This window comes from Cupressus sempervirens, chromosome 5 (assembly GCF_028749045.1).
Source record: "Cupressus sempervirens isolate cs-2001-9-10 chromosome 5, ASM2874904v1, whole genome shotgun sequence".
NCBI lineage: Eukaryota > Viridiplantae > Streptophyta > Pinopsida > Cupressales > Cupressaceae > Cupressus > Cupressus sempervirens.
This window is the reverse complement of record NC_143122.1, coordinates 97,941,693-98,013,781: the sequence shown is the minus strand read 5'-3', so window position 1 is coordinate 98,013,781 and position 72,089 is coordinate 97,941,693.

The window sequence follows — 72,089 nt, the reverse complement described above, 5'->3', positions numbered from 1 at the left end:
GAGATTTTTGGGTTTTTTTACTTTGTCATTTCATTCAAAGATTTGTACTCAAAAGTTCAAAAAAAAAAGTTCTTGAGAGAAAACACATCTTCCTCTACACATTTCAAGGTGAGTCTTTTATATTTCATGTCCTTTTATATCTTTACCCTATATTTGAATCTTAATTTGGTTTATTGTATTCATAGCATTTATATTTACATTTCCTAAGAAATTAGTTCAATTTCACATTCACATTATCCTATTAAGGACCTAAGAGAGTGTATTTCTTTGTATTGCATTCCTCTTTACAACCCAAATTTAGTATTAGCATCCCTCTTCCCTTGGGTCCTAGATAATCTAATTTAGATCATAAGTGAAATCATACTTAGAAATTTACCTCTTTCCCTCACACACATATTTGAATGGCTTATTGACCCCATAAAGTGAAAGTCTACACATTATTCAAAGTGCTTCCATTTTACCACTAAACATTTTGGTGAACCTAACAACTTACCCTCTTTCTTGGATTTAGATCTTCCTCTCTATCTTATTTTTCATTATCTCTCTTTGTATGTTAGATTTTGGTGTATCTATATCTACTTAGTATGTTATTATTTGCATTAGTGGTATTTAGATCTCCTTTCACATTATTTTTTATATAGATTGCATCTCATATATTTATATTTTGAAAATACCAACAAAAAAAATTGCATCTAGTTCATTTTTAGATTACATTTTCTTTCAATGGAATTTTTTATCTTTCTTTTATAACTATTTTCATGATATTAAGAAAATTTCATTTTATGAATATGATGATTCTTTGATATGTTCTTTTATTGAGGCTCATCTTCCTAAAGACAATGTTGATCAACCTTTAGTGACTCATGGTGTTCCTAACCTTGATAGTGGTACTATTTTGGATGAGCCCTTGGATAGGAATATTGACTACTCTCCTTCTCATGAATATTCCTCCTCTAATGTGTGTTTTACTCCCTCCCTAGATGATTTTCCTATCTAGGATAAACCCTTAGATAAGGACATGGATTACTCCCTCCTCATGAGACGCATTTAGATAATCAACCTTTTTCTAAGGATTTGATTGATTTAGTTATATATGAGACTTTTATGAGTTTTGTTTATCCTCCTCCTAAGAGTGCCTTAGAAATAGAAGACTACACATTTGATCTTTCTTCTCATAAGATATCTTACTTCAATTTAGGTCTTGTTATAAAAGATGATTTTATGACCTAATTTTTACCAATTCAAATTTAGATCCTAATTATCCTATTCACATTGACTTTGAGTGTTTTCTCAAAACTTAAAGGCTTAAAAACCCTATATTTCATAACCACATTTTCTATTCTTGACTTTGTACATACAAATCCTTTATTTTATGAGTATATGCACATTGAATGCTTCTCTTTAAATTTCCATCTAATTAACACTAAGAGATATTATTTATCTATTGTTCATCCTTCTTTACAATTCATTGCACTTGTATTATGTTCATATTATTGATATTGTGGTGATTGATCATGTAGTAGGTGTTGATGTTGTGGTAACTTCTCTGATAGTTTTCAGAGGTGAGGGGCAATGGCCTTGAACCTTTGGCCGATGCGCATCACTGAAAATTCTTAGTGTTTTTTCTAGTAACATAAAATTGAAATTGTAAGAACCCTAAAATGGTCAATTTTAGAGGTTACCCTAAAATTCTTTTATAAGCAATTGAGATGTATAATGCATTGTAATTTTGGTGTACACTCTTTTCTAGATAATAGAAAGGTTGAAGGCTTTGTAGGTGGACATAGCCTAGGTTTTGTATGAACCACATTAAATATGTTTTTTATTCATGTTCTTTGTGTTTTCTTCTATTAGTTTTGCATATAAATATTTATTCTTATATTGTTTTAGATCTATCAAACCCTAGCAATTGGTATGAAAGTAAGGTTTGCTGTTGTAGATTGACAAGACTTTCATATTTGTGTGGGAACAATGAAGGATTTCAGATTCAAGATTGAAATATTCATTGGCCAAAATTTCTAGTTATGGAAAATGTAGATGGAAGATTACTTATATCAAAAGTATCTATGGAAGCCATTAGAATGAAAAGAGAAGAAATAGGGAACCATCATAGATGAATATTGGGAGATCTTGGATAGGAAGGCACTAGGATCTATTTGACTATGCCTTGCACTGTCTGTAAGATTCAACATATCAAAGGCAAAAATGATAGTATAGTTGATGGAGATATTGGCTACGTTATATGAGAAACCCTCAACTTTGAACAAGGTATTTCTTATGAAGAATTTTTTTAATATGAAAAGGGGTGAGGGAGGATCTATAATGAATCATTTAAATGAATTTAATATAGTTACTAGTCAATTTTTATTCATACAAATTTCATTTGATGAAGAGGTTAGGGATCTCCTAATCTTATGTTCTTTGCCAAAAAGATGGAACAGTTTGGTTATGGCTATAAGTAACTCTGTCTCTAGTTCAAATATTTTGAAATTTGATGAAGTTGTTGGTGTTATCCTAAGCAAGGAAATGTGACAAAAAAGCACAGGTGAAACATTGACCTCATTAGGTTCTACTTTAAACATGGAGAACAGAGGAAGGAGAAGGGAAAAAGGAAAAGGGCCTTCGCATGAAAAGTCATGAGGGAAGTCAAAGAAATGGCATCCTCAATCTAAAGGAAAGAAATATTGTTGGTACCATGGAAAGCCTAGTCACCTAAAGAAAGACTACTAGCCTTAGAAAAATAAAAAAGGAGACAAAAATGAAAATGAGAGTAAGGAAGATAATGTTTAGTACTTTACAAGATGCTTTAATCTTATGTTTGGATAATGTTAATGATTCCTAAGTAATAAATTTTGGGGCTTCATTCCATGCTACACCCCATAGAAAATATCTTCAAGATTATGTTTAAGGTGATTTTGGATTATTATATTTGGGTGATGATGAGCCCTATCACATTGTTTGGAAAGGAAAAGATAAAGATCAATTTTCCAAATGGAAATGACTGGGTATTGTAGGAGGTAAAGCATGCCCCTAATTTAAGAAGAAATTTAATTTATATTGGAAAACTAGGTAGTAAAGGATACATAGTCATGTTTTTAGAAAATATCTAGAAGGTCACTAAAGGTTCATTAGTAGTAGCTAAAGGTGTGAAGGGTAGGCACATTATATCTATGTACTAGTAATACTTATTCTACCTTAGCTGCTATTGATAATGTTAATGCAAGGAAAGCTATTATAGATGTTGCAAGAACATATTTAAAAATGTGGCACCCTAGGCTTGGGCACATGAGTGAGAAAGGCATGAAAATACTTCACTCTAAAAATATATTGCTAGGATTGAAAAATATAGATTTAGAGTTATGTGAAAATTGTGTTTATGGAAAACTAAAAAGAGTCATATTTCTTACAATTAGGAAAGAAAAGAAGAGTGAGAAGTTAGAGCTAGTGCATTCAAATGTATGGGAACCATCTCAAGTATCATCTCTTGGTAGATCTTGTTATTATATTATTTTTATAGATGATTCAATGAGGAAAACATGTGTATATTTCTTGAAATAGAAATCTGGTATTTTTGAAATATTTAAGAAATGGAAAGTTTTGGTTGCGAATGAGATAGGAAAAAAGTTGAAGTGTCTCAGATTTGATAATGAAGATGAGTATTGTATCACAACCTTTGAATATTATTATTTTGTTAATAGAATTTGAAGGTAAAAGACAATTCCAGGAAATCCACAAGAAAATGGGGTGTAAGAAATAATGAATAGGACAATCATGGAACATGTAAGGAGCATGAGATTGCATGTTGGTCTACCTCTTCATTTTTGGGCACATGTTGTAAATGCTATTGTTTATTTGATAAATAAAGGACCTTCATCCCCTTTCGATGGTGTTATCCAGAGGAAGCATGGATTGGAAAAAAGGTAAATTATTTAATTCTAAAAACCTTTGGTTGTGAAGCTTTTGTCTATATTGATAAAGAAAATAGAACCAAGCTTGATGCTAAAGCTCTAAAATGCACCTTCATTGGATATGGAGTAGATGACTATAGTTATCTCTTATGGGATATTGCAAATCTTCAAATAATTAGAAGTAGAGATGTTATTATCAATGTGAAGATCATGTATAAAGAATAGTTGTAGGAAAAGAAGCATGAATAGGTCAAACAAGAATATGCAGTGTTGGATGAGATTTCTAAAAATGAAAATCCATGAGTAGCTAATGCTTGGAAGAATAGGTTATCCCACAAACTCATGTAATTTTTAGATGTTCACAAGGTCAAGTAGACCTCTTGATAGGTTTTCTCCTTCATTATATTGTAGTTTATTGATTGGTTCTAGTGAACCAGAAGAATATGAAAAAGCAATGTAGATGGATGCCAAACAATAGTGGAAGTTGGGCATCGAGGTGTTTTTTAGTGGTGAATATTCATAATTTTACAAATTTTAAAATTTTTTTCTATTAATTTGGCTAATAATTTAAGATTTAATGCTACCTAAATTGCCACATATTTATTTAATTTAGTTCTAAAATATTTAAAATCGCTCAATACTTTATTTTATTAAAAAAATTAAACTCAAATATTCACCACAATATTTGAGACATGATTAGATTTGATTCACTTAAATATTATATAATATTAAAGAAATTAAAATTAATTCACCAATAATTATCATTATTATTATACTTTAGGGATATATTACCAATACTTAGTTTTCACTATTGATTTAAAATATAATGTAATTATCCTCATAATTTCCATAAGATAAAACATGTTCAATTTTGATTTGTAATATTCCATTATGATTAGAGAAATTCCCATTATTATTGAGATTTACCAATATTTTGTACTAAAAAATTATGATTCCAAAATAATTGCCAATGTAAATAATATTTAAAAATTAAAAATTAAGAGATTCATCAATAAAAATAATTTGGTTTTCCAAAATAATGAAAGATTCAAAAATAATTTATATCTTTATTTGGAGGGGGGTTTCTTAAAGTTTACCCTGCTAGGCATGAAAGAGGAGATGGACTCCTTGTTGAAAAATAATACTTGGGACTTAGTCCCTCTACCTGAAGGAAAAAGAGACTTTCCTAACAAATGGGTTTATAGGCTGAAGGAGGAAGATGGAGGAAAGAAAATGTATAAGGCTAGAGTTGTGGTAGAGGGTTTTTCATAGAAAAGGGTATAGATTTTGATGGAATATTCTTCCTTGTTGTAAAAATAACTTCAATTAGAACTATACTAAGTCTTGTGGTTGCAAATGACTTGCATATTGAACAACTAGATGTCAAGAAAACTTTTCTCCATGGAGATTTGGAGGAAGAAATTTACATGCAGCAACCAGAGGGATATGAGGTCAAGGGTATGGAGAATTTGGTGTGCAAGTTAAGGAAAATTTTGTATGGCTTAAAGTAGGTACCTCAACAATGGTATTTAAATTTTGATAGTTTCATGGTTGAACAAGGGTACAATAGATGTCATCTTACCACTCTCTAAATTTTAAGAGATTGGATAATGGGTTACATTATCCTGTGACTCTATGTTGATAACATGCTTGTTGTTTAGTATAATATGCAACAAACAAATGAACTTAAATTTTTTTTAGCAAGGTCATTAACTATGAAGGATTTGGGTACTATTAAGAAAATCCTTGGTATAAGGATTACATAGGAAAAATAGAACCTTGAATTTTTCCCAAAGTGATTATATAAAGAAGGTGTTGAAAAGATTTAATATGCAAGATGCAAAAGCAGTCAATACACCTTTGGCTAGTCATTTCAAATTGACTAATGAAATGTACCCAAAGGCCCAAGAAGTGGTAGATAAAATGTCTAACATCCTATATTCATTAGTATTTAGTAGCCTGATGTATGCAATGGTATGCACATGGCCAAATATTACTCATGCAGTGGGAGTTATCAATGGGTATATAAGCAATCTAGGTATGGAACATTGGAATGTTGTCATATAGATTCTTTGATATTTTAAAGGTACTACTACAAAGGAATTATGTTTCATAGGATCCAATTCTACTCTGAATAGATTTGTTGACTCTGATCTGGCAGGAGATATTGATACGAGGAGTACTACAGTGTATGTTTTCATTGTAGGGGGTATTGTAATTAGTTGGATTTCTAGATTGTAGAAGGTTAATGTACTTTCAACCACTAAAGTTGAGTAGGTAGCTACTATAGAAGCTAGCAAGAAAATGATTTGGTTACAATGTTTTCTAGAGGAATTGGGTTAGAATTAGGAAGATCACCCATTATAAATTGATAACCAAAGTGTCATTCATCTTGCAAAGAATTTTACTTTTCATTCACGGACAAAGCACATATATCTCAAGTACCATTGTATAAGGTCTATTTTTGGGGATGGCCTATTGTGGCTTGAAAATATTTACACAAGTGAAAATCCTATAGACATGTTCATGAAGGTAGTCCCCAAGGAGAAGCTAGCTTCTTGCTCATCTTCTATCAGGCTTCTTGATTGATGATTGTGGAGCTAATACATAGAAAAATTCATTATCTAGTGGGAGTTGCAGATACTACATTGTCATCTAGTTTTAGTTGCCAAGTGGGAGATTGTTGATATTATGGTGACTGATCATGTAGTAGGTGTTGATGCTATCAAAAATTCACTGGTAGTTTTTGGAGGTGAGGGGCAATGGTCTCGAACCTCTGGTCAACATGCAATGCCAAAAAAATTTAGTATTTTTTCTAGTAACATAAAACCAAAATTGTAAAAACCCTAAAATGGAAAATTTTAGAGGTTTCCTTGAAATGTTGTTATAAGTGGCTAAGATGTATAATGCATTTTAATTTTGGTGTGCATTTTTGTTGGATAATAGAAAGGTTGAAGGCTTTGTAGGTGGATGTAGCCTAGGGTTTGAATGAACTACATTAAATATGTGTTATCTATGTCCTTTGTGTTTTCTTCTATTGTTTCTACATATAACTATTTATTCTTATATTATTATAGATCTATCAAACCCTAACACATATGACTTGCAATGTTAAAGATTACCTAATATATCCACATTCCTATTATGTTTTTCCTATCTATGAGACATTGTTAGCCTATATTTTGGGGGCTTATTGTCCTACTTTGTGAGAAACATAATAGTTATTTTCCTTTTCTCCTTTCTTGGAGGGAAAGGTTGTATTACCTATTCTTATCTATATCTCAACATCAATTTTTCTCTCTTTGATAACTTATTTTCCTTTTATACGATGACATATTTTCTTGTATTCATTTATTGTAATTACTCATAGACTAACATCTCGAGTGCAATCTAATGTTTACTTGAAATCACATGTCTATTATAAATTGAAACCACTTATGGAGATATAATGTGATTCATATTCTTTTCACTTTTCCAAAATCCTTTATGAACTTGCATTCTTTTATAATTGCACGTTTCCTCTTGCATTCATTATAGTGGTTACTTATGGACTAGCATCCTAAGTACAATCTTGTGTCTGTAATTGCATCTTTATTATAACCGAATCTCTCATTTAGGGCATATTCAATTTTTATTTCTTCTCTCAAGGGTATGTTATCCCTATTTTATTCATTTCATGATAACTAAGTGCACATAATATGGTATCCTTTCACATTTCTCTATGGATTGCGTTATTCTATGGTACAATCTTATCTTTTATTATGAAAATCTTTGTTACATGTAGGATCCTATGTCTATTGCCTAGAAAATAACTCTTTATACCTTGGATAGTGGTATTTCTTATTTAATAATCATCTATAGTTTACTTTAGAAGTGATATCTTTTCTAACATTTTATGCTTTTTTAGAGTTAAGTATCCTATGATGTTTGCTTAGTCATCTATGGTATTGCTTTATTAAATAATATTTCTATTGATCTCAAATTTGTTTTAAAAAGTGAGTGTCAACATAATAAAAACCATTTACTCAGTTCATGTAGAACTAGTAATGCATGTCGAGCACAACATATAAATATTAGACAATGCTAAGTTGCAATGAGTGTTAAGTCACTCACATGCCAAGTCACTCAAGTGCCAAGTAGATAGACCATGCCGAGTGAATTCAAGTGCCAAATAAATAGTGGATGCCAAGTAGTTCAGGTGCTAAGTTAGAAGTAGAAATACAATGTATGTTGAGCATTAGAGACTTCATATGCCAAGTGACATAGTTTGGACATATTTGTTTGTAATGGCACAAACAATTATGTAAACCATTTTTTAGCTAAATTAAGGATAGATTTTGATCTTTTACAGATAAGGATTAATCTATATGTGGATTCCCTATGTAATTATATGTGGAAAATTAAAAAATTGAAAGTTTTAAGTAGAAAAATGGATGAATCTTAGTTGTAGATTCATACCTAAAACTAAGCCACCAAAGTCTTCTTAAGGAGGACAAAGCCCTAAATTTTTAACGATAATAAGAATAGTACACAAGGAGTGAATGATCAAATTGGAAGAGTGAACAAGACATTTTATAGAGCATTCAAGATGACTTACAGTAAGAGTGAATTGTAGAATCGGTTAAGTGAAGAACAAAGAATAGATAGGGATACAACATTGATACATTAGATTGTGAAGGATCATTTAGAGATTGGATAGAGGTGATTTGTTATCAGGCAAGCTAGTACCAACTGTAGTATCTATGCTGAGACATTTTTGATAGGTGATTTCAGTTAAATCCCTTAACATAGTAGTCCTAATAGGCTATATGAAGTTCTTTAATAGGGTGCTTACTTCATTGTAAGTTGAAGTCCTCTAACCAGGCACACTTCTAACAGGGTGTTGAAATCCTCTAATAAGATGGGACTTAACAGTCTTTTTAAGCCTTTATCAAGGTAAGCTTTTCACAAGATAGATCAAGATTCATGGTCAAACCATTGTAACCTTAATTGGATACACTTTATTGCTGTAGTAGTGAAGATTTGTTGGAGTCATCCCCATCCCAATTTTACTTTCTCACTTGGAGGGTTTCTAGGTAATCATATTTGGTGTTATGTCTATGTTTAATTACATGTTTACATGATTGATGCATATGTTTTACATGTTATTTTAGTTTATTAATGCATGTGATACATGAATGGTGAATTTTTATGGGTCCAATTTTAAACTCCTTATTCCTGCCCCCTGCACCCGCCCCCTGTACCACTCCCCCCAAGAATTTTAATCTCTTCATACTTGTAAATCCAACAACTAGTATCAGAGCCTAGTTCTCTGAAAGAGAAGCTTTACATCTTAAAGGAAAGATCTTGAAATGGAAGTCTACAAGCTAGGAAAAAATATTGAGAACCAGGAGATTGAAATACATCTCATACTACATCAACTGAATGAGGCAAGAGAGGAACTAAAGAATTCCTTAAAGAGAAGGAAAGATATTGCTATTGCAAAGAATGACACACTATACAAAGAGATAGACACCACCAAGCTATTCGCAGATGGTAACTATAGTGAATTTGATGTAATAGTTGTAGATTTAATGGAAAGGAACATAATCAAAGCTGAGGAAATCTAAAATCTCAAGTTGGAGCAAGAATCACAAGCTATACTACTATGTGAGGTGATTGAACAAAAGAAGAAAGCCATGGAAGACAAAGCCATGATTGAAGAAGACAAAAAAATTCTAGAAAATAGATTGGAAGAAAATTCCATAGAGGTAACAAAGATCTCCAACATGCAATTGGATACTCTAAGTCACATGATGAATGCCAACTACGAATTGAATATTAAGGACATTGAGCTAACCACATTGAAGTTGCAGAATGAACAATTGCAGAATGACTTGAAAAGAGAAAAAGGAATTTGTTAAAATTTTTGACAAGCCAAATTAAGCCATTAAATACTTTGAGAAATCATTGAAATCCCCTAGATCAAACAAAGACACATTAGGATTGAGCTACATAGGCACTAAAGAAGGAGAATCATCCAAAGTTGCTAAAGAAAGAAACATCAAAGGTAAGAACTCCAAACCCACTTCTCATAATTATGGAAAGAAATGACATACCACTAATGTGTCTAGGAGCAACAATGAAAATCAAAATGTCAAGCCTAAGAACATGACTCATTGTCATAAGTGCAACAAACAAGGTCATCAAGCATATGAATGTAGAACTAGGACCATGGATAAACAAAAAATTGAAGGATATTGCTACAACTATTAGAAGTATGGACATAAAGCCCTTGAGTGCAAATCCAATCCATGTGGTCATCAAACAAGCCAACAAAAGTAAGAAGCTATGGAAACTCTTATAATTAGGATCATAATACAAGATATAGATTGTGATATTAATATCAGGATTTAACTGTGTGATTTTGAGTCAAACTCATTGACCCATGTTTCATGAGTAGTGATTCAACATGAATCCATCGCTCATGAGAATACTTGGTGAAGATTTTTCAAATGGGGTTGCAAGATTTGGGTTTAACCATGGAGGAAACTCTATAGTTAAGCATGCTCAAGCTAGAGTAGTATTGGGATGGGTGACCTCCTAGGAAGTCCCAGTGCTTCACCCTTGTGAGCATCACCTAGATCAAATGATTGCTAAGTGTTCCATTTATTCTCATGAGAGATAGATTCATGTTGAATCACTACTCATGAAACATGGATCAATGAGTTTGACTCAAAATCACATAGTTAAATCCTAATATTAATATCACAAGATATAGATGTCATTATTATCAAGAGTATGGATATGTTTTTGAGAATTGTATTAGAACACACTGTAGTGGTAACTACAAAAGATGGTTGAGTCAAACTACATATTTTAATTATTTTAAGACTGGTCACATTAGTAAGCATTGTCCAACTAGGTCAAAGACACCAAATTGTGAATTTGATAAAGGCAAAGGCAAGGAATATGTTGAACACATCAAATATGAGATGAACAAGACATGGAAAAAGAAAGATGCTTACAACACATCAAATGTAGGATGGATCATTTCACCTAATGGGTCAAGTGATCACACCTCATCAAATTAAATAATCAAGAGGTATGTGGGACTAATATTTAAGTGAAATATCATACATCAGTTCCAAAAAGGGAGATAGTACTGAAAAGACTACATTAGCATGAAAGAAGATGCAAGATGTTGTTATAAATTCAAGTTAAATCTTTAAAGTTTTCATGTCATTGCCTAGCACTCCTATAGATGCCAAGTGGAATGCTAGTTGATGCCAAGCTATAGAACTATCTAGTTGATGTTGAGTCTATAGTAGTTACTAAGTGATGATAATATTAATGGATATCAATTGATTCTAAAATCAAGTTGATGCCCTATTTACAGATGTACAAGTACTAAGCATTAAATGAAAGGGTTTTGAAGGGTATATGATTTTTTTCACTCATTATTCATTATTTTGAATTCAAGAAAAGAGCAAGAAGAGAGAAAGGTAAATCAAAAACTTGTTCATAGCATTTGAAAAGAATTTGACAGTGATCTGACACCAATTCTCTAGATTTTACAAGGTATTTATCACAAGTTGAGCTATGCAATTTTACTTTGCATAAACCCTAGTTTGAAAAATGGCATCTAGTTTGAAGAAAGTAGAAGGGAAAGAGATATTAAATGTTCAACTTGTTAGCAACAAAGTCAAACAACCTATATTCAAGGCCATGCCTGACATAGCATACAAACAAGATCCTTCTGGCACTTTATCTATGATCCCGCCAAATTTCATAATGGTGCAAGATGGAAGGAGATGTTATAATTTCAAAATTGGTAGTATTTGGGACGTATAAATAGGAGAAGTGTATGATAGATTATGTGAAAATGGTATTGTAAAGGGAGAATATAAAATCATTGAAAAGAAGGGTTTGATGTGCACCCTAGATTTTTCTAGTGTATTCAAAACTAAATGGATTAGAATTATATTGAGTCAAATACATGATGGATCCTTATGGATAGAGGGTGGAACAATTAAGATCACCAAGAGGATATTTCATAGGGTTACTGGCTAACCAACCCTAGATTGGCCCAAGACTCTAAGGAGTGATTCCAAGGAAGTGCTAGAGAAAAACATAGGGGGAAAATGGAACAAAAGAGGCATGGCAATAGATGTTGTTACTGATCCATTGTTAAACTTTTTTGTTAGGGTAATCTCTCACAAATTCTATCAATCTAGTAGATTGAATAGTGTACCCTATATTTTTGTAGATGTTGGCTACAAGATTGTGAAGAAAGATCATACTTATGATCTAGCTGAGCTTCAACTACAACAATTGATGGAAAATCTTGGAGCAATCAAAAAGACCAAGAGTGATCAATGTAAATTTAGTTGAATCCTAGTCTATCTATTCTTCTATGTAAAAAATACATTTCCCTCCTTTGGTATAGTAAGCTAGGTAACAAATAGATCAATAGCAGTGCAGATCAATGAATTTATTGAATAGATGGGAGAACATTTTGAATAATTAATGACAAGTTACTTTGAAAATTTTAAGAAATCCATGAAGGAAAGAATGAGGATACCTATTTCATTGGTTGAACAACATTACAATGATATATTTTTTCTAATTGATGCTGATTACACCTATGTATAGGCTACCACACCAAGGGTTAGATGGTTAAGGTCACTTGGGTATGAGATTAATGTTGATGAAGCATCAGCAACAATAACCACACTCCTAGCAGAGGAAAGTGACAAGACTACTAAAATCTTTGGGAATTATGATTTTATGAAATCAAAGATTGAAATGGATTTGAAAAATACCTCTACACCTAAGACGAAAGACAATCTAGTTAAGAAGCTAAAGGCTAAATTTGGTGAAGGTGCAAATGAGGAAGAAGAGGAAGAAGATGAAGAGGATGAAGAAGAAGAGCAAGAAAAAACACAAGGACCTCTTGCATTGACTCAAGCCATGGGAGAGGATAAAGAGGAGGAAACAAAAGGTGCCAAGGAAACACTCACACATGCTAAGCCAAAGAAAAGAAAGGCTAAAACATAGCTAGTGGCCAAAGTAAAGAAAATTACTAAACCTAGCCAAGCCAAGCCAAGTGCACCCACCACTAGAGCCAACACACAATCCACAACATCGAAGGCCAAGGAGAAATCCAAGCAAATAGAGCAAGGAGGCCAAGTGTAAAAGAAACAAAGAAGAAAATATTTTGCACAACCAGATTCGGACGAAGAAAGGATTGAATAAGATGACATAAGCCAATTCAATGTGGTAAGTCACAAACCACTTTTTGATATTGAAATTTTGTGTGAAAATGTCAGGAATAATGCAGATTTGTCTAGATTAAAGTATATTGATTTTGAGAAACTTGAGAAAGAAGAACATAATCTAGTGAAAGAATCCTTATACGTAATGATGTCTAAATTTAAGACTAGACCATTAGAATTTTCCAACTCAATACCCAAGAAGCTATATGACTTAGTTTAGCAAAATTAGCATTATTGTTTAAATTTAAAAAAACAAATAAGGGAAACCACTTTAACCCAAGTAATGCCAGAACTGACAAAAGGGTAGATTTCTAAGGCTACTAAGAAATATGGAGTTAGGTTTATACCTAAGTATAGAGCCTTCAACATACTTCAAAACAATATTGAAGATGTGGTCAAGAAATCTACCAAAATATGGAAACTTATCTATGGGTTGACCATTATTAAATAAGGAAAAGTTGATCCCTCTGAAGGTAAACTTGATGACAAAGAGGATGACAATGATGACGATGAAAAAAAGGATGATAAAGAAGATGATATAGTAGGTGCCCCTTCTTCCCAAGTTTAATACTTCTCTTATAAATGATATAATAAGAAGAGACATGTCTTTTCAATTAATTATTAATATTCATATAGGTTATTATTTATTAATATAATAATATTAATTAATTTGTATATTATTAATATCATTTCAACTATTTCATATTAAATAGAATATAAGAACTCCTAACATAAATAATATATTATTAATATTAAGAAATGAGGTAGATTAAATAATTCAATAACCTCTATTAAATACAAACATTATTTAGTTATATTATTTCATTTTTTATAACATTAATCATTATTTATTGTACAATAATATTTATTTATTTATTTATCTATCTTTACTTATAAAAGTATTTTAGTTATTTATAATTATTATATATATTACCTAATTTTTTGTATCTTAATAATTATTAAATATTATTTTAGTTGGGTTATCACAATCCTCCCCTCTAGAATTTGCTTGTCCTCAAGCAATTGGTTTGATCATCATTAATTTATAGTCTAGATTCATTCTCTTTCCTGCATATGTGTTAGACACTTGCAAAGTAAAAATGTTAGTATATAATAGCAAGTACAAGAACATATGAATGAAGATACAAAGTAGACACATTAATGCATGAAGACATGATGCAAACACAATGTAGGCACATGAATGTAGGAAGACATGAAGAAGACACAAAGAAAACACATTGATACATGATGACATGATGTAGACACATAGTATACATGTTAGAACCTTGCTACAAATTGAAATAAGAAAAGGTAACCTGGAAATGTTTTACCACCTTGATCCTAAATGTCATGCTCCTATCCCATGTTTCAAAATCAAAATTTAGATTGGAAATGCATATTTTATATAGCTAGTACTATAATAGGGTGTATAATTCCATAGTGGATGGAAGATTTACTATGGCTTTGAGTTTGGACATGCTCAGCTTTGGGCTCCCTTAGATTTTTAGTCCATATTGGGATTCTCATGCCCCAATGCAGCTAATTTACTCCTCCCCCTGTGCACACTCCCTACCCACTAGGAACATGCTTAATTTTGACATGGATGGAAGATTTACTAGAGCTCTAAGTTTGGACACACTTAGCTTGGCGCTCCCTTAGATTTTTAATCCATATTGGGATTCCTATGCCCCAATGCAACCAATTTACTCCTCACCCTATGCACAGTCCCTATCCCTCATGTAATAGGTCGCAAATATTTTGAATAATGTCTCCTTGTGAAGGATTATAAAATAGTCATACAGTGAATATGTATTTATAATCAATTATATTCTCAGTATATTTCATAACAATATTATAAATTATCATAATATTTGAAATTAGTTATTTCACTTTTGAGTGACCACATTGGTCTCCATGAATATAGTATCATTCATGTAATAACCCTTTCTTTAGAACATATATGTAATGGTTGAAATTATCATTACACCTATTATAAATTTATAATATCTATTGCTATAAATGAAATAAAAATATTAATGAGGCATACCTTATGTGATGTTCTTTGCATTCCTTTCTAAACTTTAGTGATGTCACCAATCACAAAATATATTTATTCATATGGTGTTACTATATTGGTAGAGTATGTGCTTTTCCTCCAATATCTTGTAATAATTCTCTCACATGATAGTTCTAGAACAACTACGACACCTTCCAAACTATTCCTAATCTAATCATCCCTATGATGCTTATGAAACTCCATTGTTTATGGATGACACCATATATTGATTGATATCCATGCAATAGTTGTCGTATAATGCTTTTCTCTATAGTAGTCTATGGATGTTTGTCTCATCTATTCATGACATCTCAAAGTATCGATACCCAATAATTTATGACTTCCTTCATTGCTCATTTTTACTTTGATGTGCTTTCTATGTTCAGCCTATTGACTCTTGAGGTATTGTCATTAATTTATAGATCAATGATCAAGATTAGATGATGAATTCTCATAGAATCAACTGTAGATACTTGCTATGATTTGTTTTCTACCAAAATACCCTACTCCTGTGAACGATATACATGATTTGATTTATTTTCTTTGTGAAGATAAATATTCTATTAAAACTCCTAACATTGGTTCATATAAGTTGACTTCATACCTGCTCATTGCATTTGGCCAAAAATCTTAAGAACCTCCTCCACATACCCATGTTGAGCATATCCCACAATCATTACAATCCAAGATACCAAGTTTCTCTGTGACATTATGTTGAATACATCATATGCATTTTCTATGCTGCCACATTTTGCATACATGTTAACAAGTGCACTTCCAACAAACACATCTGAATCAAATCTAGTTTTTAGCATGAATGTGTGGAGCCACTTTCCTTTTTCCAGATTTAACAGAGATGCACATGCACTAAGAATTCTACCAAAGGTGAAAGTATTTGGCTTCATGCCTACCCATTGCATTAGGAAAAACAATTCTAGGGTTTCCTCATAATTTCTAGCTTAGGCATATCCTGCAATCATTGCATTCCATGAAACCACTTCCCTCTTAGACATTTTATCAAACTCCTGCCACACATTTTCTATGCTACCACATTTACCATACATTGTAACAAGGCTATTTCCAACATTTATGTCCAATGCATAACCAGTTTTTATAACAGGGCAATGAACCTACTTTCCACCTTGCAGCATTTTTGGGGAGCAATATGCACTAAGCAAACTAATAGAATTGACCTAGGTTGGCATAATGTTTGACATTTGCATTAGTTCAAACAACTGGGTAGCATGCTCACCCTGCCCATCTTTTGCACATATAGTAATCAATGAAGTCCATGAAACCACATTCCGAGTGGGCATAGTGTCGAAAAATGTACAAGTGTCTTTCACATTTCTATATTTGACATACATGAAAATAGGAGTGTTACAAACTAAAACATCTATGTCATATCCAGATTTGATAATTTGGGAGTGATTCTATTTTCCATACTCCAACACTTCTAAGTTGGCACATGTAGTTTGAATGCTAGCAAATGCAATACAATCTAGCTTAAATCTTGATTGTTGCATTTTCTCAAATAATTGAAGGGCCTCCATTTTAATCTCATAGGTTGATAGGAAATCCTGCTCTGATACCAATTGTAATGACCCCTTTTTGGTCATTTCCCATTTTTCCTTTAATTTATATTCTAGCTTCCTAAAATTTCATTTTTGCCCCTTCTTCCTGAGTCTAATACTTCTCTTATATATGATATAATAAGAAGAGACATGTCTTTTCAATTAATTATTAATATTAATATAGGTTATTATTTATTAATATAATAATATTAATTAATTTGTATATTATTAATATCATTTCAACTATTTCATATTAAATAGAATATAATAACTCCTAACATAAATAATATATTATTAATATTAAGAAATGAGGTAGATTAAATATTTCAATAACATCTATTAAATAAAAACATTATTTAGTTATATTATTTCCTTTTTTTATAACTTTAATCATTATTTATTGTACAATAGTATTTATTTATTTATCTATCTATCTTTACTTATAAAAGTATTATTAGTTATTTATAATAATAATAATTATTATATATATATATATATCACTTATTTTTTGTATCTTAATAAATATTAAATATTATTTTAGTAGGGTTATCACAATGACATAGTCGAGACTACTAAAACTATTATTGTAAAGGATGTCTTTGATCTTTCAACTTAGAACATAAATCCCTTGATTATAGAAGACCTAAAGAAGATACTAGATCAATCAAAACTGCATGCTAATTTATTTGATAATCTAGTTTTGGTTAGTATAGATGAGCTCCAAAAGGCAGTAGCTAATGCCACAAGGGACAAGGTGAATCCACAAGAACCACCTTTTTCCATCCCTTTAGTTACTCATGTACAACCTTTAACCCAAAAAATAGTAGATACATCAACCAAGGTTGATATATCTATTAAAGTTGACACAATGGACCAGAGGCAAACTGGAGAAGAAGAAAAAGATAGTACTACTAGACAACAGGAAGTAAGATAGATAGATTTCTCTGTACCTAAAGCACAAGGACCAAGTTCTATTCATGTCATTGTATTAGACAAGATCAAAACTGAATAAAGTGAGCAAACACCTAAGGTAAAGGAGCAAGAAGCCAACTAGGCATTGGTAGCTCTACCTACATTTGGCACTTCTCCTATAAAAGTTCTTCAAAATTCAAGCACAAAAGCTATACCATTGCAAATCTTAGTGCTAGGATCAAGCTCTTCAAAATTTGAAAAGGTAATTCACTATGGAGATATTACTCTTGATGAAGAGATTGTTATTCCTAAGTTTGATTATGATACAATGACATTAGATCAAATAAGCATTTTGCAACAAGCTTTAGAGAAGACAAAGCATCAAGAAATGATTAAGAGAGAACATAGGTAGAGAAAAGCACTTCAAGATATTAAAGACATCTTTATGGATGCATTTAGCTTGCCAACTCCAAAATAGACCAAGCCACTACTAGAACAACTATACGATATAGTGGAAAAGGTCAACAATGAAGACATTGTGACTAATGCTAAACTTTTAGAGTGGTCTGAAAATAAATTCCAAAGCAAGGTAAATGAATTTTTTTTTAGTGATATAGCACTCACCCAAGTTGTATTGGCAACAAAGTTTGAGGATGTGAAGAAGGTACTCAAGAATATATTCTCACTATACACCAAATTATGTGATCCTACACTCTTCACCCAAGAAACCAGACATCATATTCTAAGCCTAGAGAGAAATCTAAACATATCAGGTACAAGGCTACCTATAAAGCCTACTCAGAGTGAGAAGCATTTTCATACATTACTTCAAACACAAAGCCAATTAGTTGTATTAACAATAGAAGAGGCTAGTATAAGAGCCAAATTGACATGTATACAGGCATCCCTCACCCCACACATGGAAATACTACACCAAGGAACTAGGTTATGCAAAAAATCTACTAAAGAAAGACCCTAATCTTTCTACTCTAGATAGCCTACTACACCTTGTTGCTAAGCTTTCTATCCAAATCAAGTCATTGGATGTTGCATGTGAAAACTGGGATGCAACTCTTAAAATCATAATTGAGGTCCATAAGTCATTTTTGGACAAACACGCTATATATGAATAGCCCATTTGACATAAGTGTCAAAAAGGGGGAGAGATAAAGAAAAAGGGGAGAATAAATAACATCAGACATTCGAGAGATAAACCATGGGGGAGAGATAAAGCAGGAAGAAGAGAATAAAGAAAGGGGGAGCAGCGAATAAAATAGAGAATAAAAGAAAGGAAGAAATAACAAAGGGGGAGCCTAGTAATAAAGTTATATCATTAGGGTGATATACATTTTTGAGATATTTTGAGATTTATTTTTGGAAAGAAAAAGTAGTAAACAAATACATATATTAGCTATGTCAAAGCATATCACATGAAAGAATATTAGATATAGTTCATTGAAGTTAGAGAGAAGCATAGATTATGGATACAAAATAGACACATTAACTTAGGGGGGAGTTATGAATTTTGAGGTATATAGGTTATTGTAGAATTTTGAAATTTTTGAAGTTTTGTATATATAAGCCAAGCCATGGATATGTTATGCTTGAGAAGTTAAGTAGAACATTGTATATTTAAGTGTTTTTGACACTCATGTCAAAGGGGGAGATTGTTGATCTTGGATTGATTTTGACGAGTGTCAACACAATTAAAACCATTTACTTAGTTCATATCAAAATAGTAATACATGCCGAGCACAACATATAAATATTGGACCATGTTGAGTTGTAATGAGTGTTGAGTCACTCATGTGTTGAGTCAATCAAGTGCCGAGTAGATAGACCGTGCCAAGTGAATTCAAGTGTCAAGTAAATAGTGGATGATGAGCAATTTAGGTGCCAAGTCAAAAGCTGAAATACAATGTATGTGGAGCATCAAAGACTTCATATGCTAAGTGACACAGTTTGGACATATTTGTTTGTAATGGCACAAAAAACTATGTAAACTATTTTTTAGCCAACTTAAGGATAGATTTTGATCTTTTGGAGATAAGGGTGAATCTATATGTAGATTCCCTATGAAATTTCATGTAGCCAATAAAAAAATGGAAAGTTTTAAGTGGAAAAATGGATGAATCTTAAAAGTAGACTCATACCTAAACCTAAGCCACTAGAGTCTTCTTAAGGAGGATGAAGCCCTAAACTTTTAACAATGATGAGAAGAGTACACAAGGTGTGAATGATTGAATTAGAAGAGCAAACAAGATAGTTTATAGAGCATTCAAGGTGACTTAGTAGTAAGAGTGAATTGCAGAATTAGTTAAGTAAAGAATAGAGGATAGAGAAGGATACAACATTGATAGATCGGGTCATGAAGGATAAATTAGGGATTGGATATAGGTGATCTGTTATTAGGTAAGTTGGTGCAAACCACAAGATCTATGCTAAGACATTTTGATAGGTGGTTTTAGTTAAATTTCTTAACAGAGTAGTCCTAATAGGCTGTATGAAATCCTTTAATAGGGTGCTTACTTAATTGTAAGTTGAAGTCCCCTAACCAGGCACACTTCTAATAGGGTGTTGAAATCCTCTAACAAGGTGGGACTTAACAATATTTGTAAGCCTTTAATAGGGTAGACCTTTCATAGGGTAGATCATGATTCATGGCCAAACCATTGTAACCTTAATTGGATACACTTTATTACTACAATAGTGAAGATTTGTGGGTGTCATCCCCACCCTAATTTTACCTTCTCACTTGGAATGTTTCTGTGTAATCATATTTGGTGTTATGTGTGTGTTTGATTACATGTTTACATGATTGATGCATATGTTTTACATGTTATTTTAGTTTATTAATGCATGTGATACATGAATGGTGAAAGTTTTATGGGTCCAAGTTTAAACTCATGATTCACTCCCCCCTCTTAGAAGTTTACTCTCTTCCCACTTGTAAATTCAAAATATACTTCTATTACAAGCTAAGATTGTTGTTTCACTAACAGATTAACCTATCAATGCTTGATACAACCAGTAGACTTATAGAACACATGAGGCGGTTAAGCCATGTCATGGATCTTGAAGGGGAATGTTGGTGGTTAGTCTAACAATCTTCCTCTTAGTGTTACCTAAGGAGATTTGAACATGTGACCAAGCTCTGATACCACTTGTTACAAGCTAAGATTGTCTTTGCACCAAAAGATCAACCTATCAATGCCCAATACAACCACTAGATTTATAGGACACAAGAGACAATTAATCCATGTCAAAAATTCTAAAGGATAAATTTTGTGGTTAGTCCAACATCTTCCTAAATATGGAATTTTTGCATTTTGTGCATAACTATCAATTTTTTCTTACGATTCATCTTTATATCTCATGAGATGTTATTCTTTTTGGATACATTCATTCAAGTATATGTTGTCTTTGATGTTACTTAAATGTCAAGTATATACCAAGAAATTAGTATATGCCAAGATAATCAGGATTCAAAGGATGTTCTAGTGTATGATGTGTATTTTATTATTAACCAAGTTTAGAAATAGTGTTAACCAAACTCACTCAGTTACCAAAGGGAGATTGTAGGAAGGTAGTATCTACTAAGCTCACTTGGTTACCAAAGAAAAGTTAATATGGAATGAGTATTAACTAAGCTCACTCAGATACTAAAGGAAGTCTAAAAGAAAAAAAAATTGAGTTAGTGTTGATTGAGTTAGGTTGACTAACAAAGGATTTTTTTGTATCAATTTTGTTGGTTAGTTCTAGTCAACTCATGGGATAAATTTCATTTATTTGAAATTATATTCAAGCCAACTTGACAAGGTAAAACATATAAGTATAAGTTCAAGTTGAGGATTGAATAGAAGAAAAATCATGGGAATGAAAAGAAAAATCAAGAAAGAAAATTGAAAGGATATCAGAGTATTTGAGTTGATCAAGCTACAAAGAACATTCTAATCAAGAAGGGTCAAGTATAAGCTAGAATATAGATCTGAAACTAGAAAATACAACTACATCAACAATTAGGTCATATCATTTTTACTCTCTAATAATTTTAGTAGTGAATCAAATATCCTAACAAATTTATCTTAACACCTATTTGCCAAATCCTCTAGCAAGGTGACTTTCTAGATTGAAGTGTCTAAAGACCTCTAACAAGGCCACTCCTAATAGGGTGAACTAAATCCTTCAATAGAGTCACACCTAATAGTGTTCTTTGTAACCTTTAATAGGGCTAGCTCCTAATATGACTCACTTTAGAAGAGTAAAAAATAGTAACCAGTTGCAATTGGTAGTTTTTTCCAAATTGGGTTTCCACGTTAAATCTTGGCATCTCTTATGTTCATGTTAATTTCTTTATGATTATGTAATTAAGTTAACTAAAGTTAATCACATAATATATCATAAGATCTTCATGTTTAATGTTAACAAAGTAACAATGCATATATTCAATATTAACCAAGTGTTTACTGAGTGACAGTCATTATTAGTGTAAACCAAGTTATAGAAGTATTTCAGTTTCAACAGAGTTTGGTTTTGATTTTTACTAACATCTTAAGGATCTAGGGTTTATTTTTATGGTAACTAATTTACCCCTCCCCTCTCAATTACTCCTCTTGATTTTCTAACAATTGGTATCTGAACTTTTGGTGCTTGTAGAGAAGGTTTCAAGGACCTAACCTAAAGATCAAGATGTCTTATAGAAGGGAGATTTGATGCAGGAGCATCCAGAGGTATAAGGGCAATCTTGTGTCACCCAAAAAAAATGTACTTAGACTTAGTTTCTATTTCATGTCTTTACATTTTTGGATACCCATTTGGCTCAAATAAAGGTTCCAACTCTCATAGTTCAACTATTAGTGCATTTGAAAATCTCAAAAAAATAGGAGCATGTATTGGGGCCATCATTTTGGTAAACTAGAAGGTGTGAATTGGCCAGATGAATGTAATCATGATTTAGAGCATTCCAGAAAAAGAATCAGGTCAATAGGCCCCACGGTTTGAAAGTTATTGCAATTTTTTGAGTTTTGGAGACCTCCTAAGAATGCTTCAAAGTCAGGTTTGGGGCATTAAATGACCTTGAAAAGGGTCAAAAATGGGGGATGAGAAAATCTTGTCCATAGGGCTATAGAGCGCTTTGAGAGCTTTCCGAAAATGTAAACGGTTCGTCAATCAAAGCTACTGTTCAAAAGTTATGCCTCCTGGAAGTTCGGCTACCGTTTCTGGATTCTTCTAGATTTGCACCGACTTCTAATGCAGCTTCTGGAACCTTCTATTTTGACGGTGGATGCCTACTAGCACTTTCTAGAATGTACTCCTAGTCCTTAACCCTCCGGGGTCTATTTAAGGAGATTTCTGGCATTGTAAAAGGCAATTCGGAGTGGAGTTTGAGAGGAGGTGCTAAAAGGAGAAATATTCTCCAGATTTATGCTATTGTAAGCCCTTAGGGCATGTTTTGAAGTTTATTTTCTCTGTACTATTTGTACTAGCTTATTTTGTTAGTTAATATAATTTTCCCTTTCTGTTGGTTCCATTCTGTTCTTGGGTTGTGTCCCCATCAAGTGGTATTAGAGCGGGTTTTCTTGAGTGTGTAGACAGAGCGCCGATTGTGAGGCCGTTTGCACTAGGACTGTGTGGTGGTGGGATTGAGTTAGAAGATGCCTCCATGAAGAGAGCATGGCAGAAGGGCCAAAGCTATTGATCCTAAGGAGGTTAGAGCCCTCCAGAGGCAGGTACATGCATTGCAAGAGGAGCTTCATAGAGGAGCAAATGTTGCCGCAGGTGACAACAGTGAGGATGACAATGAAGAGGAAGTAATGGGACTAGAAGAGGAAGAAGATGGGGAAGTTCTGAATCCTATAGAGGAAAGGCTTTTTAGGGCCATTACTAAGTTTGGGAAAAGACCTACAATTGAAGTGGGTATATTTTTAAGAATCTAAAACCAGATGAGTTGATCGATTCGATCAATGAACTGGAAGAATACTTTGAGTATGAGGATATAAGGGACCCAGATAGGGTTAAGTTTTCAAAGGCAAAACTAAAAGGCCATGCCAAAATCTGGTGGCAAGAGGTTCAACTGGAAAGACTTAAAAGAGGAAAGGAGAAGATCACAAGATGGGAGCGCATGGTGGACAAATTGAAGAAGCAGTTCATTCCTGTGGACTACGAGCTTGATCTGTTTAAGAAGATGCATGGGTTAAGGCAAGTAGGAAGATCAGTCCAAGAATATACAGAGGAGTTTTACTGACTCTTGATTAGAGCGGGGCATGCAGAAGCAAATAAGGAGAAGGTTGCTCATTATATCAGTGGGTTGCGACCTAGCATCCAGGAGGAATTAAGTCTGGTAAGAATGACCAGTGTTGAAGAGGCATACCAGTTTGCCCTATGAGTTGAAGAGAAGTTGAATAAAAGGTTTGAAGGAAGACAAAGAGGGCACGGTCAAGGAGGAAGGGGAAGCGGTAGATCATCTAGAGGCCGCAATAAAACCCAAAAGAAAAATAAAGATGTGGGTACTAGCAGAAACCAGAGGAATGAGGGTTTCAATCGCTCCCATGATCAAGACTTTGGAAATCAAAGAGGAAGAGGTAGAGGATGTGGACAAGGAAGAGGAGGCTTCCATGGTATCTGTTTCCATTGCAATGAAGAAGGTCATCGTGCCTTTGAATGCCCTCAACGACAAGGAAGGATAGATAGGAGAGCTGAGGGCCAAGCTAGGGTTGCTCATGTGGATGAGGATGCACAATCATCACATTCAGAGGATGCAAAAAGAGGAGAGACCTTGGTAAATGAAAGAGTCCTACTAAGTGGTGAGAATGAACCAGGACAATGAAGGAGTTTGTTTCGTACCAGATGCAAGCGTGAGGATAAATGTTGTGACGTGATCATTGATGGTGGTAGCATTGATAACCTGGTATCAGAAGAGATGGTCTCTAAGCTAAAGCTCAAGAGAGAGAAACATCCCCAACCCTATTGGATTTCTTGGGTAAAAGATGATCATAAGGTCCTGGTAAGTGAACAATGTTTAGTAAAATTCAAAATTGGGAGTTACCATGATGAAGTTCTCTATGATGTTATTTCGATGGATGTTTGCCATCTATTGTTGAGTAGACCATGGCAGTTTGATAGACATGCAATACATGATGGACATGCAAACACATACTCTCTGACAAAGGATGGAGTTTGCCACAAATTGAAGCCCATGCAAAAGGAAGGTGAAAAGGTATGTAGCAGTGCTAGGATTTGTCTTGTTGATGGAAGGAAGTTCTTAGATGGCATGAAACATCAGCGTATGTGCCATGCTTTGATTCCTAGGAAAGATAAAGAAGATAGTAGTGAAATACCATTTGAAGTTTTAGATTTACTAGGGGAATTTGGAGATATTATCTCTAATAATGTTCCAGATGGGTTGCCACCAGTAAGGCAAATCAGTCACCAGATAGATCTGATTCCAAGAGCTAGTTTACCTAACAAGGCTACTCACATGATGACTCCTACTGAAACAGAGGAGCTAAATAGACAGGTTCAGGAGTTGTTGAGGAAGGGCTTGATTCAAGAGAGCCTGAGTCCATGTGCAGTACCTATAGTACTTGCACCAAAGAAGGATGGAGAGTGGAGGATGTGTACATATTCTTGAGCTATAAATAGGATAACCATCAAGTACCGGTTTCCTTTACCAAGGATGGATGATCTTATGGACTGCTTGAGCGGGGCTCAGTACTTCACAAAGATAGATCTGAAGAGTGGCTATCATCAGATATGGATTCAAGAAGGAGATGAGTGGAAAATAGCCTTCAAGACCAAAGAGGGTCTTTATGAGTGGTTAGTCATGCCCTTTGGATTGACGAACGCCCCAAGCACCTTCATGTGGCTCATGAATGAGGTACTTAAGAAATTTTTGGGAAAATTTGTTATTGTCTATTTGGATGATATTTTAGTTTTCAGCAAGACTTTGGAAGAACATTTACTGCATATTCATAGTTTCCTTGCAAGGCTAAGGGAAGAGAAATTGTTAATTAATCTAAAGAAGTGTGTCTTTGCAAAAAGGGAGTTAGTCTATTTGGGATTTGTTATATCACCTAAAGGTCTCAAAATGGATCTAGAGAAGGTAAAATCCATCTTGGAATGGCCTACTCCAAGGTTTGCTACTGAGGTAAGATCATTTCATGGTCTAGTTAGTTTTTACAGGAAGTTTATTAATAATTTCAGTGGCATATGTGCACCCCTAACTGATACAATAAGAGGGGATAGAAAAGAGTTCAAATGGACTGCAGCAGCTGCGAGAAGTTTTGAATTGCTGAAGAAGAAGGTGACAGAACAGCCTGTGTTGGCACTTCCAGATTTTAGAAAAGTATTCCAGGTGGATTGTGATGCTAGTGGTAGCACTATTGGGGCTGTATTAAGCCAAGAAGGTAAGCCTATTGCATATTTTAGTGAAAAATTGAATGATGCAAAGAAGAAGTATTATGTTTATGATCAAGAGTTCTATGCAATAGTTCAGGCCTTAAAGAAATGGAGGCATTATTTATTGCCAAAGGAATTTGTTTTGTATATTGATCATCAGGCATTACAGTACCTAAATAGCCAAGGTAAATTGAATTAGTGGCATATGAAGTGGGTAGAATTCTTGCAGAGTTATGCATTTGTGTTGAAGCATAGAAGTGGAAAATCTAACAGGCTTGTAGATGCACTAAGTAGGAGACAGTTGTTACTTACAACAATGCAGGTTGAAGTAGTTGGGTTTGATGAACTCAAGAATTTGTACCCCGAGGATCCTGATTTTGTTGAAGCATGGAAAGCTTGTAAAAAACCTGTTGTTGTAGATAGAACCAAGTGGTTAGACTATTTGATTCAGGATGGCATGTTGTTCAAAGGTAGTCAATTGTGCATTCCAAGGAGTTCCATGAGGGAAAATCTGATTAAGGAGGAACACAGTGGAGGGATGGCAGGACATTTTGGTCAGGATAAGACCATTGCCATTCTTAGAGAACATTATTTTTGGCCTCAAATTACACAGGATGTGAATAAGTTTGTATAGAGTTGCTAGGTTTGTCAAGTTGCCAAGGGGTTTAGTCAAAATACTAGCCTATATCAGCCATTACCTGTTCCATCAAGGCCATGGGAGGACATAAGTATGGATTTTTTTCTTGGATTGCCAAGGACACAAAGGGGTAATGACTCAGTATTCATGGTGGTTGATAGGTTCTCCAAAATGGCACATTTCATTCCATGCCACAGAACTCATGATGCTGTCCATATTGCAGACTTGTTTTTCAAAGAGGTGGTAAGACTACATGGTCTTCCAAGGAGTATAGTTTCTGACAGAGATACTAAATTTTTGGGGTATTTCTAGAGGACATTGTGGAAGAAGTTGAGAACAAACTTGAAATTCAGTTCCACGCATCACCCACTGACTGATGGCCAAACAAAAGTGGTAAATAGAAGTCTGGGCAATTTGCTGAGATGTTTAGTTAGAGATAAGCCCAAGGGATGGGATTTGATTCTACCACAGGTAGAGTTTGCTTATAATAACTCTGTAAATAGGAGTACTGGAAAATCACCATTTCAAATTATATATGGGAATAGCCCAAGGACTGCACCAGAATTGAGGAAGATAGAACAAGGGGAGAGGACAAGTGCTAAAGCTGAGGAATTTGCTGAACACATCAAGCATCTACATGAGGAGGTTTAAGCACACATTATCAAGATGAATCAAGAATATAAAGCTAGGGCTGATCAAAGGAGAAGACATAAGGAATTCCAAGTAGGGGATCTAGTCATGGTGCACTTACGAAAAGAAAGATTTCTAGTTGGTACTTACAACAAGCTGAAAATGAAGAAATTTGGCCCTTGCAAAGTTTTGAAGAAACATGACTAAGGAAATGCATATGAGGTGGAGCTGCCAGATGGTATTCACATTTCTCCCATTTTCAACATTGCAGATTTAACAGAATATCATGATGATGGTGCAGATGAGGAGCTAGTTTTAGAGCCATGTCCAATTCCTGCTTCTAAGAAGGAGGAGATAGAAGACATTCTAGATCATCGTGTGGGTAGGAGTACCAGAAACAGGCAGTATGAAGAGTATTTGGTCAAATGGAAAGAAGGACCGATCAAGGACTCAACTTGGATTTCACCAGCTGAGGTTTCCCATTTGGGATTTCCTCTACCATCCATAAAGTGACAGGGTCACTTTTCAATCTACCCTGGGTGTCTGATGCAGGAGCATCCAGAGGTATAAGGGCAATCTTGTGTCACCCAAAAAAAATGTACTTAGACTTAGTTTCTATTTCATGTCTTTACATTTTTGGATACCCATTTGGCTCAAATAAAGGTTCCAACTCTCATAGTTCAACTATCAGTGCATTTGAAAATCCTGAAAAAATAGGAGCATGTATTTGGGCCATCATTTTGGTAAACTAGAAGGTGTGAATTGGCCAGATGAATGTAATCATAATTTAGAGCATTCCAGAAAAAGAATCAGGTCAATAGGCCCCATGGTTTGAAAGTTATTGCAATTTTTCAAGTTTTGGAGACCTCCTAAGAATGCTTCAAAGTCAAGTTTGGGGCATTAAATGACCTCAAAAAGGGTTGAAATATGGGGGATAAGTGAAGCTCATCCATAGGGCTATAGAGCACTTTGAGAGCTTTCCGAAAATGTAAATGGTTCATCAATCGGAGCTACGGTTCAAAAGTTATGCCTTCCGGAAGTTAGGCTACCGTTTCTGGATTCTTCTAGATTTGCACCGACTTCTAACGTAGCTTCTGGAACCTTCTATTTTGTTGGTGGATGCCTACTAGCACTTTCTAGAATGTACTCCTAGTCCTTAACCCTCTGGGGTCTATTTAAGGAGATTTCTGGCATTGTAAAAGGCAGTTCGGAGTGGAGTTTGAGAGGAGGTGCTAAAAGGAGAAATATTCTCCAGATTTATGCTATTGTAAGCCCTTAGGGCATGTTTTGAAGTTTATTTTCTCTGTACTATTTGTACTAGCTTATTTTCTCAGTTAATATAATTTTCCCTTTCTGTTGGTTCCATTCTGTTCTTGGGTTGTGTCCCCATCAATATTCCTAAGCTAAACAAAGATAACTTGCAAGCATTGAAAGAACTCATGAAACTACATTTGGCAACAATTGGAGACTCAAACCTAACATATCTAAACACCAAGTATGTGGCACCTACTTAAACTATGATTGTGGAAGAAATTACTAAAAAGAAGAATCATAATATAATGATGATTTACATTGCCTCTACTCTCAATTATGTTGAATTTGATGAAGTCAAAGATTTTCCTACTACTTATGAGATGTGGATCAAGCTAAAAGCTATCTACAAAGGAGATGAAAATTTAAAAACAACTAAGGCAAAAAGTTTTAGAGGTCAATTTGATCAAATCAAGATGAGAGAAGATGAAAACATTGAAAAATACATTGAAATAATTAAATCCAATGTGTGTGCAATCAATGTCTTAGGTGGGAAAATTGATGATGTAACAATGGTAACTAAGGTACTCATAACCCTTCTTCTTGTTTATGCAATTAGAGTGTCATCTATTCAAGAAATGAGATGTGATCCTAAGAATGATATAACCTTATATTCACTAGTGGGAAGGTTGACAACATTTGAGTTAGATTATTTTGATAATTATGTTCCTAACTCTTGTAACCTTGAGTCTACATTCCAAGCCAAGCTATCACTCAATAATAAAGCTATAAAGTTTAAAAGAAAGTAGTGTGATAGTGAAGATGAATATGATTTAATGATGATCTTGAAGTCATTAAATAATTTCTTGCAAGAATATTTCCCAAAGGAAAAGGAATGTACAAAGAAAAAATTCCTTTGATCTACTTTTCTTGTGAAGAATTTGGCCACATTTCTACAAGGTGTCCAAATAGAGAAGGAAAAGAATAAAAGAAGCATGAAAATTAAAAAGGAAAGAAGGATTTCAAAAGCTACAAAGACTACAAGGACAAAGGTAAGAAATCTTGTTACATTGTTAAAGATTCTAATAGTAGTCAAGAAGACTAAATGGTTTACATTGTTATTGATGATGGATCAGATGATGAGAATGGTAAGGCAACCCTCATCTCTCATGTTAGTAAGAATGATACATGGATTATTGATAATGGTTGTTCTCACCACAAGATTGGTCATAAATCTAAATTTGAGCTCTTGGAACACTATGATGGTGGGAGTGTTAGATTTGGAAATGATGAACATTGTTATGTGAAGGGAAAAGGTCATATTGCACTAATAAATAATCTCAAATGTGACAATACTTATTGGGTTGAAGGACTGAAGCATAATCTTCTTAGTGTGGCACAATTTAATAACATTCGATTCAAGGTAGAATTGAAGAATAAGAGAGCCAAGCTACTAGATGGAAATGAAAATCTAGTTGGGCCTAATAATTGAACAAGAGGTAATCTATTCTACCTAGATCTAACTATGAATTCATGTTTCATAGCTCAAGTAGAATAAAATTGGTTATGGCATAAAAGGTCATGTCATGTGAATTTTTAATTCTTGGTTAACATAAGTGTTGGCCATTTTTTACCCTCATTCAGCCTAGCACTTATATTCGATCAAAGAAGTCTTCTATGGGTTAGATTCCTCTTAGACAAGACCCAATGGCTCTCATGTTTTCATGAGCTCTCTATCCATTCTATCTTTCAATACAATTCAAGATGTTTTTGTGTATCCCATTTCTAGCACTCCTTCATGTAGTGGAGTCTCCATGAGGCCTCTAGTCTTGGAATAATGCCATGTGGTAGAAGGCCCTATGTTTGGCATTTTAAGTTAGCCCATCATATATGCATAGATTGATGGTAGAAATTTAATGGAGGATTAAATGATCATCATCCATTATGTTGAATGGAAAAACATGATATTTTTCTATGTCTTTATTTTGGATTTCCTTCATGCTATGATATTTCTTCAATTCTTTAGAACCTAGAATTGTGCCATGTGATAAAGAGCATTTCATCGATGGTCAACATTCAATTTTAGGAAAACTAGTTTCCCTGCCAATAGATTATTTTGCATTAGCACACCATATAGGCTAGTTCTTTAATTCCCAACTACTTTTTGGACCTTGATTAGCATGGCATCATTGCACTCCATGCCTCTTTAACTTATATAATGATCAAATTTTCAGCAATTTAACCTCTTGTAGTGGGGTGCACTTAATTCAATCTCATCCTATCACTTTCGGTAGCAATTGTATTTCATGATTAGATTTCCCTTCTAATTCTTAGTTATTACTCTCATCTATGATCCAAATCCCTGGTAGTTGGAGTTGAAACTCAAGGTTGCATCTAGTTTATGCCTTCACCCTATAAAGACAAGTTTTGTATCTTTTATTGGGTTGATCTCTCTTTCTCTAATTCTCTGATAGTAGAATTCTATGCTCTAGAATTGTAATTTCCCTTGCGTTGAAAAATATATGATCTCCTAGTTATCTTATTCCACCATTAATGGTGTGCATGCTTCCTTAAATTCTATCAATGTTTTCTTCTTATTCCTTTAAGTTATATGTTGTATTCACTTTTCTTTTGTTAATGTTATCTTGTGAAGCTCCTTCCTCATAGAATTTCATTGAGTTCTTGATGTGCACATAAGTTGTAAGGGAAATTAGGGTTAGGGAGTTATGTATATTAGATCCATATCAATGTGTAGTGTAGTCTTGGGAAGAGATAAGATCAAACATTATTTGGTGCGTCATCTCCTTCCATTCTAGCTTTAGGTCAAACAATCCTTCTCTCCTTTTCCTTGAAAGTAGTTTAGTGCACCTCGATAGTAAGGAAGTTAGCATTCTCTGGAGATTCAACCTTAGAGAAAAAGTCCCAAACTTGGAGGTTTTTTCCATGTTACACAAGGTCACTTGAGGGTCATACCTTAAGAAAGGGTGTAGAGTTTTCTATCAACAGTTTTTGGCACTCATAGTGGGACAAACATTTTTAGCTAGACAAGCCCATTGGAAGCTAATCTAATCTTCATGCATTGAGAGTTTGGGTGTTATTCTCATTAAAATTAGACTTTGGAGGCATTCATATAATACCATGGTGGCTCTATGCATCTACCAGTTTCAATAGACCAAGCACTAGTATGCTTTTCAATTTTGTGTTTCCTCTAGATTCCTATAAAGTTATTTTCTTAAATGATTTATAATGGATAAACTTCATAGAGGTTCCTCCCATCTTCCCCCATATTATGAAGAATCTAGTTTTACCCCAAACCTTCGTATCATTTTTGGTCATGAATGTGTTGAGATTTCCCCATCCAAGTACATATCAATCCAAGAGTTCTAGGAGCAACAAGAGCAAAGGAAAAAATCAATCCCATATGTTGATTCCTCTTTAGGTTTGGTCCCCCCTACAATATCTAACAATCAGCATACCTAGTCTTCCTTAGAACCCTATAATGACCCTAGGTCAAAGTTAGGAGATTTTTTTGACCACATAAATATTTTGGGCCTTGGATTTGCTGGCATAGACAAGATTTTTGAATTTGTTCATAATCCTTATGAGGATATAGACTATGGGGATTCTACTTATTTTATTCTCATTATGACTTCTTGGCTTGATAATTTGCATGGTGAGAAGGAGATGTCGAAGAATGATCCTTATGTTTGTAGCATGGTGTATGAGGATCTTACTATTTTTAATGAGGCTCACTAGGTCCTCCTTAGGTTGTAGCAGGAGGAAGAACTAAAAAAAAAAGAAAATTTAGGAAGAGGCAAGACTCAAACTTGCCCAAATGAAAAGAGCTAAAGTGCGGTAACCTCCAAGGAGGAATCTTTCTAGCTTCAAAAAAAGCAACCCTCCTTGGATTTCCACTTCAATCTTCCCTGAATCTCATCCTACACTTTAGACACCTTCACATGCTGATGATGGTGACCCCACAAATGACTATTTTCCCTTCTTTGTTGTTAATGAAGAAGTAGATATATCTTTGCCCACATCAAAGACACTAGATAGAGAAACTACCAATTTAAGAGTATGTGTTATAGCAAGAGGTCAAGGAGGAAAAGAACAATGAGTCTGTTCTTGTTCTTGATGAACAAATTTTGGCTTTTGAGCCTAGTATACAATGTAAGGGACTGTTGCAAAAGGACAAAAAGTTAAACCAATTATTTCAATAGGGGTCTTCCATGATATGGTAGATAATGAAATGATGCCTCGAATACCCTAAGTACATAAGGTCTAGGCTGCTATGCATGAGCCAACACATACTCTAGAGGGAGAAATATTGTTGCAATAGCTAGAAGCACAAGATAGGTAGTTGAGGCAAAGCTTACAAAGTAGTTGGAGGCCCAAAAAAAAGAATATGAAGCAATTATTTCAAGGGAGTTGATTGTACAAAAAGAAAGGTATGAGAAAGAACTACAAGTGAATTTGATGAGCATGTTGTCTTCTATAATAAAGACACCAAAGGAGGCACATCTAGCTCTTTCTTCCACACCACAAGAGCTTGCACAAGTATAGGAGGTACAACCTCTTATTTGAAAGGATTCACATGCGCTTGAGGAGAAACATATGTTGCAGCTGCAACATGAAGAAACACACACACCAACAACCATACCATCAGATCTAGCCCATGCTAATTGTAAGGATTTGGAGGTTGTAGAGCACAAAAATTTGATTGAGGTTGATTACCTAGACCAAGTGCCATCTAGAGGATGCCCCATCATGCATCTACCTCTACAATAATGAAACTTTTCCTCAGTCATGCTTATTCCAAAGCATGAGGGTAAAGATAACAAGGAGCAAGTAACTATTGCTCAACAAGATAATATCCCAATTCTAGAGAGATTCATTATTTTTGGTATTGAGAAGGAACTCCATGCATTAGTATCCTTGTCATACTTGTTGATTCCTTTGGCTACCCATATGCATGGGAGAAGAAATCAAATTGTAAGAAGGGGTAGTTATTTCAACAAGCCATTCAATGGATTTGCTTGATCATTTTTTATTGTAAATACTTGTAAATACTAGAGTAGGAGTTTCCATCTTTCTAAGAAGTGCATGTGCACATTTTTCTAGAGCTTTTCAGAGCTTTCTAGAGTTTTTATTTTTTGGTGGTTGCAAAATTTTGTGAAGTTTTAGGTACAATCATATGTCTTTCTTTTTGGTGACTCTATGCCCAATAGATTGCTTGAGGCCATTTGTCTATGCTTAGCTAGCAAGAATCCCATTGAGTCACCAAGAATGTTGGACATTTTTTCCACCATTCAACACAACACTTATATCTTATTATAGAAGTCTTCTCTAGGTTGGATTCTTGGTAAACAAGACCCAACAACTCTTGTGTTTTCACAAGCTCTTTGTCTTTTCTATCTTCTAGCACAACGCAAAAATTTTCCATGTGTCCCATTTTTGGTTCTCCTTCATGTTGTAGAGTCTCTATGAGGCTCTTGGTCCTAGAATTTGAACATGTGGCCAAGGGTCCCATATCTATCATTTTAAGTTAGTCCATCATGTATTTGCATATTGATGATAGAAATTCAATAGAGGATTAAATGATCAAACACTATTTGGTGCATCGCTTCCTTTCATTCTAGCTTTAGGTTAGACAATCCTTCTCCCCTTTTCCTTGAATGAAGTATCTTAGTGTACCCTACAAGCAAGGAAGTTGGCCTTCTCCAGATATTTAACCTCAAAGCACAAGTCCCACACTTGGAGGTAATTTCCATGTTACACAAGGTCTCTTGAGGATCATACCTTAAGCAAGGGTATAAAATTTTATGTCAACAATAAGAAAGAATACAAGAGCTAGAGATATTCCAAGCCTAGAGAAACTTAATATCAACATATGCAAGAATTTTTGAATTGGAAAGATGGGAAAGACAAGTTTTAAAAGCAGGAACTATCATTCTAAAGAAGTCTTGGAAATAGTGCATACAGAACTTTGTGAACCTATTGGCATAGAAAGTTACACTAGAGATAAGTACTTTATTTTGTTTGTTGATGGTTATTCTAGGATGATGATAGTTATGTATTTAAAGGATAAGTAAGAAGCTTTTCAAAAGTTCAAATGGTATCAAGAAAGATTTGAGAATGAAATAGGAAAGAAACTAAAGTTTTAAGGTCAAATAAAGGAGGTGAATTCCTTTGAAATTAATTCAATAAATTTTGCAATGAAAGAAGAATCGAAAGATAGGTTTTTACACTTGGTACTCCTTAGCAGTATGGCATTGTTGAGAGAAGGAATAGATCAATCATGGATGATGATAGAGTAGAGTATTATTATCAAATACTAGAAGGAAGAAATCAACACTATAGTTCATACCTTGGACCGAGTTCAATTGAAGGACTAAAATCAAACACCTTATGAATTATGGTATGGTTATAAACCTAACATTTGTTATTTCAAAGTATTTGGAAGAAAATTTAATATTTTGAAGGAGTTAAGAAAAGGAAAACTTGATGTGAAAAGTGATGAAGGAATATTCTTGAGATACTCCAATAAGAGCACAACATACAAATGTTTGAATCTATCTACTCACAAAGTTATAGAAAGTGCACATGTAAAGATTGATGAGTTTACAAAAAAATTTGAAGAACAAAGTAGAAAAGAACCTAGAAACTATGTAAACTTTTTTTACTATAAGTCAGATACTTTACTTAAAGTTCAAGAAAATGGCAGTGAATAGTCTTCACCACCTGAGCCCCTAAAATCCCTAGTTTAATCCAAGTTGCTGCTAGTACAACTTGAGTCATAGTCTAAAGGACCTGAGTTGCAGTCAAAAGGACCCACATTTTAGCAAGTGCAAATTGAGTCATCTAATGGACCTAAGTCATAGATAGTGAGACTTGAGTCACAAATAGTGGGACCCAAGTGTGATTCAAAAGATCATGGTGAACCTAGTGAATTCAGAAAGAAGGAGCCTGGACTTGCAAGATTTTTTAGAAGGCATCATGCATCCAAACAAATCATTGTAGATCAATCAGATGGTATAATGACATGGAAAAAATTAAAAGGCACATGTTTCCTTACTGATTTTGAACCTAGAACTGTCAAAGATGCATTAGAAAATGAAATTTGGATTGAGGCAATGAATGAAAATATTGATCGGATTGAAAGGAATAAAACTTGGACTCTTATTCCTAGACCTAAGGAAAAGAATGTAATTGGTACAAAATGGGTATTTAGAAATATGTTGAAGGAGAGTGGAGAAGTTTCAAGAAACAAGGAAATATTAGTTTGCAAGGTTTATGCTCAAGAAGAAGGTATTAATTATGGAGAGACTCTTTCTCATGTTGTTAGACTAGAAGGTTATAGAATAGTCTTGCATATGTAGCACACAAAGGATTCAAAGTATATCATATGGATGTGAAATCAAAATTCTTGAATGGAGTGTTAGAAGAGGAAGTCTACATTGAGAAACTAGAAGGTTTCATTGATTGAGAAAAAGGGAAATGGTTTTTAGACTACACAAAGCTTTGTATAGTCTCAAACAAGCCACTAGAGCGTGGTATGAATGGTTACATAATTATCTCATAAAGATTGGTTTTTAGAAAACTAATGATAACAGTAGCCTATACATCAAAGAAGGACTAGATAAGAAGAATGTGTTGGAAGACATCTTTTTGGATGATACATTAGTTATTTGAAATGATGATTTGTGCAAATCTTTTTCTGTAGAAATGAGTAAGTAATTTGAAATGTCAATATTTGAAGAGCTCAAATTCTTTGTTAAGTTACAAATTCAATAGATGAAAGATGGTATCTATATTACTCAATCAAAATCTATATCTATGTTCTAGACTAGTTGGAATACCTATGTCTATTGAACATAAGATTTCCAAAAATGATGATTCCAAAGAGGTAGACCAGACTATATATAATTCAATGATTGGAAAACTTTAGTATGTAGTGAATACAAGACCTAATATAGAAATAGTAGTTGGTATGGTGGCTAAATTCTCTACTAATCCTAAATAAAATCATATGATGGAAAACAAAAGAATCATGAGGTATCTGAAAGGTACTAAAGATTATGGTTTGTGTTATAAGAAAGGAGGCAACTTTGAATTGAAGGTATTCACTGATGCTAATTGGGCAGGAAGTGTTGATGATAGAAAGAGTAGTAGTGGAGCATTTTTTCTTAGAAAGAGGCCAATATCTTGGACAAGAAAGAAGTAGAGTTGTATCTCTCAGTCTACAACAGAAGTAGTATATGTTGCTGCAATAGTTAATTGTTCCAATATTATGTGGTTCAAGAAACTATTGTCAAGTATGAAGGAGGAGATCAAGGATCCATTTTTTATCTTTTGTGATAACACCATTGCAATCAACATATCCAAGAATCTAGTGATGCATACAAAAACCAAGCACATTGTAATAAAATATCATTTCTTGAGAAAATTGGTGCAAGACAAAGAGGTGAGGTTGGAATATGTGAATACAAAACAATAGATCATTGTAGATATATTCACCAAGCCATTGCCTAAGGATGCATTTTTATATCAAAGAGGTAAGTTATGGGTCATTCCCCTTTATGAAGCTCACTGATCAAATTTTAGTGATGCATCAACCAAGCATGTTGAAGATTAGACAAGTTGATGTAGTATTGTCAGAGTAGATTGCATGTGAATATGTACATTAGGTACATGGAAACTACATTTATTATTGTATTTGGCATAAGATGTCAAAGAGGAAGAGTTTGTTGTCATATATCAGAGAAATTTTTGTGAATGTTTGAGATTTTATTTTAGAAATTTTGAGTTGATATCAAAGAGGGGGAGTTTTCTATTGTAGTCATTGCAATCAGAGATTGATGATGGAGGGAGTTTACACCAATAGAGTAAGTTCTCATGGATGAGAATTATAATGAAACTAAGTATATTATCCTTACTTTTATTTTTCTCTAAAAAAATTGTGTATCATGACATGTTGTGTTGCCATCAATGCTAAAGCGGGAGATTGTTGGATACAATCATTTAATTTGTTTTTTATGTTACAAAAATGTCAAGTGTATACTAATAAATTAGTGTATGTCAATTTCACTTGGGAGTCAAAGGAAGTTCTAGTTTACGATGAGCATTTCAATATTAACCAAGTTCAGAGCCACTCACATGATTTCCAAAAGGATTTTGTTGGAAGATAGTCTCTATCAAGCTCACTTGGTTTTTAAATAAAAGTTGGCATGGAAAGAGTGTATACTGAGCTAACTTAGTTACCAAAGGAAATCTAAAGGAAAGTCATTTTTGAGTTAGTTTTGACTAAGTTGGGTGAGCTAATGAAGGATTTTCTTGTATCAATTTTTTGGTTAGTTCTTGCCAACACAAGGGATAAATTTAATTTGTTTGAAATTGTATTCAACCCAACATGAAAAGGTAAAACATGTAAGTATAAGGTCAAGTTGAGGATTGAATAGAAGAAGAAGCATGGGAAATAAAATAAAAATCAAGGAAGTGAATTGGAAGGATATCAAAACATCTAAGTTGATGAAGCTACAAAGAGCATTCTAATTAAGAAGGATGAAGTATTCAAACTAGAATAGAGATCTGAAATTAGAAAATATAGTTGCATCAGCAATCAAGTCATATCATTGTTACTCTCTAATAATTATAGTAGTGAATCAAATCTCCTAACAAAATTAGCTTAACACTATTTTCCAAATCCTTTGACAAGGTGGAATTTCTAGATTCAAGTGTCTAAGAATTTTAACAAGTTCACTCCTAATAGGGTGAACTAAATCCTTTAAGATGGTCACAACTAATAGTCTATTTGTAACCTTTAATAGGGTTGGCTCCTAATATGGCTCACTTCAGAAGAGTGAAAAATAGTAACTAGTTGTAATTGGTGGATTTTCCCAAATTGGATTTTCATGTTAAATCTTAGTGTCTCTTATGTTTACGTTATTTTATTTATGATTCTTCAATTAAGTTAATTAAGGTTAATCACACTTACTATCATAAGATCTGCATGTTTAATGTTAACAAAGTAACGGTGCATATATTCAATATTAACCAATTGTTTACTATGTGACAGTCATTCTTAGTGTGAATTGAGTTACAATAGTATTTTAGTTTTAGTAGAGTTTGGTTTTGTTTTATACTAAAATCTTAAGGGGCTAGGATTTTTTTTTATGGTAACTTCTTAACCCCTCCCCTCTTAGTTACTCCTCTTACATTTCCAACAATTCTATAAAATTACCATAAAATTTCTTTCTCGTTTCATGCTTGGGGGGGCAAGGCCTTTGTGTATTAGTTTTGTCTAAGGATGAACTTTCCTAAGTACAATGAAATTTATTCTTTATGTGAAATACTTTTCTTATAAGGAATTGTATCATGATCATGACTCTCTCTTATACAAGAGGTGTTTATCCCTGATCATCACCTCTTCTTTATTTGAAAATTTGTGTTCTTTATAAACATTTACCCTTACTATTCACTCTAAAGCTTGTCATCCTTCTTCTAAGGATCCCTATTTTTACATACATATGATGCTAAATAGGTGCATTATTGTTATTCTTTGGAGTTGCATCTTTTTTCATGGCACTCCTCTTAAAGGTAGATGTCTTGTACACAAGATCTCTTCCCTTCAAGGGTGTCTTCTCATTTGCAACATATACTTTCATAATTTAGATTTCCTTAGCTTATAAGAGTTCATGATCTTTGCTAATTTTAAGGTATACATTGTTAATAAAGGAGGTCTCCTTGTTGATATAATTAATTATCCTTGATTCTTTTTCTTGCGATGTCTATGGATACATAGTCATCCTAAGGAGGGGAGCATATATACACCCTCTTTGTACATAGTTTCCATGGAACATAAATACATATTCTAAGTATGACTTGGAGTAATTTTTCCTTGGCCACTAGGCATGATTTCTAGGTTACTCTCAAATCTATGAATTTTTACTTCATGTCTCTTTTGCACACACAAGAACATATGCTAATTCTCATACATATGGGTAATGTATGAAATTTTATGCAAGGTTGTGCTGGAGTAACTAAGGCCAATAGGCACACTCAACTACCCAAACCACCATGTGAGATTTAACACAAAAGAGAACAATGGTGGAGAGAGAGAGAGAGAGAGAGAGAGAGAGAGAGAGAGAGAGAGAGAGAGAGAAATATTCTTTATTGATTCTTCAAAATATCATCATACATGCCTAGCTATAAGGCCTTCTAGTTATGGATAGATACAAAATACACTCATGATCTAAGATCCATCTTCAAATTTGCACTTTCTAGTTCTACTTGACAATCCTCTCTTAAAACCACTCTAGCTCTAAGCCTAAACACTATATTTATACTAGCCAAAATAGCTTAAAAATCATTCTAGAACATAGAGAAGCCACAAGTCAGATCTTATAAAATATTCAATGAAAATAAACCTAACATTAAATACTTGAAGAGCCACCAGTCGGCATACATCAGCAATTAAATATCTAGATATTGATGTCTGAGAACAATCATGATATCTCCTAGCTCCAATTGAATTAGAACTCATGCTTCAAAGTATGGGTAGTATTTTAGGTCATCTAAAATAAATTAAGTTTGAAAAATGATGATTCACCAAGGCTAAGTGTGCATCCATCCCAAAAGTCAAGCATAGAAAATTGTCGTGCAAAATTGCTAGAAATTGATACTCCAAGAGAATTTTCATATCTCCCAACTTATAGGGAATTAGAACTTGTGCATTTGATAAAAGGAATTAATCTAGGCCTTCTTCAATCCCTAAAAATATAATCCTCTTATTCAAAAATTAGTTACATGGTATGCAACAAGCACCAAAAAACCAAAAAACATAGTTTTAGCAAAACACAATTTCAAACAGGTGAAAATTTGAAAACATGCAGGATAGCAATGCAACCCAGGATGCTCCTACATCAGAAAAATAGGGTTGGAAGAAATGATTCTCTTAAATCATTGAGATTTCACAACCTAAGCTGAATCTAACTCATATTGAGAAATCCATGAAGCATCTTCCATAGGTCTATTCTTCCACTTCACCAAATATTCATAACAATATTTTCCCCCTATGCTCTTACCAATTCTCTAATCCAATATCTATTCAAATTCTTCAATCTACTTCTTAGGATAGTCCTTGTTGCAATAACTTCATCATTTGACTCATGATACTTGTATAAATTAGCAACATTGAATATAGATGATATATCCATGTCATCAAGTAACTCAATTTCATAGGTGTTTCCATTGTCAAACTTCTTCAAGATCTTTCAAGGTCCAAACTTCTTCATCTTCAGCTTATTATATGGTCTAACTAGAAATCTTCCCTTTTTTGGATGAACCATCACCTCATCACCAACTTGAAAATCATGATGTCTTCTAGACTGATCAACAACATTCTCCTTATACTCTTGATTACTTTGTTCTATCTTCAACTTCACTTCCTTATGTAAAGATTTTATAAAATCAGTAAATTCTTCTCTTGTAGGACTTCTCTTTTCTTCACCACCTATATCTCTCAAATCTAATATATCTCTAGCCTACATTCCAATAACAATCTCAAAAGGTGTCTTCCCTATACTCCTATTCACAAAATTATTATATGTAAATTTAGCTTTTGCCAGTACTATCTCCCAATTACTTGGCTTATTGCCAACTAAACATCTTAGCAAATTATGCAAGCTTATATTCACAACCTTTATCTATCCATTTTTCCATGGATGGAATGTAGAACTAAACTTTAGCTTAGTATCCATCCTCTTCCACAAAGTCTTCCAAAAATAACCAACAAACTTACTGTCTTTGTCAAAAATAATACTTCTTGGTAATCCATGCAATCTCACAATCTCTTTAAAGAAAAGTTCAATGACATGTTTAGCATCCGATGTCTTCTTACATGGTATGAAATGATTCATCTTAGAAATTTTTTTTACTACAACAAATATAGAGTCATACCCCTTCACTATTTTTGGAAATCCAAGAACAAAATCCATATTGATGTGACTCCAAGGCTTCTCAAGAACAATAATAGGTGTATACAAACTAGTATTTTGACTCAATCCTTTTGCACTTTGACAAAATCCACAAATCTTTGCAAATTTCTGAACATCCTTATACATTTGTGGCCAATAATACTTCTCTTTCAGCAAACTCAATGTCTTATCAATTCCAAAATGTCTAGCCAATCCACTACTATGCTTTTCCTTAATCAGTTTCAACCTCGTAGAGCTTCTAGGAATACACAATTGAATACCTTTGAACAACATATCTTCTTGAATGAAATACTCATCATACTTACTTATGCGATCTCTTAGATTTGGTGCTCTACACTCTCTCCACACCTTAGAAAAATTAGGATCAACATCATACAACTCTTTCATTTCATCAAAATCAAGAACTTCAACCTTCATTTCAATTAACAAAGAATGTCTTCTACTCACTACATCAACAACTCTGTTAGTAACTCCACTCTTGTTCTTAATTACAAATGTAATTTTTTGTAAATACTCAACCCACTTCATATGTCTCTAATTCAATTTATGTTCACTTCCCAAGTGTTGTAAAGTTTTATGATCAATATACAACACAAATTCTTTAGGAATCAAATAATGTCTCCACTTCTTCAAAGCTTGAACAAAAGCATAAAATTCTTGATCATACACATAATACTTCCTTTTAGCATCATTCAACTTATCACTAAAGAAAGAAATAGGTTTACCTTCTTGACTTAATATAGCTCCTATTGCATTACCACTCGCATCACATTCAACTTGAAATACTTTGTTGAAATCAAGAAAAGCCAATACAAGTAATTCAACAACTTTTTGTTTCATAGTCTCAAAAATCTTATTAGCTCCATGTGAATTCCTTTTTATCTCCCCTCATTGTCTCAGTCATAGCATTACAAACAGAACTAAAATTCTTTATAAACTTTTTGTAGAAATTAGCCAAACCATGAAATGATCTTACCTCACCCACATTCTTAGGTATAGGACACTCCAAAATTACTTTAACCTTCTCATGATCCATCTTCAATCCATTAGTTGAAATCACAAATCCCAAATACACAATCTCTTCTTGCATAAAAGAACATTTTTTCAAATTAATCACCAACTTTTCCTCTTTCAAAGTCTGTAATACTTGTCTAATATGCTCAAGATGTTCTTTCTTAGTCTTACTAAATATCTAAATATCATCCAAATAAACAATCACAAACTTACCCAAGAATCTTTTCAGAGCTTCATTCATGAACCTCATGAAAGTACTAGGTGCATTAGTCAAACCAAAAGGTATAACCAACCATTCATACAAACCATCTTTTGTCTTGAAAGTAGTCTTCCATTCATCACCTTCTTTGATTCCAATCTAATGATATCCACGCTTCAAATAAATCTTGGTAAAATACTTTGCTCCACTCAAATAATCCATTATGTCATCCATCCTCAACATAGGAAACCTATATTTCACTGTGATCTTATTAATAGCTCTAGAATTAGTACACATTCTCCATTCCCCATTCTTCTTAGGTGCTAATATTACAGGTATAACACATGGAGTCAAACTTTCTCTGATTAATCCCTTTTGTAGCTATTCATGCACTCATCTATTAAGTTCTTCATTCTTTGTAAGTGTTAGTCTATATGGTTCTTTGTTTTGTAAAATAGGTCTAGGAATTAGATTCATATAATGACTTATGCTTCTTACTAGAGGTAAACAATCAGAAATATAGTCAACAACAATATCTTTATACACATTCAACAAGTCAAAAATTTTAGCTATCACTCTATCATTACCAACTTCTATTGCTTAGTCATTACCACCAACACTTAGTCCTCTAGGAACTATAGCAAAACAAATTTGATTCTTCTTTATTTTCTTTTCAAATTACTTTCCATTAACCATGCAAAATTTTATTGTAGTACAATTGACCTCATCTAGACTTTCAATCAAAGGCAGCAATATTTGTTCCCATTTACCCAAAGAGTATATTGATTCAATAGTCCATCATGCACAACATATCTATCATATTACCAAGGTCTACCTAACAAAATATGACAATAATCCATAGTCATAATATCACACAAAACTTCATCAAAGTAATGTCCAATTTTGAACTTCACACTACATTACTCACTTACCAATATCTTATTTTCATATTTGATCCATGAAACATGATAAGGTTTGGGATTTTTAAGCCTTTGCAAACTACAACTTTGTAACCAGCTCTTCATATGCCAAATTTGTTGAACTTCTACTATCAATGATCATCTTGCAACATTTTCTAGCCATCTTACATCTGGTCTTGAAAAGACTTCTTATAAGGATGGGTTCCTCATTACTTCCCTTATTACATAATGTTCTTCTCACAATCATATTTTCTCCAACCTCAAGTCCACCTGGTGAACCCTCATCATCTTCTTGAATCATAGTATTTCTATTACCTTACACACTTTTAGAGGATCTAAATTCAAAAGATCTATGTTGTAGTTTACCACATTTGAAACAATTACCACAAAAACTACCTCTAGAATAAGAATTACCTCTTCCTCATTAAGATCTAGTACCTCCTCAGTATGAGCTACTACCTTTCCACTTAGTCTTGTCTTTGTCATCATTCTTCCATTCAAAATTTCATTTATCATGCATAGAACTATTAGATCTACCACCTTCTCCATAAGATCCACCTCTACCTCTCTAGAATCTACCACCTTTACCTCTTTGTCTTTGTTAATGCTTCTTTGTCAAAATCTCCTCAGCTTTCAAAGCATATTGATATGCTTCTTCTACACTATCTAACTTCACAAAAATTATTTCATCTTGAATTCTAGATCTCAATCCATTTATGTACCTTGCAATTTTCTCTACATCATCATCCACATGTCTAGATCTAATGTCCAATCTATATAATTCCTTATTTTACTCGTTCACAATCATGTCCTTTCATTTCAAATTTTGCATCTTTCTCAACAAGCTAACTTGGTAATCAGCAGGAAGAAATTTGTTCTTTACATTGTTTACCATCTTTGTCCAAGTTTTAATTTGCTCCTTTCCTCTCCTTTGTCTATTAGCTTGCAAATGCTCCCATCATAGTGAAGCATGACCTTTCAACCTAGTAACTAGAATCTTCACCTTCTTATTATCAGGGGTGTTTTCATACTCAAAGAACTTCTCCATATTTGAGATCCAATCTAGCACAACATTGGTATCCAATTTTCCATCATAAGGAAAAACTTCTACAATAGGCTTTGAATGTGCCCTAGATAATACTCTCAACAATCTTTCCTCATCTTGATCTTCTTTAAGTTCTAGATTATGGTTTGGTGTTACTACTTCATCATCACTTACATCATCAATATGTGCTCCTCTCCTCTAGGCTATATCCACAACATCTAATGTAGCTATAATTTGTCTCAATTGATCCAATATAGCATTATCAAAATTTCCTTTGCCATGAACCATCTTTACAAATTAGGTTCCTGCAAGATCATAACCCTCTGTAAGTTATAGGTCAAATCCATAGATCTGCAACCCTACAAACAATATCCAAAATAAGGTTCTACACAAGGATGAACCTCAAGCTCTGATACCACCTAATGCAGGGCTAGTGCTGGAGTAACTAAGGCCAATAGGCACATTGAACTACATAAACCACCATGCAAGAGTTAACACAATGAAAGAAAAAAAAAGAGAACAGTGGCATAGAGAGAGAGAATAATATTCTTTATTGATTCATGAAAATATCATCATACATGCCTAGTTGCAAGGCCTTCTAGGTTATGGCTAGATACAAAATACATTCTGATGGGGATACAACCCAAGCACAGAATGGAAACAACAAGAAAGGAAAAATTGTATTAACTATGTAAATATGCTAATACATTTAGTACAGAGAAAATAGACTTCAAAAAATGCCCTAAGGCCTTATAATAGCATAAATTTGGAGATAAATTCTTCTCCCAGTACCTTCTCTCAAACTCCACTCTGAACTGCCTTTTACAATGCCAAAAATGTTCTTAAATAGACCCTGAAGGGTTAAGGATTAGGAATACATTCTAGAAAGTGCTATTTGGCATCCATCGACCAAATAGAAGGCTCTAGAAGTCACATTAGAAGTCAACACAAAATTAGAAGAATCTAGCAATGGTAACCGAACTTCCGAGAGGCATAACTTTTGAACCATAGCTTCGATTGACGAACCGTTTACATTTTTGAAAAGCTCTCAAAGCACTCTATAGCCTTATGGAGGAGCTTTGCTTGTCCCCCATTTTTCAGCCCTATTCAAGGTCATTTAATTCCCCTAACCTAACTTTGAAGCATTCTTAGGAGGTCTCCAAAAACTGAAAAATTGCAATAACTTTCAAACCATGGGGCCTTTTGACCTGATTATTTTTTCAGAATGCTCTAAGTTACAATTACCATCATCTGACCAATTTACACATTCTAGTTCAGAAAAATGATGGCTCAATTACATACTCCTATTTTTTTGGCATTTACACGTATCCTAAGGTGATTAAAAACTCTAACCTAGAATACTAATAATGGAACTATGAGAGTTGGAACCTTTATTTGGCCCAAATGAGTATCCAGAAATGAAAACACATGAAAAAAAAACTAAGTCTAAGTATATTTTTTTGGATGACACAAGATTTCCCTTATACCTCTAGATGCTCCTACATCAGACACCCAGGGTAGATTGAAAAGTGACCCTGTCACTTTATGAATGGTAGAGGAAATTCCAAATGGGAAACCTTAGCTACTAATATCCAAGTTGAGTCCTCTATTGGCCATCCTTTCCACTTGACCAAATACTATTCATACTAACTATTTTTGGTACTCCTACCCACACGATGATCTAGAATGTCTTCTATCTCCTCCTTCTTAGAAGTAGGAATTGGACATTGCTCTAACATCGACTCCTCATCTGCACCATCATCATTATACTCTATTAAGTCTACAATGTTGAAAATAGGAGAAATGTGAATTCCATCTAGCAACTCCACTTCATATGCATTTCTTGAGTCATGTTTCTTCAGAATTTGTAGGGGCCAAATTTCTTCATTTTCAGCTTGTTGTAAGTACCAGTTGGAAATCTTTCTTTTCTTAAGTGTACCATGACTAGATCCTCTACTTTGAATTCCTTATGTCTTCTCCTTTGATCAGCCCTAGCTTTATACTAATGGTTCATTTTGGTAATGTGTGCCTGGAACTCCTCATGTAGATGCTTGATATGTTCAGCAAATTCTTTAGCTTCAGCACTTGTCCTCTCCCCTTGCTCTATCTTCGTCAATTCTGGTGCAGTCCTTGGGTTACTTCCATATACAATTTGCAATGGTGATTTTCGAATACTCCTATTTACAAAGTTATTATAAGAAAATTTCACTTGTGGTAGAATCAAATACTATACCTTAGGCTTATCCCCAACTAAACATCTTAGCAAATTACCCAGACTTCTATTTACCACTTATGTTTGGCCGCCAGTCTGCAGGTGATGTGTGGAACTGAATTTCAAATTTGTTCTCAACTTCTTCCACAATGTTCTCCAAAAATACCCCACAAATTTAGTATCTCTGTCAGAAACTATACTCCTTGGGAGACCATGTAATCTTACCACCTCTCTGAAAAACAAGTCTGGAATATGGACAATCATGAGTTTTGTGGCATGGAATGAAATGTGCCATTTTGGAGAACCTATCAACCACCAAAAATATTGAGTCATTACCCCTTTGTGTCCTTGGTAGTCCAAGAAAAAAATCCATACTTATGTCCTCCCATGGCTTTGATGGAATAGGCAATGGCTAATAAAGTCCAGTATTGTGACTAAATCCCTTGGCCACTTGAAAAACCTAGAAATTTTGTACAAACTTTTTCACATCCTATGACATTTGAGGCCAAAAATAATGTTCTTTGAGAATGGAAATGGTCTTATCTCAACCAAAATTCCCTACCATCCCTCCACTATGTTTCTCTTTAATTAGATTTTCCCTCATGTAACTCCTTGGAATGCACAATTAGCTAGCCTTGAACAACATACCATCGTAAATCAAATAGTCTAGCCACTTCGTTCTGTCTACAACAACATGTTCTTTACAAGCTTTCCACACTTCAGCAAAATCAAGATCCTCAGGGTACAGATTCTTGAGTTCAACAAACCCAACTACTTCAACTTGCATTACTGTAAGCAACAAATGTCTCCTACTTAATGCATCTGCAACCCTGTTAGATTTTCCACTTCTATGCTTCAACACAAATGTATAGCTCTACAAGAACTCTACCCACTTCATATGCCTCTGGGTCAATTTACCTAAGCTATTTAGGTACTATAATGCCTGGTGATTAGTATATAAAACAAATTCCTTTGGCAATAAATAATGCCTCTATTTCTTTAAGGCCTGAACTATTGCGTAGAACTCTTGATCATAAACAGAATACTTCTTTTTTGCATTATTCAATTTTTCACTAAAATATGCAATAGGCTTACCTTCTTGGCTTAATACAACCCCAATAGCACTGCCACTAGCATCACAATCCACTTGGAACACCTTTCTAAAATCTAGAAGTGCCAATACAGGTTGTTCTATCACCTTCTTCTTTAGCAATTCAAAACTTCTCACAGCTACCACAGTCCATTTGAACTCTTTTCTATCCCCTCTTATTATGGTCGTTAGGGGTGCACATATGCCACTAAAATTCTTAATGAACTTTCTGTAAAAACTAACTAGACCATGAAATGATCTTACCTTAGTAGCAGACCTTGGAGTAGGCCATTCCAAGATGGCTTTTACCTTCTCTGGATCCATTTTGAGACCTTCAGGTGATATAACAAACCCCAAGTAGACTAACTCCCTTTTTGCAAATATACACTTCTTCAAATTAATTAATATTTTCTCTTCCCTTAACCTTTCAATATGAAATAAATGTTCATCCAAAGTCTTGCTAAAAATTAAAATATCATCCAAATAGACAATAAAAAATTTTCTCAAGAACTTCTTAAGTACCTCATTCATAAGCCGCATGAAAGTTCTTGATATATTCGTCAATCCAAAGAGCATGACTAACCACTCATAAGGACCCTCCTTGGTCTTCAAGGCAGTTTTCCACTCATCTCCTTCTCGTATCCATATTTTATGGTAGCCACTCTTGAGATCTATCTTTGTGAAGTACTGAGCTCCACTCAAGCAGTCCATAAGATCATCCATTCTTGGCAAAGGAAACTGATACTTGATGGTTATCCTATTTATAGCTTGAGAGTCTATACACATCCTCCACTCTCCATCCTTCTTTGGTGCTAGTACTATAGGTACTACACATGGACTCAGGCTCTCCCAAATCAATCCCTTCCTCAATAGCTCCTAAACCTATCTATTTAGCTCCTTAGTTTTAGTAAGAGTCATCCTGTGAGTAGCCTTGTTAGGAAAACTAGCTCCTAGGATTAAATCTATCTAATGATTGATTTTCCTTACTGGTGGCAATCCTTCTGGAACATTATTAGAGATGATATCTCCAAACTCACCTAGTAAATCTGAAACTTCAAGTGGTATTTCACTACTACCTTCTTTATCTTTCCTAAGAATCAAAGCATAGCACATACGCTGATGTTTGATGCCATCTAAAAACTTCCTTCCATCAACAAGACAAATCTTAGCACTGCTACATACCTTTTTGCCTTCCTTTTTCATGGGTTTAAGTTTGTGGAAAACTCCATCCTTTGTTAGAGAGTATGTGTTTGCATGATCATCATGTATTGCATGCCTATCAAACTACCACGGTCTTCCTAACAATAGATGGAAAACATCCATTGGAATAACATCATAGAGAACTTCATCATGGTAACTCCCAATTTTGAATTTCATTAAAAATTGTTCACTTACCAGGACCTTATGATCATCTTTCACCCAAGAAATCTAATAGGGCTGGGGGTGTTTCTCCCTCTTGAGCTTCAGCTTAGAGACCATCTCCTCTGATACCAAGTTATCAATGCTACCACTATCAATGATCACATCACAACATTTATCCTCACACTTGCACCTGGTACAGAATAAACTCCTCCTTTGTCCTAGTTTAATCTTGCCACTTAGTAGGACCCTTTCATTTACTAAAGTCTCTCCTCTTTTTGCATCCTCTGAATGTGATGATTGTGCATCTTCATCCACATGAGCAACCCTAGCTTGACCCTCAGCTCTCCTATATGTCATTCCTTGTCATTGAGGGCATTCAAAGGCATGATGAACTTCTTCATTAAAATGGAAATAGGTACCATGGAAGCCTCCTCTTCCTTTTCCATTTCCTCTTCTTTTTCCTCTCTAATTTCCAAAGTCTTGATCACAAGAGTGGTTGAAACCCTCATTCCTCTAGTTCCTGCTAGTACCCACATCTTCATTTTTCTTTTGGGTTTCATTTCAACCTCCAAATGACCTATCACTACCCCTTCCTCCTTGACCGTTCCCTCTTTGTCTCCCTTCAAACGTCTTATTTAGCTTCTCTCCAACTCGTAAGGCAAACTGGTATGCCTCCTCAATGATGGTCATTCTTACGAGACTTAATTTCTCCTAGATGCTAGGTCATGACCTATTGATATAGTGAGCAACCTTCTCCTTATTTTCTTCTGCATGCCCCACTCTAATCAAAAGTCAATAAAATTCCTCTGTATATTCCTAGACTGATTTTCCTACTTGCTTTAACCCATGCATCTTCTTAAACAAATCAAGTTCGTAGTCAATAGGAATGAACTGCTTCCTCAATTTGTCCACCATATGATCCCACCTTGTGATCTTATCCTTTCCTCTTCTGTTTCTTTCCAATTGAACCTCTTGCCACCAAATTTTGGCATGGCCTTTCAGTTTGGCCTTTGCAAACTTAACCCTATCTAGATCCCTGATATCCCTCATACTCAAAATACTCTTCTAGTTCATTGATCCAGTCGATCAACTCATATGGTTTCACATTTCCTAAAAATACACCCACATCAATTATAGGTCTTTTCCCAAACTTATTAATGGCCCTAAAAAGCCTTTCCTCTACCTAATTAAGAACTTCCCCATTGAATTCCCCTTCTGGTCCAATTTATGTTTCTTCATTGTCATCCTCATTTTCGTCACCTGCAGTAACATTTGTTCCTCTACAGAGCTCCTCCTAGAATGCTTGTACCTACCTTTGGAGGGCTCTAATCTCCTCAGGATTAATAGCTCCAGCCCTTCCACCACACTCTTTTTTTGGAGGCATCTTCTTAACTTGAATCCACAACCACACAGTCCTAGTGCAAACTGCCTCACAGTTGACGCTTTGTCTATACACTCAGAAAAACTAGCTCTGATACCACTTGATGGGGACACAACCTAAGCACAGAATGGACACAATAGGAAAAGAAAAATTGTAATAAATATGTAAATATGCTAATACATTTAGTACATAGAAAATAGACTTCGAAACATGCCCTAAGCACTTACAATAGCATAAATCTAGAGATAAATTCTTCTCCCAGTACCTTCTCTTAAACTCCACTCTGAACTACCTTTTACAATGCCAAAAATGTTCTTAAATAGACCCCAAAGGGTTAAGGATTAGGAATACATTCTAGAAAGTTCTAGTTGGCATCCACTAACCAAATAGAAGGCTCTAGAAGTCGCATTAGAAGTCAGCACAAAATTAGAAGAATCTTGAAATGGTAACTGAACTTCTGGGAGGCATAACTTTCTAACCATAGCTCTGATTGATGAACCATTTACATTTTTGGAAAGCTCTCAAAGCACTCTATAGCCTTATGGATGATATTTTCTCCTCCCCCATTTTTTGGCCCTATTTGAGGTCATTTAATGCCCCTAACCTAACTTTGAAGCATTCTTAGGAGGTCTCCAAAAATTGAAAAACTGCAATAACTTTCAAACTGTGGGACCTTTTGACCTGATTCTTTTTTTAGAATGCTCTAAATTATAATTAACATCATCCAAAAAAATTACACCTTCTAGTTCACCAAAATTATGGCTCAATTACATACTCCTTTTTTTTGGCATTTACATGTATCCCAAGGTAATTAAAAACTCTAACCCAAAACATTAATAGTGGAACTGTGAGAGTTGAAACCTTTATTTGACCAAAATGGGTATCCAAAAATGAAAACACATGAAATAGAAACTAAGTCTAAGCACTTTTTTTGGGTGACACAAGATTGCCCTTATACCTTTGGATGCTCCTGCATCACATTCATGATCTAAGATCTAGCTTCAAATTTTCACTTTCCAATTATGCTCACCAATCCTCTCTTAAAACTTCTCTAGCTCTGAGCCTAAACACTCTATTTATACTAGTCAAAATAGCTTACAAATCATTCTAGAATATATGGAAGCCACAAGTCAGCTATCAACAAATATTAAATGAAAATAAGCCTAACACTAAAGTCTTGAAGAGCCACAAGTCAGCCTGCATCAACAATTAAATATGCAAAAATTGATGTTCGAGAAAAATCATGATATCTCCTAGCTCTGATTGAATCAGAACTTCTGCTTCAAACAATGGGTAGTATTTTAGATCCTATACTCACCAAGGATAATTTCACATCCATCCCGAAAGTCAAGAATAGAAAATTATCTAGCAGAACTGCCAGAAATTAATACTTTGGAAGAATTTTCATATCTCCCAACTTGTGAGGAATTAGCACTTGTACCTTTGAAAAAAGGAATAACCCTAGGCTCTTTTCAATCCTTTAAAAGTGAATCCTCTCATTCATTGTAAAATATTAGTTACAAAATCTACAATAGGCACCCAAAAACCAAAAAACACAGTTTTAGCAAAACACAATTTCAGCAACAAGGTAAAAAACTAAAAAACATGCAAGATAGTAGTGCAACCCAGGATGCCCCTGCATCAACATTTTCTAAATCCTCTATGGGTATCAATGATATTTCTCCATCCTAAGGACACACATCTTCTTGTTTGAGTTTCACTAAATCTTTCCTAGGGCAATCACACACATTTCTCACTCTATGGTGATACTAGGAAATTAATCCATTGGTGGACACACATACGTATACACATGTATGTATAAGTCATTGATGGGCACACATGATTAACTATTGGGTACACAAACTTGCTAGACCATTTGATCTTGGTTTTTATTTTTTAAGATTGATTATTAGACACACAAACCTATTAGACCATTCAATCCTTCCTCATTGTATTTCATGGTAAGGAACACAAACCTTACTAATCAATCCCTCCCTCTCTCTCTTTATGCTTTCATGTTGGTGGGTCAGAATCATGAAGGACACAGTCCTTTGTGGTGACTGTGCTTGCCTTTTTTTATATGGTCTCTGATGTTTTGTAATAGCCTTCTAAATATGATATTAGTGAATGAGACATTTTCTTAGGTAAGGTCTCTTTCAATAGTTTATTTGGGCTTTAGTACTAATCCTTTTTATGTCTTTTTGGCTTTGTTTTTGTGCTCTTATGCATGCAAATAGAGTTAGGATCCTAGGTTTGTGGGCTTATATCCTTAAGCTTAGTAATGTTCTACCTCAATGCAACATTGACTTTCTTATCTCCTTCCTTTACCAAGAGCATGACTTGCCTCATACTCTCTTTAAAAGTGGAGGCTAAATGTACCTTCTCAAAATGGGTACACTTCATTTTGAGACCTTTTTGCCCTGCTTACTATTGTATTGGTGTCTTTTTATTCTCTCCTCTTCCATTTCATGTTCCTTCACAATCTCTTACTTACTAGCATGGTCTTCTAAGTACTGTCTTGATACCCTTTTAACCATATTTCCTATTCTATCCATTATCTTCCAATTTCATCTACACCATAGTTTGGAGTTATCTGTGGCCTTTATGGCTTGTCCATTAGGACTATGTCAACCTTGACTAGGTTGACCCTAGCTGACCTTTTGACTTGGGTCAACCTAGTCCAATCTACTCCTTTTTATTGATATACTCCATTCTATTCTCCTTCTCTACAACTTTCTCTCTCAAAAAATGATACTTAATAGATATGTGTTTTGTCTTTGAAGGAAAAACATCATTCTTTGATATAGTCATTGTACTTGTGTTATCACAATGTATGATAACAAGCTCTATAAACTCAATTCCAATATCCTTCAACATTTTCTTCATTCACATGATATAATTTGATAGTACCCAAAGGAAGAGGAATGCTAATACTAAATTCAATTTGTAAAGAGGAATGCAATACAAAGAAATACACTCTCTTAGGAACTTGATAGGATAATGTGAATATGAAACTAAATTTTTTGTATAGGAAATATAAAACTAGATGCTATGTGAATAAAATCAGCCCAATTAAGATGCAAATCTAGTGTAAAGATATGAAATGAAATGAAATATGAAAGAGTCACCTTGAAATGTGTAGAGGAAGATGAGTTTTCACTCAAGAACTTTTGGATCTTTATCTTTTATGAACTTCTGACCATGAATCTTGGAATGAAATGACAAAAGGAACAAAACCCAAAAATATCAGTAGAATCCAAGATTAAAGGACTAGGTCAACCTTGAAGGGCATCCTATAACTAGGTTTATCTAGTTTGTGACTTCAAAATAGAAAAATCCATAATGCTTGTGAACTATAGGTTCCAGATCTCTAATCCTTTTTGCTCCTAACCTACAAATCAACATAGAAAATAAATGTTTCGAGGTTGGGGTTTGATGAGGGCTTTCCTTGCTCAAGTCCTAGGTTAAGGAATTAACCATAATTGAGAAATATAAATGTAAATTAAATTCTTGCATGTAGTAGATCTAAATAAGATCAAGTGAAAGATAAAATTTCCTTTGAAGATGTGATTCTCCTTCATATGTGATCAAGTATGTAAGTGTAATAGCCTTGACTCAAAGAAACCACAAGGAAATCAAAGAAGGCAAAACCTCATGGATGGAAGTATATGTTACATGTCATTGATGAATAATAGAATAAATTGAATGGATTAGAATGATGAATATTCTCCTTAGATCCAAACTCCACTACCACCTTGAAGGAAGAAGCTTGATGCAAGAAGGAGATGTTTGAACTTGAATGTTTGAAGATTCATTCTTGAAGAATGCCTTGAATGCTTACTTGTGGAGATGAGATTAATTGAGAATGAGATATGAGAATGAAGCCCCCAACCCTCCTTTTATACTAGTTTTTGTGCAAGAAAATAACTCAGACCAACTAGGGAAGTAAATAAAATAATTAGTAAACTCAAGAACTTTCGAGCCCCAAACACTATGTTCACTAGGGACTAGGTCAACTTGTATCAGCCTAGTCCTCAACTAGGTTGACCTAGTACTATTGGATGGGTCAAAAAGGCCACTTAAAACTCCTTTGGATTCTATCTAATCAAATCATGTGGATGAAGCAAATGTTGAAGGATATTGGAATTGAGTTTACAAATCTTGTTATCATACATTGTGATAACACCAATATAGTCACTATATCAAAGCATCATGTTCTACATTCAAAGAAAAAGTACATAACTATTAAGTATCATATTTTGAAAGAGAATTTGTAGAGGAGAGTAGATTGGAGTATATCAATAAACATGAGATTAGCACCCCTCTTCCTTTGGGTCATAGATAATGTTTAGTGGTAAAATAGAAGCACTTTAAATAATATGTAGATTTCCACTTTACAAGGTCACTACGACATTTAAATATGTATGTGAGGGAAAGAGGGAAATTCCTAAGTATGATTCTATTTATGATCTAAAGTATATTAGCTAGTACCCAAAGGAAGAAGGGTGTTAATACTAAGTTTGGGTTGTAAAGAGGAATGTGATACAATGAAATGCACTCTCTTATGCCCTTAATAGGATAATGTGAATGTAAAATTTAACTAATTAGTTAGGAAATGTAAATCTAGATGTTATGTGAATACAATCATCCCAATTAAGAAGAAAATCTAGGGTAAAGAAATGAAAAGAAATGAAATATGAAAGGATCAGATTGGAATGCATAGAGGAAGATGTGTTTTTTCTGAAGAACTTTTGGATATGAATCTTTTCTAAACTTTCAATTTTAGATCTTGGAATGAAATGATGAATGAAACAAAACCTAGAAATCTCACCAAAATCTAAGACTAAAGGACTAGGTGGACTTGAAAAGACATCCTACAACTAGATTGACATAGTCCATGAATCCAAAACTAAAGACTCCAAAATCTTGTGAATTGTAGGTTCCAGATCTATAATTATTTTCACTCTCAAACTACAAATCAACATAGAAAATAAAGTTTCGAGGTTGGGGTTTGATGAGGGCTTACCTTGGTTAAGCCCTAGGTTAAGAAAATTAACCATAATTAAGAAATGTAAATTTAAATGAAATTCTTGCATATAGTAGATATGAATAATATCAAGTGAGAGATACAATTACCTTCAATGATGCAATTATCTTTGATATGTGATTAAGTATGTAAGTGTAATAGCCTTTACTGAAAGAAATCATAAGAAAATCAAAGAAGTCAAAACCTCATGTATGGAAGTATTTGTGACATGCCATGGATGAATAATATAAATACTTGAATTGATTTGAATGATGAATCTTCTCCTTAGATCCAAACTCCACTACCACCTTGAAGGAAGAAGCTTGATGCAAGAAGGAGATGCTTGGACCTGAATGCTTGAAGATGATTGCTTAGAGAATGTCTTGAATGCTTACTTGTAGAGATAAGATAGCTTGAGAATGAGATATAAAAATGAAGCCCCCAAGCATCCCTTTATACTAGTTTTTAGGTAGGAAAACAATTCAAGCCAACTGGGGAAGTAAATAAAATAATTGGTGAACTCGAGTACTTTTGGGTGCTAAACTCTCTAATCATGATGGACTAGGTCAACTTGGTAAACCTAGTCAAAGTTGAAATAGTCTAGATCATCCTAGTCCTAGTGGATAGATCAAAAAGGCCATAGAAAACTCTCAAATGTGGTGTAGATGAAACTGAAAGATAATGAACAAAACAAGAGATATGGTCAAAAGGCTATCAAGATGGTACCAAGAAGACCATGTCAAAAAGAAAGAGATGATGAAGGAGCATGAAATGGAATAGAGGATGAGAAAAAAAAAACACAAACCACACTAAAGAGGGTGAAAAGGTCTCAAATAAAGTGTGTCCATTTTAAGACAGTATACTATCAATGCCAAATGGGGAGATTGTTAGTACGAATGTTGATGATATTCCTATGGGGGAATATTAGCATTTCTAGAGAGATGTTACAATGATCATATGTTTTATTTGTGGCAATTTTTTTCATTGATGTCAAGATTCATGTTATTTTGTAGATATTAATAGCAATCAAAGATTGAGGTAGTGTGGTTCAAGGAATAAAGATGATGCTATGGACAATTAAGGACGTGTTCTATAAAGTATCATGATGATGTGCTTAAGTGCACATGTAGAAATATGAAGATAGTTGACAGTTATTCAATATTTATTGAAGATAATGTTTAGAAAGAGTTCCTAAAAAGTAGTTATTAATACTTTGATTATATCTCCTATTAATTTTTCATTTTACACAATGCTTAATGATGGGAATCCTTTCAAAATCCTCTCTTGAAAAGCTAATTTAGGATCAACTCCAAGGTTATGGGCAATCTTGCAACCTACTGGAATCTGCTCTATTGAAGATAAATGTCTTTGTTCATAAAGAGGCCTAGTTCAAACCAATTTTGGATAAGATGATCAATTTTCTTGTTGTTTCAAAACTAACTAAAAAAAAAAAAAAAATGTTTCTGGTACTTTCTATTTTTAAAAAAATGCAACTATATGAATTCCTAATTCAACCAAGAGCTAGCAAAGAAAATAAAAGAGATAAGGTAATGAGAGATGAAAAGTAACTATAATGAAAGAGAAATTCCTAACAGACATAAACCATGGTAACAACAGATCTATGAGCTAAATCATTGAAAATATTGGCTAGGAAACCAATGAAAGTAAGAGGAGTACTTTCTCAAATCCACTAATGCAATCATTGATAGGAATTTATTCAAACTAAAAGATGTTTCAACATTCATGTGAGACAAGAAGCAATATAGGAACAATAGGGTGATCTCTTCTCCAACTCTGTATGTTAGTGGAATTCATCAACACATGAAAAACATTAGAACTAAAGTATCACATAATCAAATCAACACAACAAAACTATTTTTTCCATTATTATCATGAACAAGAATCCACAAAAATAAAACTATAACAAGAATAACTATAGTCAGAATGTGAGCACCAATAGAAAACATTATTGCATCAAAATAATAGCTTAGAATACATGTTACATTTAGGAATTTATAATAAATCATCTCCTTAATTTGTGTTGAGACTGAGAGATCCCTTCATGAAAATATATGGTTAAAACTAATAAAGCAAATCTAATTATGTACAAACTAACTCTCTAAATGGTACTAAGTAGGAGTCCACACATGTTTACATCAATTAATGGGTGCATGAGCCTTTACATATCTTAAAATAAAGGAAGAAGTAGTAGATATGAAGAAGGAAGCTGTAAGAGGATTTGGGAGTACTAGAAGCTCTAAAAATGGAAGGTTGTCCTTCTTTGAATGTTTCCATGAGTTAAATTGTCACTAGAATGTATGTATAGTGCATGGAAAGCTCTAAATTAGGAAATAGTAGTTAACTATCAATGCACCTCTCTGAAAATGAACCTTGATAAAATTTGTGCAAGGTGCTCAATTCACCAAAAAACCAAATTTTTCAGTTTTGAAAATGGTTTATGGGTTTTTCTCAAATGAGGTCTAGGAGCACTATAGTGTATTTATTTTTCTCTTGATGATTATTTCTACCCTCTTTCAAGTGCATGTGTCCAACCTCTATAACTTTGATCTTTAGTACAAATTCATGAATCAAAACTTACATGTGATTGCTTTGAAGGTGAAGGTTACCATCTTAGGTGAGATCTCTATTATTGCTAATAATAAAGATGCTTGATGATTTATGCACTTGCACATTATGCACCACACCTTTGTGTTATGTGCACTTATGCACCTTCATGTTATGCTCATCTTCGTGCATTGTGCATTCTATTATTTGATTTTTTCTTCTCTATAAGTATCCAATCCTTCACGGTCAGAGACCAAGTGATCTAGATTATCCAAAACAATCAAGTGTTTGAAAAAAATTCATATCTTTTTTAACAAGCTTTTCTAGGCATTTTTAACTAGCTTTTGGAGGTATTTTTCTCAAAATTTCAAGTTGAAATTTTCATCTATCCCTAAAACTAGGCAGCCAAAGGATCACTATTTTAGAGGTTGAAATTAGATTTTTAGTTCTTCTTTCCAAGGGTGTAAATGGTTTTGAATTTTGAGCTCTAGGTTGAAAGTTATGACCCCAACAAGTTAAGGATTTCTTTTTATCTACACAAAGAAGCAAACATTAGTTATCTTATGTTGGAAAACCCTAAAAGAACCCAAACTAACAAAAACCCTAGCCCAAAACACTCAAAATCAGTCAAAACAGTCAATTCCCCCACCCCCCCCCCCCCCCCCCCCCCCCACAAAGCCCTAGAATGTGCAATAGTACACCTAGAAAACCTTGAAAAGTGTGCTAAGTGTGTTGAATGGTCATTTTAAGGCCATTTAGCATAGTTGTGCACCTGCGCACCTAGGTGAGGTGCACACATGCCCACCTTTATGGGGTGCACATGTGCACACCTTCCATAGGTATTTTAGTTTTTTGACTTAGTTTGCACCCCTTGGAAGTGCACACCTACACATGTGCATAGGTGTGAATCTCCAAAGGGAGATAAGTGTGAACTTGTGCATTCAGTGCACCTACATACCTTGGATAGGTGTGCATGTGTGCTAGTGCACATTTATGCACTAAAACACTTAAAATCTTCTAATCTTTCTTAGTTCTAACAACCATAACTTTTTCAATTAGAGACTAGGACTTGATCTAGAATCAAGAAGAGTTCCAAAATGACACAAGCCCCAAACTAGGGGTCTAGGAGACTAAAAAAATTACTATGGTGTCCCCATTTTCTGGAGAAAGGGGTTGTGCATTGTGAAACCAAAACATCTCCTAATAGAGATAGAATTTTGTTAAGCATACTTTTATAGAGGTAGGAAACATGACAAAGATGTAGTTGTCAAATATACACATCTCGATGTTGTACATGTGAATAGTTATGAAAACTATGATCCAAAATTTTTGTTGTAATTGTGAAAAGATGTAATGTTGTAATGTAATGTGTAACGCATTATCTTAATATGGTCCTATATTATATTTTTAAATTGTGGAAGCCTCAAGGCTAACTCAATAATTAGTTTGAGGACTTGCTATAAAGGAAAGTTGTTTTCCTTATAGTAAGTGTTTGATTTAAGTGATGAATGTATAATACGAGTATGTGAACTTGGATGTGAGATCCAATGAATGTGATATTGAGTATCTTAAGATCAAAGTAGTGTTTGGTGTGGTTAAGGCATGGCAAGCTAACATAGATACTATATTTGGCAAAGAGGTTGTTGTGGATAGTTGTTTAATTTGTATTATTCTATGAAGGATAGTACTAAGGCTAGTTTTAAATTGAGTTCATTGATCTTTCCCTTGAATCTATTTGGACAGTGGGTCCTTCTGCCTTCCACTCCTAACAGGATTCAAATCTCCTCACATCAATTCAAAGTCTCCTAAGAGGGAATAATATGTACTAAATGTAATTTATCAACTACTAACATAGTTCATCCTCTTACAAGGAACTTATATATTAGTACATCATTTTGTGGGTACAATATATGTGAAAACCTAATCTGTCAAGAGCACATGTAAACAAGAAAATGTTAGTATCATGTGCATATAACAAGATTTAAATCAAACAAAGAACTAGTAACTATCATTTCATTTTACTACACTAACTCAACTAAAAGAAATAATCTCTACACAACCTTGGAGTAGCTCAACAAGGACACCCAAATGAGAACTTTTTGGTGTGCTCAAGATTGAGGGATGTGAATGTTCTCTACTCAAACATAAATATGATAAATCCCAAGATGATGAAAATATGAAAATGAGTATGAACTTGTGCTAAAAGAATGGAGAACACTTCAAGAAATGGATATGGAAGCAACCATTCTTGAAAGCATTCAAGGATAATGGAGATGGATGCAGGAGAACAACCTAAGTAACCAATGCAAAGAAATGAATGTAAATCAACTACCAAAATTATCACAATGTATGAAAATCTCTAAAAAGGTCTAACACTATAGTAGCATGAAAACAATACAGTGAAGAAGAGTGAAAATGCTTCAAACAAGGGCTCTATTTATAGGCTTGAGGGAGATCCTGATGAGGTGGCATCTATGTGGCATCCACATAGGTGCCATAAGGGAGACACATGGGCTAAATGAAAAGACACGCAAAAGTCAAAAGGATTCTTTATGATTTGAGTGACTCAAGAGTTGCTCACACATGTGTGAGCAACCTTGGGGAAAGAAATTGGGGACAAGAATGTAAGAGTCCTTTTGGATAAGCTAATTAAAGGTGGGCTCCTAGGGATTGATTTTTTCACACATGTGTAAGCAACCACTCAGGGGCTAAAAGGGTGTTTAAGAGGGAGCTTAGGGTTAATAAAGTGGGAAGGCTTAGAAGGATGAGAGTGATGGGTGGTAGGCTAGGTTTTAGGTGGGATTAGGGTTAAATCAAATAGGATTAGAGAATTTAATAAAGAGGAGGGATTTTAAAAAATTAGAATTTATTTAAAAGAGGATTTATGAAGCACTATGTATTCAATAAATTTAACACATTAGAGGGGAGTATTTATATTAAATTTAAATACATTAGGGAAGTGAAAATATTTAATTAAATAAGTAGAGGAACATGAAAAATATAATTAATTCATATATAATTAATTATAATTTAAAGGGAAATATTAAATAAATTAATATAGTGTTTGGGATGATTTTAAGCGTCTACATTTTTCCCTTATTTGATGTAGTGTCAGGACAAAATTGCATCAAAGAAACAAAAACATAGGTTTCCCTAGAGAGGAGAGGAGTCCTAGGAGTCATTTCATAGTGACAACAAAGGAGGAGAGTGCCCCCTTGAGAAAATAGGGAAAACTAGACCCATTTTGCCCAATTTTCTCAAAAAAAAGGATGGGAAGACAAAGGAAAGGAAGACATAAATAAGATTTTTGCATGACTTCTGGGATAGATAGGGATGAACAAGATAATTATCACTTGCCCCAAAAATATGGATAATGAATCTAAATGCATTCTAACTACATGATACTAAGGGATTTAGTTGTGTTCATATGGGAGAGCACACCCTAGTTTGATTTTGCAAAAGGAGTTATGCATCAAATGCTATAGTAGTGTCAATGATAAGTTTCCTTTAAATGGACTAGATTCTCAAACACAATGTAGATTTCATAGCTATGATGGAACAAATGACATATACACAATAGAGAGGTCTGAGCATACCCAAAGTCTTTTCAAGGATCTTGCTGGAAAGTGTTCTAACATGTTGCCTCTAGTAAGAAATGCATAACCATAACTCAAAAATTGACATAGATGTTCCAAAAAATAAAGAAAATAAATCATATTGTAAATAAAACATGTAGTCAAATTCATTCAAGCATCACCAAGATATTGACAATTGAGGAAAACTTGAAGAGTTAGCCACTGGCACACAAAGATGAAATCAACAAAAAGACCTCCTACTAAGTAGTCATTCAGTCCACAATTCTTGCTCTGAACTTTATTGTGATGGGAAATTTTGATATGCCAACATAGAAAGGAATCATCTTGAAGGGAAAATATTGATCATTTGATTGAATATTGTTGAAATGTTTATGATTGGTTCACTAGCAATTACGGTGAAAGGAACAAGATTCTCAAATAATTTTAATCTAAGTGTGATTTTTTGTAAGTTCTATTTGCTTTCACTATTTTAATAATCTCAGTTTGATGGGATGAATCTTGGTGTCATGAAAAGAGATGATGAAAATAATAGTTTGGACAAGATGGTGGATGAAGGAAGAACTTGATTGAATTAGCAAAATGATTTCGATAATCTTGGGTTAGAAGAAAAAGATAGATAAGATGGAAATTGATTTGTAGGAAATGATTGGAAGAAGGGAGTTTAATTAGATTAGAGGATAAGTGAATTGATTGTATGAATTAGAAGAAGTAAAAATTAATGGAAGGTGGAATATATTAGAACCAATGACAAGGGAGAACCAAGGAATGGTAAATAGATGGGAAGGGTGGAAAGAAGTTTATGGATGGGATTATATAGGGATGAAATTAACTATGAAAGAATATAGGGGACCAAAGGATATCGTATCAGAAAATAGGGAGCCAAGGACCATGTTTTAAAGGAGTTATAATGCTCCATACCAAGGATAGGAAAATGGAAAGAAATATGGTAGGAAAGGATGCATGAAAATTGAAATATGGTGTGTAAACGATACACATGGAGGAAATGGAGGTTCATGAATTATTTCCAAAGCATACATGGATATTGTTACTTCTTCTTTTTTTATAGTTATTTTTGGTTCCTCTAGTTTTAATCACAAGAAAAGGTATGAAAGTGGAAGAGATATGAATACATGACATAAGAGTGAGGGTATGCATATGAAATGAAGGAAATGCATGAGATAACAAAAATCAAGGACATATAAAAGGATGATGGGATTAAATAGGACTATGGATGAAGGATGGATGAAATGAACATGAAAAGGATTATGGGATGCAAGATATATATATAGGATTTCAAGATCGAATATGTAAAAGGATGGTAAGAGTATGTAGGATAATGTGTGGATGATGAAAAAGGGATATGATAGGTGTATATGGATGGATGAAAGGAAAATGATAGTCAATATTAAAAATGGAAAAGGATGATGAGTGATAGATGGAATTATGGAAGATATGTAAGACAATGTTATATGGATGGAGCTTGCCCCCAATGTCGAGTGAAAGTGGAAGAGGAAAGTTGAATGGATGGAGAAGCTGACTTGGAAGACATTGCATACATGATAGGAAACAAAGGGAGGACTCAAGCATCTAGATACATGGATGGTGTCCCTTGCTATTTCTTTCTCATTCTTTGTGATATTCAAGGAATTTTTACTATTTTCTCATAGATGTTGGTAAGATAGTGAAAAGAAGGATGAAATAGGTTGGGAAATGGAGGTCAAGGACTTATGAAATTTTTTGGATTAAGGGAGTGGAGTGGTTGGGAGGAAGACTTATTTGATTGATGCTAGGTTGGAAGACGTGTGAGTGAGTGGATGAAGGAGGTGGAAAGATTGGCATTGATACACACCTTGAAGGGTGATGGATGTAGACACCTAAAAACCTTTAGAAAATAAAGTATTTTTATTTTCTGAAAAAGTCCTAATGACATCATCATTTATTACTTAATTAATTTTTATGCCATTAAATCCCTTTATCTTAATTAAAAATATTTAATTAATGAATCCCTCCCAAAAATGTTTAAATCTTATTTAAACATTATTTCCTTATTTATTAATTATTTAATTAATAAATTGACCAAAAAACCCAAAATAAATAAAAAAATTATTTTTTGCCCAAAACTTGGCCAATTTCCTTATGACCAATAACCTCTTCCAAAATCTTCTAATCCTTCTTTAATTTTGATTAAAGGCTAATCCCATCATTTCCTACCCCTAATCCCAACTCAAAATATTTAATTAAGATTAAATATTAATCCTCATGTTTATTAAAAAATTTTTAATAAATATCTCCTCAACCCAAACCCTTGAAATAAATAAAACTTTATTTATTTCCTAAAAATCTAATTTATCCTCATCCTAAGAAGTTCTAGACTCTTCTAGAAAGTCTTCATCCTCATCCTAGGAAATTCTAGACTATTCTAGAAAGTCTTTATCCTCATCCAAAGTCTAGACTCTTCTAGAAGATGTCTTTAAACCTAATCCTAATCCCCTCCTAACCTTGTCACATTCCCTAAACATGGGTTAAAACTTACTAACCCAAGCCAAAGTTAACAAATATCTCCTCCTTCACCCACCCTCATTAAATGCCATCCACTTGCCTATCCCTAAGCTAATCCTAAACCATCCTAATCCATCCTCTAATCATTTGCACAAGCCTAAACAAGCTTAAAAGCTTCCTAATCAAGTCCAAGTCGAAATTGATCTCATCACCCTCAAAATATCTCAACCATAAAACTTTATGAAGTCCACTAGGTCATAAATGACTCTTACAAGCCATTTTATGGCTCTTACAAATCATTATCAGGGTCTTTATGAAGATTTTATCCCTTGAGCCTCTTTTGTTGACTCATCCTTCCTCTTTCCTCCATCCTCTCACCATGTGACATGTGTCACTCTTTGATTGGCTATAAGGAAGCACAATCCATGTGCTCTCCTCTCATGCAATCTGAGCCCTCCATAAGCTTTTTCCCATCCTTGCATCTTAGCCCTCAATCCCTCAAGCCTCTTGCCTATAAATTGGATCCTTCCCCTTTGCAAAATAACACAATCCATGAAGTAAAGTCATAATGCCATTTTGAGAAGCCATTTTACATCAAAACCATACACTCACACCCAAATTCCAACTCCATTTGAAGCCCTTTTTGAAGCATAAAGCTTGAGCATACATCCTATCTATTTAGACAAAGCTACTCAACAAGAGAGCTTCTCATTGAGAGATCCCATTAATGGCTCATATTCTCAATTGAGAGCTCATCTTAGTCTATCTTGAAGTTTATGAATTTTGTTTAGTTTGTAGAAGCTTTATTTAAATTTGGTTTCTATTAGCATACTAACATTGCTCATATACAATGGAAAGGAGGAAATTTTAAAGGATATGTAGGAGAAAGTTTGAATTTTGAGATATAGGGGCCTAAAATGGATAAATGAGATGATGGATTTAGGATGGTAGATTTGGGTACATAAGCACCCAAAATAGAGTTGGTAAATGGAAGTTTGAAAAATTTATGGATGAAGGAAGCCATTGGGTTAGAGAAATTGGATGCCGTTTTAGATTTTTCTTTTAGATCCATTGCTTCATTAAGTACCTTTGGAATCCACATAATTTTTTCATTTTTTATTTCTAGCCTTTGTGGCCTTTTGATTTTTTCTTTCTTTTGGATTGTATTTTTCTTTTCTTGAACATGTCTTTTAGAGGGGACATGTTTATCCTTAGATTTTTTCATTTTTTTGGCTTTATTCACTTTATCTTTGGTATCCAATTTGTTTCCATTGGCCATGGTATGGGTGCATAAAGATAAATGGTATGGAGAGATAGTGGATGAAATTATGGAGGGTAAACATTGGAAGGACTTCAAGGATGTGTTCCTTTTTTTATCTTTAATAGGTATATGAGGGGATGAAGTGGAAAACATAGATATGGTGGATAAATGCATGCAAGAACCCAAAAGGGATGGAAGGGATGAGGGTTTGGATTTTGGACATAAGGATCCAAAATGGATGGAGACAAGGAAGGAGTTGGATTTTGGATGTAAGGGCCCAAAATGGATTTGGAATATGGATGATGGAAAAATTTAGGCTTGGATGGAGGAACTTTAGATTTTGGAAGGATTTCAAGGCGTGTGAACATCTTGAGACATTATTTCTTCAACAAGATACTTATCATTTTCGATACAAGATGTGAGTCCATATATGTGGGATCATGAGTGGATTGAATAGGTGTGATAGAATCATGTGGAGGAATAGGATCATGAGGTGGATTATGAGGGATAGTATGATCTTGGGATGGATTGGGATCATGAAATAAAAATGAAGGGGTACTTTGATATTGACTTATAAGAGGATTAAATGGTCAAATGATTGGATCATGAGATGGAATATAATCATATTATTGAGTAGAGGGAATGGAACCATGAGACGGAGTGATTTTATCTTGACATGGAGGAGTATTATTGGATGGAGTGGAAGGAACATCTTCATGAAGTGGAGGATAAATGGATATTAGCTCTCGAGATGGAGGGGAATCAGTAATGGGTGAAATAGAGGCAATGTCTTGATCTTGATTAAGAAGGGGATCATGAGGTGGATTAAGAGAGATAAATGGATTTTTATGAATAAGGGAATTATGGGATGGGAAATTTATTGGATCTAGAGGAGAAGAGGAATCCATAATGGCATGCTTTGGAATAAGTTCTTGAGATGGCATTGGATGTATGAATTTGGGTGGTTGGATCACTTCATTTTTAGTTTTTTACTTAGATAATCTTTTTACCAATGATTTTGGGACAAAGACATACTTATTAAAAGGTGGGGATGATGTTGATTTTGGAGGATTAGGATTGTGTGGAGATTGAGAGCTAGATAGGGGGTTGGGATGATGGTTTTGGAAATTAAACTCAAATCATGGGGAATTACATGAAGTATTTGGTTTGGATGGGAAATGAGTATTATGGACTTGGAAATGTGGGGGAAGAGGACATATGTTTCGAAAGGTAGAATTTTTCTTTTGACCCCCATTTGATAGGCTAAAGACATGATTCTTGAGTTCTTCAATTTCTTTGGAAATGACATTTATGTCTGATGAACTGTGTAAGCTATGACTGGAATCATGTGTAAATGAATGATAATGAGGTGGATTTCCCTTTTCAAAGATGGAGGAAGAATAATAAATGTGAGATATATTAGGATTGGACATACAATTTTGAGGATTGATTTGGTACATGGGTTGAATGGGAGGTATAACTCCATGTTGCCTTTGAAGATCTTCAACCATTTGGTTAAGCCAATTCTTATCCATGAACTTACATGAGGAGTGGTGAAAGATTTGATGATGTATGAAATATGGCCATAGGACTAGGCACAATTTTGGACTTTTATTTTATTTTATTTGGATTGGATTTGATTTGATTGGATTTGATTTGATATTGGATGAAGGTTTGAGATAACCTTGATGTAAATAAAGACCTTATGATATTGCAAACAATTGGATATTGGATTTGGATGATGATACCTTCTTTCACTTGGAGATGCAAAAATGATTGCAAGTTGTAATAGGATACACAATAGATGACTCAATACTTGCCAATGGAAAAATGATCCCAAGTTAGAGAGTGCATCTATGATAAGTTTTCTTAAGGATGAAGATCTAATATCACACCTTAGAAATATCTTTCTACTTAAATATTACATGAAGGAAAAAGAGGATTTATGATTGTGATTTGAGTCAATCTTGGCTATAGTTGGATGTAGGTCAATCAAGATAACTAGTATTAAAGTCCCAGGATTATAATGGTGCTCCTAAGTCCAAAGTAGAAGATTCTTTTAAAACTTGAATTAGAAGAGGATTTTGAAATAAATGAAATTTGAAAGATAGATTTTTGGATGAAGAAGAAAATAGATTGAATTGGGACTTGATTGATAAGGTATTAATTTGACATTGGTTTGGATAAAAATGATGATGATTGGAAAGCTTGGATTAATGATGAATTATGAGATTGGATGATGAAATTGGATCTTGAAATAGATTATGAAAGATGAATAGGATTAAGATTGGGACTTGATTGAATGATTATGAGAATGATGAAATTATTAGAATGATTAGAGATTATTATGATTTTGAGGAATGATTTGAATGATTAAGACAAGAGATGAATGATGGTGATGAATTTGATGGATAGAAGAAGTGATTTGGAATTGATGTGGACAACTTGACTAAGAGGACTTAAAACAAGATCTTTTTTTTTTTGAGATTTTTTTATTTTTTTGAATTTTGAACTTTTATGATGATTTTGGATATTTGATGTTTCAAAATGTTTTTTTTTGGAATATAACATACAAAGAAAACAATGATATATGTACAAGGAAAGTTTGGATGGTGTGTCCCCTTTTGGCTGAAAATGGGGAAGGTTGCAAACACTCAAGTACATCAAACAAACCAACAAACCAATAAGGCTTCAACTAGGATATACAAGCTCAACTAGGGGTGTCCTCAATATACAAAAGGTACATGAGGCCCAAATCCATACATTAAAGAGAATAATGCTACATAGCTAGGAGGAAAAAATAACCCAAAACTCCACCTTCACTTTCCAAAGTTATAAAGTTCTTTGGAGCTTAGCCAAGAGTGACAAGATTCTACTTCCAAGAGAGGTGTCTTTAGATTCACCTCTCACTGTTTATACTCCACCAAAACATGGGAGTTAAGGTTGTCCCTTGAGGTGATGAAATCCCCAAGAAGGCCTCTTAAAAGAAGAAAAACAAGACCACTTATTTCTTATACACTCAAGATCATATGAGGCACAAGAGGAGTGAATACATAATAATATTGGGTTTAAAAGACACCCATTCTTTCCGAATGGAACTTTGGGTTTTGTAATCTATTCTTGAAGACACTTGTGCTTAGAATACAAAGTTCTTTCCAACTTAGAATATCATCAACATAATAAATCAAGATTTTATCAACAAAAATAAATCAATTGGTATCCACATAAGAAATTTGATAGGGATAGAGAAAGTTCCTTTATGTCACTCAAGATTGAATGCATTCATTTTAAGCACCGAATTTGAGTGTTTCATTGCAATGGTTCTTTAATCTTTTAAGTATTCAAGAGTGTGTGTTAACACTCATTCCAATGAAATCATGTAGATTTATTAAGCACTCAATATTGTGTTTGAACAATATTCATTCAATGAAAGATTTTTTTCAATTTACTAAGCATTCAAGATTGGATTCGATTGTTTTGACTTTTAGTCATTTAAGAGTGGGTTTGATTTTATCTAATTTAAGCACATTCATTCAAAGGACAAGTGGTTAAATCAAACAAGTTCATTCCAATCCTAATTCTAAATTCCTCCAATGTTTGCTTCCTATAATAAAATCTTATTAGTAATCTTTGTATATGAATTAAATGATGAGATGAACATCAAGAATCCTTCGAAAATCAAAAAATCTACCAAATACTAGAGATGACAAAATACAGTTGCAAATAACAAAACAATGGAGACAATTAAATGAAAATGATATAAGAGAAAGAAAAAAGTTATGCCTGATACTTACATTTTGTAGATCACATATGATAGTATGAAATCATAGATGCCAAACCATGCAGCTAACAAAACCCCAGACATTGAAATATGTAGATGCCAAGACATGCAGATGCTAGAAAGTTACAGATGATAAAGTACATAGACAAAAAAGTGTACAAATGAAAGATTGCACAGAAAACAAATTACACAAATGATAAAATGTGCAGACAACAAAATATGCATCCAAAAAATTGCACAAATGATAGTTTTGCATAGATGACAAAATGTGTAACTAATAAATTATGCAAATAATAGTTTTGTGTAGATGATAAAATGTGTAACCAAAAAATTGTACAAATGATAATTTATCGTAGATGAAAGTTTGGAAGTGGAGATGATAGTTCATATGCATAGATGACACTATGTTGGAACAGAGATGACAATGTACAAATTTTTCTAGAAAGTTATGAATTTTAACAATTTTTAGGTGTGAAAAAAGGACATGTGTCCCACTGGGCAAGCCAAAATGTATACAAAAAAACCTAATTTGTAGCGATCACATGTAAACAAGAAAATGTTAATAGTATGTGCATATAACAAGATTGAAACTAAAAGAACTTCTAACTAACTTGAGTTTTACAACTAATGAAACCACAAGACAAGAATCTCCATGCAACCTTAGAGAAGCTCAATAAGGGAACCCAAATGAGACCTTGTTGGTGTGCTCAAGATTGATGGATGTGGATGTGCTCTCCTCAAGCACAACTACAATGAATCCCAAGATGATGAAAATATGAGAATGAGTATGAACCTATGCTAAATGAATGGAGAGCACTACAAGAAATGGCTATAGAAGAAACCATTCTTGAAAGAATTCAAGGATAATGGAGATGTATGCAAGAAAAAAAACTAAGTTATTAATGCAAAGAAATGAATCTAAATCAACTACAAAAGTTAGCACAATGCATGAAAATCTCTAAAAAACAACATTATAATAGCATGATAACAATGCAATGGAGGAAAGTGAAAATGCTTCAGACAAGGGCTCTATTTATAGGCTTGAGAGAGACCTTGAGGAGTTGGAATCTATGTGGAATCCACATAGGTGCCACAAGGGATACACAAGGGCTAAATGAAAAGCCATACAAAATTCAAAAGGAGCCTTTATGATTTGAGTGGCTCAAGATTTTCTCACACATGTGTAAGCAACCTTGGGGAAAGAAGTGGGGGACAAGGATGTAATAGTCCTTTTGGAGAATTTAATGAAAGGGGGGCTCCTAGGGATTGATTTGTTCAAACATGTGTGAGCAACCACTTAGGGGTTAAAAGGGTGTTTAAGAGGGAGCTTAGGGTAAATAAAGTGGGTTTAGTAAGTGGGTAGGCTTAGAAGGATGAGAGTGATGGGTGGTAGGCTAGGTTTTAGGTGGGATTGGGGTCAAATCAAATAGGATTAGAAAATTTAATAAAGTGGAGGGATTTAAATAAATTAGAATTTATTTAAAACAAGATTTATGGAGCACTATGTATTCAATAAATTTAACACATTAGAGGGGAGTATTTAAATTAAATAAATTTAATTAAAAAATAGAGGAACATGACAAATATAAATAATTAGTATATAATTAGTTATAATATAGAAATAAATATTAAATAAATTAATATAGTTTTTGGAATTATTTTAAGCGTCTACAGGTACCGTACCCATTGGGGGTTTCCCTTTATTTAAGGATTTCCCTAGTTAAAAAATGTGGTGTTATTGTGTACATTGGTCTTGCTATGATTGTTGCATCTATTGTTTACATGTTTCATATCAAGAGTTTCCCTAGTTAACAAACCATTGTGTCATTATACATGTTCTATCTCTTGATATTGCTCATTATTTTAATTATTGAAGTTGAATTTAATAAGTTAAATTTAAGTTTCATTGGTACACAACTAATGCAAATTACCCACACCCCCCCCCCCCCCACCTCTCAGTTGTATTGGTGGAATTTACTTTCTAGCAATTGGTATCAAAGCATCAGTTCCTTGTTGATAAGGAAGTTTAGTAGCTTGAGGAGATCCATGGCATTCAGAAAGGAAAGTCCAAGGTTTGATGAAGAGAACTATGATAGTTGGAAGGAGAAGATGAGAAATCACTTGATTTGCATGGGATTAATTAATAGATGATCACAAAGACTCATAAGGATGTTAAGGAAGAAAAGGATCATCCTACCTATGCTAATGAGGAGAAGGAAATATTTATGTACAACATGTATTCTAGAGAATAACTTATCTCTACACTACCAAAAATAAAATTTGTTCAAGTAAAATTTCTACAACCTACTTTTGATATTTGGACTAGGATAGAAGTACTTTATGAAAGACATAAATATGAATATAATTCTAGGCTAAAAATTTGGAAAAGTATACTTGAAAATGAAAGGATTGAAGAAGATGAATTAATTAGGTGATATGTTCAAAGGATCACTAATAAAAAGAAACCTCTTTATAATCAAGATAGGGATTTTTTTGCGAGGAGGATTTTATTAACCTGGCT